At 37.5% G+C, this 71,443-nt stretch overlaps 6 protein-coding genes, 1 long non-coding RNA gene and 1 pseudogene across 8 annotated transcripts; 4 read left to right on the top strand and 4 right to left on the bottom strand.

Annotated features, from left to right (window-relative positions):
- Nucleotides 1-24,400: 24,400 nt before the first annotated feature.
- Nucleotides 24,401-27,657, bottom strand: LOC108866466 (ACT domain-containing protein ACR2). Its single transcript, XM_048580504.1, is given in 8 exon segments — nt 24,401-24,683; nt 24,686-24,928; nt 25,058-25,162; nt 25,431-26,171; nt 26,370-26,437; nt 26,582-26,748; nt 26,841-26,912; nt 27,362-27,657. Coding segments are annotated over 7 exon segments (1,419 nt in total). The 5' UTR covers nt 26,912; nt 27,362-27,657; the 3' UTR covers nt 24,401-24,659.
- Nucleotides 27,658-28,991: 1,334 nt separating this feature from the next.
- LOC103946721 lies at nt 28,992-37,472 on the bottom strand. 2 transcript variants are annotated; one of them, XM_048580503.1, is made up of 10 exons: nt 35,840-37,470; nt 34,831-35,304; nt 34,436-34,737; nt 32,840-33,562; nt 32,482-32,760; nt 32,138-32,299; nt 31,085-32,023; nt 30,772-30,987; nt 29,983-30,243; nt 28,992-29,794 (listed from the first exon to the last, which is right to left on the bottom strand). In XM_048580503.1, exons 1-10 carry the CDS (start codon nt 37,224-37,226, stop codon nt 29,447-29,449), a joined length of 5,091 nt encoding a protein of 1,696 aa, XP_048436460.1. In that variant the 5' UTR covers nt 37,227-37,470; the 3' UTR covers nt 28,992-29,446. The 2 variants fall into 2 exon arrangements, with proteins under 2 accessions (XP_048436460.1, XP_048436459.1); XM_048580502.1 differs by having other exon boundaries at nt 34,436-35,304; nt 35,840-37,472.
- Nucleotides 37,473-42,812: 5,340 nt separating this feature from the next.
- On the top strand, nt 42,813-44,874 carry LOC125475566 (annotated as a pseudogene).
- A 1,075-nt stretch (nt 44,875-45,949) lies between these two features.
- On the bottom strand, nt 45,950-49,096 carry LOC125475614. The gene is made up of 5 exons (XR_007256939.1): nt 48,800-49,096; nt 47,344-47,410; nt 47,132-47,194; nt 46,809-46,919; nt 45,950-46,498 (listed from the first exon to the last, which is right to left on the bottom strand). It is a non-coding gene; the product is annotated as an uncharacterized LOC125475614 (long non-coding RNA).
- A 7,893-nt stretch (nt 49,097-56,989) lies between these two features.
- Nucleotides 56,990-58,823, top strand: LOC125475564 (protein FAR1-RELATED SEQUENCE 6-like). Its single transcript, XM_048580500.1, has 2 exons — nt 56,990-58,431; nt 58,565-58,823. Exons 1-2 carry the CDS (start codon nt 57,843-57,845, stop codon nt 58,570-58,572), a joined length of 597 nt encoding a protein of 198 aa, XP_048436457.1. The 5' UTR covers nt 56,990-57,842; the 3' UTR covers nt 58,573-58,823.
- Nucleotides 58,824-58,877: 54 nt separating this feature from the next.
- LOC125475565 (protein FAR1-RELATED SEQUENCE 6-like) lies at nt 58,878-59,905 on the top strand. The gene is made up of 2 exons (XM_048580501.1): nt 58,878-59,660; nt 59,753-59,905. The coding sequence occupies exons 1-2, from the start codon at nt 59,173-59,175 to the stop codon at nt 59,781-59,783; spliced, it is 519 nt and encodes a 172-aa protein (XP_048436458.1). The 5' UTR covers nt 58,878-59,172; the 3' UTR covers nt 59,784-59,905.
- Nucleotides 59,906-59,976: 71 nt separating this feature from the next.
- LOC103946719 (vesicle-associated membrane protein 711) lies at nt 59,977-61,646 on the bottom strand. Its single transcript, XM_048580499.1, has 4 exons — nt 61,368-61,646; nt 61,084-61,274; nt 60,798-60,961; nt 59,977-60,314 (listed from the first exon to the last, which is right to left on the bottom strand). The coding sequence occupies exons 1-4, from the start codon at nt 61,582-61,584 to the stop codon at nt 60,224-60,226; spliced, it is 663 nt and encodes a 220-aa protein (XP_048436456.1). The 5' UTR covers nt 61,585-61,646; the 3' UTR covers nt 59,977-60,223.
- Nucleotides 61,647-66,541: 4,895 nt separating this feature from the next.
- LOC125475613 (putative lipid-binding protein AIR1) lies at nt 66,542-67,315 on the top strand. The gene has a single exon (XM_048580591.1). It carries the CDS (start codon nt 66,600-66,602, stop codon nt 66,999-67,001), a length of 402 nt encoding a protein of 133 aa, XP_048436548.1. The 5' UTR covers nt 66,542-66,599; the 3' UTR covers nt 67,002-67,315.
- Nucleotides 67,316-71,443: the final 4,128 nt, after the last annotated feature.

Here is a 71,443-nt window from a genome sequence, read left to right as displayed (position 1 = left end):
ATTCATCCAACTTTGCACATGCATTCATCATCATAACCTAGCTGTCATTACCCTTTAATCACATGCATAAATCAGCCACATGCATCTCCCATCACCATTTCAGATTTCCACCAAGTTCCTAGCTGTCATATTCCCTCCTTTTCACCTATAAATAAGCATCCATTGCAGCCACAATTCATTCATTCCCATTCATACACAATTCATTCACCATTCACGCCAGAAATTCATCCCCTCTCTATAACACATCCATACTTCACCATTCTTCATATTTTCTGCCCAAAAAGAAGCCTTGAGGTCCCCTACATCCATCCCTATCCTAAACACATCATTCTACACCATCCATAACTCCCCATCCCTCCAAACCTATCCTTAGACCTTGTGCTACAACGAAGAGGAGGAGAAGAGTGCCTAAACGTTCATACAATTCAAGTTTGAGTTGTTGGAATGTTTAGGTGTTTCTTTTCCTCGATTCCAATGTTTAATTTCAATTCTCTTTGTTTTGTACGTATGAGGAACTAAACCGCCCCTTGGCTAGGGGGGGATTCGAAATATATGTTTATGCTTGCATTTTGATTTGATTACTTCTAATTGCGTTTCATAAGTTGTGGATTCAATTTGTTTAACTGTTTGATTGATAACTTATTTATGTATGTTTATTGAGAGTATACGCTTAATTTTCATGCATGAATATGACGCTAGAATATAAGTGAGTTTCACCTAATAGTTACGAACTTATATTCACAAGTAGTGGAGGTTGCTTATAAACAATCGCGTTAAACATATTCTTGGCATAAGTTTCATGCAATCATAGTAACGAATGCCTCGTCAACACTTATAGTTTTCATGTTGCTTAATGATTCTTGCTTGTATCTCTATTATGCAATTCATGTAGGGAACTTGTGAGGAATGCTTTGGGTTGTCGTATGCAATCATCCAATTCATTAACTTAAGGAAAACTTGACGGTTAATTTAAGCGGACCTAATTAACCCGGGGCGTTGAGAATTCATGGTTTATTGAAATGCAATTGGAAATCTTTGTATTATGCAAGTGTAACATGTGTGGAGATGAACCCCTTAGCTAGCCATCCCATCCATTCAATTCCATCACATTCATCTTTACAATCTGTGCATTTTAGTTAATTTCGTCAAAAACTCAATCCCCCTTTACTTTAATGTCCAAATTAGTTAGAAAGTGTTTTAGTTTGTGTTTATAAGTGTTTTGATTCAATTTGTTATACAAATTCGTCCAAATTCACCAAAGTGCTCAAAACTGCCCAGAAAGTGTTTTTAAGGCAGTTTTGAGTGTTTTGGGTGATGTTTGAGTCTTTTGGTTTGTTTTAGTGTTTTAAGTGTTTAGTTTTGCATTCTTTGAGTCTAGTTTAGTGTTAAAGTGTCTTAGTTTGTGTTTCTAAGTGTTTTGATTCAAGTTATTACCCAAATTCGTCCAAAGTACTCAAAGTGCTCAAAACTGCCCAGAAAGTGTTTTTAAGGCAGTTTTGAGTGTTTTGGTGCTGTTTTGAGTCTTTTGGTTTGTTTTGGTGTTTTAAAGTTTAGTTTTGCATTCTTTGAGTCAAGTTTAGTGTTTTAAACTTTGTTTTTGAGTTTTTAAGTCAGTTTCCAAGTGTTTAGCAATCCCTCCTAATCCCCGGTTAAGAACGATCCCTACTTATATCTATACTACAATTGTCAAGAAGAGGGTTTAATTTGTGTGCGTATAAATCTCGCATCAAATTTTGGCGCCGTTGCCGGGGATTAGCAACTTTGCTAATCTCTTGGATTGTTTTATTTTCGTTTGTGTGTATATATTTTTAGTTTTATTTTGTTGATTTTAGAAGCAAGACATGGCACTTGATAGTGTTTCTCTTTTGTCACAGCTTATGGAAGAGTACCAAACGCAAAGAGTTGGTACATTTGATCATAATCAATCAAGGAACGACGTGTTTTCCAATACTTACAATTCGGATTGGAGTGATCATTCAAACTCTATGTGGTGGGAACCTCAACATATTCAACAAGAAGGATATTGGCAACCATATGAGGAGTTCTATACAACACCTATGCATCCACCACAACCTGTCCAAACAAATTCAAGTGAGTCTTTGTATAATGATACGGTTAGTAAGTTACTCACCAATTTGTCTCAGGGGCAAGAAGATCTAAACAAAGCAAGGCAAAATCAAGACAAAAGGTTGGACTACTTGGAAAAGCAAATTGGGCAGATCGCGGAGTTCGTAGGACAATTTCAAGACCAAGGCAAACTCCTTATTTCAACCATTGCAAATCCGAAGGAAGGATTTGAAACTGCCTTGAGAAGTAGCAAGGAGGTTGGAACGGACCCTCAACCATCAAAATCAAATCACAAGGAAGAGGAATACACCCAACCCACGGCAAGAGTGGAAACACCTTTGCCGGAGGCACCTATTGCTCCTACGCCATCTAATTCAAGTAAGGTTGTTCCAAATTTAATTAGTTCTAACCCCATTCCACCTAATATCCCTATTCCTTGCAGGTTCATGAATTCCAAGGAAGAAGAAAGTGAAAAAGACACCTTGGAAGCCCTTCCAAAGGTGAAAAGTAGGGAATATCATGAATTCATTAAAGAGGACGTTCTTGAGATAAACAACCCCAAAGAAGTTGAATTTTATGACACAAGACAAGGACCAATCCTCACATCAAATCTAACCAAGTGCAAAGTCCCTGAAACGTTCAAAGAAGGGGTGTTTATTCTTGAGTTCTTATTGGATCACATAAGTAAGCCACCTCCTCCAATTTCAATTTTCTTTTATACTAACATGTTGTTAATGATTCAGGCATCCAATCTTGAATTTAAACCATTACCGGATCATTTCAAGTATCACCTTCCATTCAAAGATCAATTCCATGCCGTTTGATTCAAATAGAAAAAAAAAAAAAAAAAAAAAAAAAAAATTTCATATATTAAATAAAATAAAAGAACATGGCAGAATGATGGAGCCTTCACAAAGGATGTTTACGTGAAGCCCTACTACGAGGCATCGGAGCGGAAGGCATCGGAGCGGAAGGCATCGGAGCAGAAGGTATCGGAGCGGAAGGCATCAGAGCAGGAGGCATCGGAGATAGAGCGTTCCAGGCCTCAATACTTGGCGGAATGCTGGATGACCCAGGAAAAAGGTGCCTCTGGAAGAAAGACGCAAGTCTTTGACGGTCACTTTGCATTCGACCTTGAGATTCTTGCATCTCATCAAGCTTCCTCTTCATGCCTGACGAATAGTTATTTGCAAGCACATGCAAACTTCTATTCTCGTACTTAAGCTGTTTGATCTCCTGCTTAAGACTCTCCACCTCCGCCATCAAGGATTCAACCTGACGGGAGCGAGCAAGTAGGCGTTGGCCCATGTTGGACACAGAGCCAGCACACTGAACGCTAAGAGCCAAGGACTCTTGAACGGCCAACTCATCGGACCGTCCTGAAAGCAACTGACTATCTTTTGGAGTGAGGAGGTTCCTTGCTACTATTGTAGCTGTTGTGGCGTCCTGCATCACGGAGTCTTCACCTGTAAGAGGACCGTTAGAAGATAAAAAAGAAGGGCGCCATACGTTACCTTGACGCGGCGCGCCCGTATCACTGCTTCTGCTGAGACTCAATTCTAAGCTAAGGTTCGATGGGTTTGCCATTTTTTCAAAGGTGTTCAAAGAGAAGGGGTGGATGGAGTTAAATTTCAAAGGGCCGGAGACAATTTTCAAAAATGGGCAGTCTTCGGAGTGTGTATGTTGGTGGTGATCGATAGCTCTATAAAAAGCCAAGGCGACGCGTCCACCGATTCAAAAAGCCGGAATTTCCTGCGTAAAGTTCGGCGACGTTCTCTCGGCTTTTCAGAAACGCGTTCAACTTTGTCAACACGTGGAGGCCATCATCGCAACTACACATCTTTAGCCGACAAGCGCAAAGTTCGGCGACGCTTTCTCTACTTTTCAGAAAACGCATGCAGCTTTGTCAAAAGAGCCGCACCCGCACTACTACGTGTCGTTCAGAAAGCGATGGGGCGTCGCTCAGAAATCGAAGGGGCGCCTGCTCAGAAATCGAAGAGGCGTCGTTCAGAAATCGAAGAGACGCCTGCTCAGAAATCGAAGAGGCGTCGTTCAGAAATCGAAGAGGCGTCACTATTTCAAAAAGCCAGATTTGCGGGATCAAAACGTTTGTCGACAAGGGTAAAAGAACAACACCACCACTTGCTATTGGGAAATCCCTATATATGTCGACCTTCATCTTTTATGGCAAGGCAAACCTGAAGAAAATGCCCAACTCTTCCTCACTTTTGAGGGCGCACTCCCAGCAAAGCCTTTCGAAATACTCAATTCTTTCTTCTTCCCCAAAGATGATACCAGATGCCTGGAGTACAGATGACCCAGAAGGAAACAGCACAACAAATACATGTGCTGATTCATTCACCGCTTCTTCAAAAGCAAAGGTATCTCATATCATCAAGGTCAAAAGCAAAAGTATCTCATATCATGCTCTTTCCCTGTCTTTTCCTTTGTCTTTGTTGTTACTCGCATAGCAAAGTAAAAGAAGCAATCAGCCGGCACTTGGAGTCAGTCTTCCGACGGCCGGGAATCCCTTTCCTGATTGCTTACCTAGCGTTGCTCTCGAGTAGTCATCTTCAACGGTTGATACACTTCCAGAGAAGGGACCACTTCTGCAAAGGGGAGCAAGTAAGGCAAGGGAAAATGACACATTGAAGCATGTGGAGACAAGCAACAACTGCATATGCTGAGCTATCCTCTAACCCTCTTCAATAAGTATTGGAGAGATTGAACAAAGAAACAGATAAAAGGAGGAAGCTCAGACCTTCGGGGGAGACCAAAGGAAGCCTGCTGCCCAGTTCAAGAGTAGCACAAAGGAAAATCAACGATGGGAGCAGCGCAGTTCAAGAGTAAGCCTGTGGAATCACAAAGATCCAAGCCTCAATGCAATTACCAAGGAGAAGATGGAATTTACACTCTATAACCAGATTTGCGTCTCTAAACTCTTCTCTTTGTTAACTAAATTCTGCCATGTTTAGTATGTTTAGTTGCTTTTTGTGTGTTTACTTATGTTTTGTGTGAATCTATGCTTAAAACATTGAGGACAATGTTTGATTTAAGTGTGGGGGGGTAACTAAGTATATTTGATGCAAATTCGTGGGATTTTATCACCCATAACTTCAAATGTTGTTCCTTGCTGTTTTAAGGTGTTTTTAAGTTGTTTTAGAGTGTTTTAGTATGTTTTGTTTTATAACTCCGAAAATCACATAAAAATTTGAAAAACATGTTTTGAAAAGCCTAAAAAGAGTGTTTTAAGTCGTTTTTGTATGTTTGTGTCTTAGGATACCTTCCAACACAATGATAAGGATTTGGTTTGTAATTGCATGACTGTTAAAAAGAGTTATAAACATAGAGAAAAGTTTGATTTACTCTTGGTATATGCTTGGTTATGGTTATAATGTATGACTTCACATGCAATCATAAAAGAAAAATTCGTTTTTGTAACATGCTTGAAGGAAGGAACTCAAACAAACGCTACAACCCTGTGAGACTCGAGCCATTACCTTCTTTGGAGAGTTATAATCTGCGATTCTTTGTTTTCTAAAGTTGTTGCATGATCTCATTATTCCTTGCTTGGTTGCTACTTAGAATGCAATTATATCATGATAGAACTAAATGCTAGAACTTATATCCGTTTCATTCAAAGCATGACATTGAATTGCATAACACATATCAAGATGAAGTTGTGTAACCACCACCATAGCCAAATAGCCTTACTTCCCATATTTCATATATGTTGTAAGTTTTAACCCCGTTGAGCCTTGTTTAGCCTTTATTCTTTGTTTACCCACATTTTCCTCACCTAGCCTAGAGTAGGACTTTCCTATACCCTTGTTCTTAAAGTATAGTGAGCATGACTTAAATGAATTCCTTTTGAGTTACATTATGCAAGAAAATGAGTGTGGGGGAGTAAAAGTTTGTTCTTACGTTTATATGTATGTTTTGAGATTAAAAAAAAAAAAAAAAAGAAAAGAAGAAGAAAAAAAAAAAAAAAAAAAAAAAAAAAAAAGAGTGAAAATAAGTAAGAATGAACTCACGAGCGTTGATGGTTGAAGAAAGGGTCCAAAAAGTTGAATATGGCCCTAAGTTTTGTGTGATTTTCCCTTGGGTGTTCAAAGTTGACTTCTGCGTTCTTAAGGGAATTCTAAGTGCCTAATTCAATACTTTGCTCACTATTGCTTTAAGAATGTTTGTTTATCCTTCACCTTTCATTGTTAGCCAATACCCTAGCCCCGTTACAACCCTTTGACTTCTATCTTGAGTATTATGTGTTTCAAAATGTGGAGTTTGGAATTGATATGAGCTTATGGAGTCACTGGTTCTCGCGTCTAAGTAGTAGCATTCCATTCATGAGATCATATCTAAACTTGCTTATTAACTCCAGAAATTACTCTCTTTGTGATATATATATGTGAGTGTTCGTTTTCATTAATCTTCTCACAAATGACTAGATTAGGGTGTGTAGTTAGAAAATCTGAGTGAAAATCGAGTGCATATCTTGTAAGGAATTGAGCAAATTCTCTAAGGCATGTTACTACATTCAAAACATGGTTTTAAATGCTTAATTGTGAAATAGTATGTGGTGACTATGATTAAGAATGTACTTAAGTGTGAAGATGACTAAAATCTGTGAGAATGATGATTTTTAACATGTCATGTGCATTGGAAATCCCTAAGACGATTGTTGGAAGGTTTAGGTTGTGTTTTAATTGTTTTGTTTCGTTTCGTTTTGTTTTGTTTTTCTTTCTGTTTTGCTCGAGGACTAGCAAAAGATAAGTGTGGGGGTATTTGATAGGAGCATATTCATGCGACTTAAATGGCTTGTTCTCGTGCATTTACGTTATGTTTCTTTAGTTATTTTAGTCCTTTATGCTTCTTTTGTGTGTTTTCAGGTTCTAAGGGCAAAGTATGCAAAATGGTGCATTTTGGTGCATTTTGGAGTAGTTTGGGGCGTTAAATGGATTGGATATACTTGAAGCCAAGTAGATGGACGAAATTGAAGACCAAAGGAGGCCCTTTGTACCAGAAATTCACACCAACACATCCCATTTCAGATTGCATTCCAATCATTCCAGCCAAGCCACATGCACTCCCTTTAATTTATTCAACCTAGCTGTCAAAGCACATGCACATTCACCCTAATCATTCACATACACAATCTGCCATCATTCACACATTCATTCCACATGCATTCCCTTCACAAATCAGCCACATGCACTTTGCCTTTCATCATTGCACCATAAATCAGCCACATGCACCCATAATCATTCATCCAACTTTGCACATGCATTCATCATCATAACCTAGCTGTCATTACCCTTTAATCACATGCATAAATCAGCCACATGCATCTCCCATCACCATTTCAGATTTCCACCAAGTTCCTAGCTGTCATATTCCCTCCTTTTCACCTATAAATAAGCATCCATTGCAGCCACAATTCATTCATTCCCATTCATACACAATTCATTCACCATTCACGCCAGAAATTCATCCCCTCTCTATAACACATCCATACTTCACCATTCTTCATATTTTCTGCCCAAAAAGAAGCCTTGAGGTCCCCTACATCCATCCCTATCCTAAACACATCATTCTACACCATCCATAACTCCCCATCCCTCCAAACCTATCCTTAGACCTTGTGCTACAACGAAGAGGAGGAGAAGAGTGCCTAAACGTTCATACAATTCAAGTTTGAGTTGTTGGAATGTTTAGGTGTTTCTTTTCCTCGATTCCAATGTTTAATTTCAATTCTCTTTGTTTTGTACGTATGAGGAACTAAACCGCCCCTTGGCTAGGGGGGGATTCGAAATATATGTTTATGCTTGCATTTTGATTTGATTACTTCTAATTGCGTTTCATAAGTTGTGGATTCAATTTGTTTAACTGTTTGATTGATAACTTATTTATGTATGTTTATTGAGAGTATACGCTTAATTTTCATGCATGAATATGACGCTAGAATATAAGTGAGTTTCACCTAATAGTTACGAACTTATATTCACAAGTAGTGGAGGTTGCTTATAAACAATCGCGTTAAACATATTCTTGGCATAAGTTTCATGCAATCATAGTAACGAATGCCTCGTCAACACTTATAGTTTTCATGTTGCTTAATGATTCTTGCTTGTATCTCTATTATGCAATTCATGTAGGGAACTTGTGAGGAATGCTTTGGGTTGTCGTATGCAATCATCCAATTCATTAACTTAAGGAAAACTTGACGGTTAATTTAAGCGGACCTAATTAACCCGGGGCGTTGAGAATTCATGGTTTATTGAAATGCAATTGGAAATCTTTGTATTATGCAAGTGTAACATGTGTGGAGATGAACCCCTTAGCTAGCCATCCCATCCATTCAATTCCATCACATTCATCTTTACAATCTGTTTTTAAATACAATCTGTGCATTTTAGTTAATTTCGTCAAAAACTCAATCCCCCTTTACTTTAATGTCCAAATTAGTTAGAAAGTGTTTTAGTTTGTGTTTATAAGTGTTTTGATTCAATTTGTTATACAAATTCGTCCAAATTCACCAAAGTGCTCAAAACTGCCCAGAAAGTGTTTTTAAGGCAGTTTTGAGTGTTTTGGGTGATGTTTGAGTCTTTTGGTTTGTTTTAGTGTTTTAAGTGTTTAGTTTTGCATTCTTTGAGTCTAGTTTAGTGTTAAAGTGTCTTAGTTTGTGTTTCTAAGTGTTTTGATTCAAGTTATTACCCAAATTCGTCCAAAGTACTCAAAGTGCTCAAAACTGCCCAGAAAGTGTTTTTAAGGCAGTTTTGAGTGTTTTGGTGCTGTTTTGAGTCTTTTGGTTTGTTTTGGTGTTTTAAAGTTTAGTTTTGCATTCTTTGAGTCAAGTTTAGTGTTTTAAACTTTGTTTTTGAGTTTTTAAGTCAGTTTCCAAGTGTTTAGCAATCCCTCCTAATCCCCGGTTAAGAACGATCCCTACTTATATCTATACTACAATTGTCAAGAAGAGGGTTTAATTTGTGTGCGTATAAATCTCGCATCAATGAGTCCGATCATGTTTGGTAGAGCCTTTACTGTCGAGTACATATGAGTGGTGGTTTTAGTTCTTATCACACCATTGGGCATGCAGAGGAGTGACGGAGTCGGGATTTTGTTGCAATGGAGCATAAAATATGAATTTCAATATATTTGATTATTGTACTTTCATTTATTATATTTCGGTATGGGTTCTCATATTTTATATGTCAAGTGTGTCCTAGATATACGTTTAATCTCGTCAAAGTTGAAAGTTAAAAAATCATATATTTGACTCCAATTTGATGGTGAAGGTTGTACTAATTCCAATACATTTAATCAGCTTTCCAAGTTTAAATTCGAGAGAACCTTGTTTAGTATCGGCTTGCAACTTGCTAATATACAACTCTATCACTCGATTCTTGTTCATGACAATCAGAAGGTGCGCATGCCAGTTGATTATGGCAGCTCACGAAGAAGAAGCAGAAGAAGAACAAGGGAAAAACCTGTGTTTTAGCGAAATGACACAGATTTTAGAGAAGTTTAAAGTTAGGCATTTTTTTTAAATAATAGAAGGCCTACCAACTCTCCCTCCTTCCAATCGTCCTATAATTTGTGCTCCGACCCTCTATAAATACACACACACACACACACACACATACATATATATATATATTAACTACATTGGAAGAGGCATGAAACTATCGAAATTACAGAGAAGAAGAAGATGAAGGTTTAGAAAGAAATCAAAGCTTGTATTGATAGTTGAACAGATTACAGAAGATGAGAGAGAATTTACAATTTATACTAGCCTACAAAGTAACTAACTCTAACCTTCTAACAAACTCTTACAAGACCAATCTCCACCATGCAATCATAAACCAGTCTCCACCATACATCTATTAATACTCCCGCTCAATCTCAACTAGGGTATCCCAGTTTGAGATTGCAGCAAAATCTCAAATAACAAACACTGAAATATGGACTCATTGGAGAGTGTTCTTATTCCATTAAACGCATGCATAGGTACTGGAAGTGAAGTGACTTATGGGAGAAAGAAATTGTAGCTTTGGTGATGCTTTTTGATTAAAAGAATTCTTGTTGCCTTGAGATTGCAACAATGTGAGCTTGCATTGGTCCTCATTTTCTTCCCTAACTGTGGTTTCCCATATGTTAGACCCCCAAACCAAGCTCGTGGTCAGTGGCCAAAATCCAAACGCATGTCCATTGCATATGTGGCACTTTGACTAGAGTTACTAACTTTTGGATTAGCCTGCTGCAAACAAGAAAGCACCTTGTCTTCATCCCCAGTTTCTTCACACAACGATATGACATAGAGCAAGCACCCACAAAGCCTATCATCTGGTTTAACCCCTTTTTCAACTGCAACGCCAAATACTCGAACCATATCACCGAATCTTCCCAAAGAGTTTCAGCCGCTCAAACTGATTTCTACACCTCTGTTGCTACTGCAAACCAAATAGAAATTTGCACAGCTAGCTTGAAGACATTTTAAACCACAAAAATGTACATAACCAACTAGTGCAAAACAGAACCCTGTATCATCCCTTCAAACACACATTATGCAGATACAATCTCTCCATCCAAAAAACCAATATTCCTCTGCCTCTCACAGGATCTTCACAAAGAATTTCCTTCTTTAAGGAGTTGTAGCACACCCTCATGCTGGTATAACAACTTCTTACGGGATTACCCTTCGTGAGATTTACCGTCAACACTCTCATTCAACATTGGCTTCGGGCCTTTAATATTTACAAAAAACAGAATGAATTCTTCTAGGCAACAAAAGAATGATACTCTTGACAAAATCTAAGGCAACAAAAGAATGATACTCTTGACAAATTCTAGGCAACAAGAGAATGATACTCTTGACAAATTCTATGGAATTAAAGAAAGAATGACACTTTCTTGAAATCTTGTAATCCAACAAAATCACTGAATGAAACAGTAGTTTATCTCATATATCTTCAACATAAACCCATATATCTTCAAGAAACCGACTATAAATTCCGAAGTCACAAAAATACAAAAAAATCACCAGAAAACCACACCAAGAATGTAGAGCAGATATCACCTGAGAAGATCCCATATCACAAGGCAGACACAACAGAGAATCAAGAAACTGACAACATCCCAAATGTGCAAGATCTCTCCATACTTGAGAAGGGTACACGGAGCAGTGGCAAATATAGAACTCAGAGAGCTGATTTGCAAACACCACTAAAAAGAAATAAATAGACCAATAATCTTGCACAATCTTACACCAAGAAACCAACAAAATCACCCTTTGACCTTTCGTCAAACAGATAATGCGCAAGAATGCACTTGCCAATTAAGAATGACATTTGAAGAAGTTCTTGATGTCGAATTTGATGCAGAGTCCATCATCATAAATTGGTGACCCATATGTGATAACGACATTGTTGGGTGATCATAAATTGGACACCAGAGGGCATTTAGTGTTCGAAGTCAGGAAGTTGATGATTGGAAACGAGATGAGTATCACCTCCATATTTTTTTTTGATTATTTTTGTCTCCACAAATGCCCCCCAACACCTGTTGGGCTACTCGCAGGAAAGGGCAGCAGGCGTAAAGATCTTCTTGCTTTAGGAAACATAGGTTTGTTTCCTGTTTTGACATAGATTCCCTCTTTAATTGGAAATTAGATCCTTCTAGGAAAGAGAAATAAATCACTTCCAAAGTTTATATAAGTCTACCTTAAGTAGATGATTTAATCAACTTCAGAGAGCAATTTGTTCTACCCTACAAGAAAGAGAAAGCTAGAGGATATTTGTTCCCCCTCCCCTAGCAATCTTTTACATGTGCCCGTGCAAAGGACCGTCTTTCGTTGCTTTCTTCATCTTCTCCGTGCCGCACTGAGATAAGAAAAAATTAATTTCCATTGTCTTCTTCTTAGATAGTGCTGTCGTGGGGCAGCTGTTGAGGTGGTGTAGCATGTCGACTGGCAGGGGCCAAGAGTTAGCTCGGCATGGGCTGAGAAGGCATTGTGGCAAGGACCACTACTTAGGCTGCTCGGCTTAGCTAAAGCCAAGGGTAGCTGTGCGGTTGGGGCCGCAGATCGAGTCATTGGGGTGCAACGCTAGGTAAGCTGCACAACTCATGTCTTTTGGGCTTTTAGACCTAACACGGGCCAGGCCAGCAATTGAGAGTAATGAGGAGGTTGCGGACCTTATGGGCTGTTGGAATGTTAGGCATGTAGGCTTCCGACGTGTTAGTTTGAGAGAGAAAAATGAGGGAAAATCCATCATGGGTTGAGCTCCCCTACCGAGTATCGTGAATGGCGTTAGCTGCTTAGTCATCTTTACTAAGAGAAAGATGGGCTGTTCTCGAGAGAGGAGATGAAGAGGATCAAGATGGATTCATTGGCTCATCCGATCGCCGTTATGGACGAATGAATGTGGAAAAAAAAAAGATATTCCCCACTTGCTCAAGAAAAGATGAAGACTTCTTCCGCTGTTTGTGAGGGTTCGTCTGCTGCTAATAAGCTTGTGATTGACTTAACTTCTTCCAAAGGGAAGAAAGATGAGGCTGCTAGATCTAAGCCAATGACGCTTGCAGTGCTAAATGCGGCTAGCACGATTGCTGATAGGATTACTCAGCATAGAAGTTCCTTCATGCCTCCAATGCCGAAATTTGTGCCAAAACGTCTGTCGGGGGCTAAGTCTAGTTCACCTTTGGAAAGACTTGCTATTATAAAGAGTAATAAGGTAGACTATGCTGTTAAAGTGGTGCCAATACCTACTCCCCCTGCTGCTGAGACTAATTCGCCTGATAGGAAAGAGAAGACTGTTCGTGCGGGTAACTGTGAGAAATCTATAAAGCCTGCTTCTGGGGAGGCTGCCGAAATCTGTGCGCTTTTGAAACCAAATATGTTTGAAGACATAGACGTTTGTGCCAAGTTTATCGATGACGTTAGAAATGTTGTTTGCCCAATTTCCTTTACTAAGCATACAGCCGAGTATAGAAAGACTGCTCTACTTGCAATGATGCAGAAGACGACTATTCTAGTAGCCGAGTCTATACTCCTTAATCAAGAGGATGCCAAGGCTGCCAAGTAGGTGGCAAAGGTTGTGGCATCCGAAGCTTATTCTTCCGTCGAGAAAATCAAGAGGTTGGAATCTGAGCTCGTCGCTTTAAAGGGGTATAATATCTTTGCCCCCACTTTTGTGCAACTTGAGACCGCTTGCCAAGAGATTGTTAGCTTGAAGATTAGGCTTGATGTGATCCAAGTTAAGTATGAAAGTGCAAAGAAGGAGATCAGATTTTACATACCTCAGATTCAAGATCTTGAGCGTGCCGTTTCTGAGCTTCGTTCTGCTGCTTATGCAAATGATGAAGAGTTGATTACTGCTTATAACCAAGTGACCAACTTCAAGAAGATCGTTGATAGGCTTGAACCCCAAGTGTTGGAACTCCAAGGTGCGCTAAAAGGTGAGAAGGCTGGGCTCAAGGCTCCGCTTGTTCAGAGTCAGGCTGATTTCTATAAGTTGGGTTATGTAGATCATCTCTTTGGTAAGCTGTCTGACTTCGAGTTTGCTAGGAGAGACTTTGGAACCTTCTCTATTTCTCTAGAATACTTACTTGCCTTTACTTTTGAGGCATCCATTGATGAAGTAGTCGAAGAGGTTGATGTCCAAGCTGGAGCAGCCGGGGGTGAAACACCAGATGATGTTGTTGCTGGGATCGTTGCGGTTGCTGAAGGTGTGGTGGCCAAGTAGTCGTAGGATGTCCAAGCTGCTGAAGGTAGTCTTCTAGGTAGCCTTTAGGATTTTCTTTATTTTCCTTGTTGTTCTTGTTTTGCTTGAACTCATTCGGCCTTTGCTAGTCATTTATCAATTTTGCTAGAAAATTTAATAAATCTACTTCCTTCACTTTTCTTCATCTTCCCTTCTTTTGTTTACGCCCAACCTTTGACTTTTAGACCAGCGGCAAGTATGCTACTTTTCTATAAACAGAGAGGACCGCGTAGCTTATGCAGCCGTAGGTATTGGTGTAGAAGTTTTGCAAGGTTGTTAACCATAAGGTCGACAGCCAGACGCCTTACTTACAGAAGCAGACGAGTCCGCGTGAACACTTGGTTATTAAACTTGGCTTTCTTCAATCCTTTGAGATGTGTGGCTTGCATCACAACAAACTAAAGATTTTTGGGTCATAAAATTCGCTAACCTTTGATATCAAAAGTACATGGTTGTATGGTATTTTGTAAGCAAATGTTTGAGAAAACTCCTTCATTTTATGTAACCAATTTCGTAGGTTGTGTAGCAAGTATCACAACACTTTAAGAATCAGTGTAGATCTTAAGTGATCATTCCGCGCTTTGGCAAAGGTAAAGCTTATCGGCTGTGTAGCATGTTGGCAGCAAATAAAGCTTCGTATGTGCACACTAACTTGTTTAACCTTTCACAAAAATGTGCGGTTGTGTAAGTTTAGCACGGTTCACTACTCGAAGGGCAAGTTGTAGGCAGTCTTATGGAAACTGTAGGCTACCTTAGTGTACTAGGTAGCAGCTTCCAGGTTCCAGGGCAGCCATCCATAGGACGTACTACATAATGTGCTTCATCTGTCTCTGGGGCCCTGTTCCCCGTTGATTAGGCCAAGAGACCCAAAATCCTTTAGTTAGCTAAGCCTTGAAAAAGACCATTATGGATACTTCTAGGAATTCCAGCGCAAGCCATCATGCTTATAGTTATACCAGGGCAACCTGACTCATCCACATCTGGATATTCGGAGTGTAAATTTTATCCTCCTGCATTAGAGAGCAAACCCATATGGGTGTCAGGGAATTGGTTTACCCTCTCGCACCAGAGAATAATTAGTTTATCCTCTCGCACTGGAGAGTAGATTTAGATGGGTGTCGGGGAATTGGTTTACCTTCTCACACTGAAGAGGATGGTTGGTCCTTCAGGGGGGTCAATTCCTGCGAGGAGTCTTTAAGAAAGGCACGGTCTTCTTTGAAGTGCAGGAGTGATCAGTTGTTGTAAGCACACAGCCGAGCCAAGTTGTAGATTACTTCTAAATTCCTCATTGAAAAATGAGTGAAACGAACGAGAACTTAGCTGTAAGGTAGGAATTGCATAGCAACTAGATAGTCCTCGGCTTGCGAGGTGGTGCCCGTCAAGCTGCTTAAGTCTTTGGGCTTTGATATAGCGGGAGTTTACACATGGTACTTCCTCAAATTGTAGGCGTACTGCTGCTTTTCAATCTTTTTGTCGTTCATGGTGGCGAGGATGTAACTACCCTTGCTACCTACTCTATTGATCTTGTATGGACCTTCCCAGATGGGATCCATCTTTTTGGAGCCTTCTCTGTGGGCAGTGATGAAGGCTTTTCTTAGCACTAGATCCCTGATGTGATATAAAATAGCACACAAACTTAAACCTTTTTATTGTAGTTGTAATATGAATAAGTAAGGATCGTTATAGGCCGGGGATTAGAAGGGATGCTAATCTCTCAATTTTAAACTCTAAAACACTAAATTAGACTCAAAAACAGAAAACTAAATTCTAATGACTCAAAACAAACTAGAACGACTCAAAACAACACAAAACAAGCAAATTGACTAAAAACAGAAACTAAGGGCGACTTTGGACGAATTCTAACTTAACTTGACTCAAAAACACTAATAGAAATAGATTTAAACAGGTCCTAATTAAGTAAACACGAAATATTAAAGGGGGGATTGGTTTTGACGAATTTAAAAACTTAAACAAACAAGTTACATAAACAAAGTAAATTGATACAAATTTGGGTGAATTGATAGGTGATAGGCTAGCTAGAGGGTTCTTCTTCACACATGACACATATGCATACAAATCGATTTCCAATTATTATTCCAATAAACCATGAATGACAATGGCCCAAATTAATTGTGAATTGCACAAATTAACTCTCAGATTTTCCTAATTTCATTGAATTGGACTCAGTGACGCAATCAAATTATTCTTATCAAGTTCCTTATATGAACAGCATGATAGAGATACATATCAAAGATCATTAAGTTCTATGAAAATCATAAGCGTTGATATGGCTCGTAACTATGAAAAGTATGATACTCTTGCCAGGAATTTACTTAACACAATCGTGACTAGCGACCTCCACTACTTGCAAATATAAGTTCATAACGATTAGGTGAAAATCCCTTATATTTTAGCATCAAATTCATGCATGCAAACTAAGTGTGCACCCTCAATCAACATACAAGAATAAGTTATCAATCAAGCAGTTAAGCAAATTGTATTCACAATTCATGAAACAATAACTAGATGTAATCAATTCATATCACATATATGTTCATGGCTTTGAATTCTCCCCTAGCTAAAATGAGTTTAGCTCCTCATGTTCGCAATTAAACAAGTACAATTAAATTTAAACATTGAAAACAAAAGATTGAATACATCTAGAAACGCTCCAACAATCCAAAAAGTCTTGAATGGCAGGTACGACTCCAAGCTATCATTTCCTTCCTTGCAAAGTTACGGCACAAAGGTGTTTCTCTGAAATTAGGTTAAAGTGTGTTGTGGATGGGGTGGTGCGAATTATGGTGAGATATGGACGAGCGGTTCCCTTTTTGGTACGGCAGAAACATTTATTTCAAGGGAAAAACCCTAATTAATTTTTGAGAAGATTTGCACTTCAAATCTTCAAGGAAAAAAGGCTAATTAAAATCAAAATCCAAGAGGAAAAGGGAAAGGAAGGTGCGGCAGGATCCTAGAAGGAAAGGGAAAGGGAGTGCACGGCAAGACATGGTCTTCTAGAAGGGATAGGTGCGGCACCCTTGTAGAATTAGGATTAAGCCTTCTAGAATCATATATTTACGTGTCCTAATATAATTAGGAATCCCCTTGACAGCTGGAACTTAGGTAGTGTAGGATTAGGATTGGCTAAGACAAAATAAGGTATTTTGACTCATGTTTCCTTCTTTCTTTGTTGAACTCCAAATCTTCTTTGTCTTGAATTAATTCTTCCATCTCTTTAGCATATTTTTAGCCCTTCTTAAACTTCAAATTCGTCCATCCACCTTGCTCCATTCATGTGCTATCCATTCCAAGCCCAAAACTGCTTTAAAATGCTCCAAATTGCCTTTTCTTGCCAATTTAGCCAATTGAACCTACAAACACACGATAATAGCTTAAATCACTATAATAAGTAGAAACTAACTCACTAAATGCAAGGAAATAAGCTAACAAAGTTGCATAAATATGCTCTTATCAATCCCCGGGCAGGAACTGCCGAATCTTGGCTCTTTTGTTGTAGCTAGAGAAGAGCTGCTGCTGGTAGACCGCAATGTGGGTATGGCCATCTCCTTTCCATTCTACTCGACGCTTGGCAGTAAAGTGCTAATACTTGGCACAATGACATTGAGAGGAATGATTGCTTCTAAACCAAATGCCAAAAAGAAAAGAGTTTCATCGGTTGTTCGTCGTTTAGTTGTGCGATACGCTCATAGACATCCAGGAAGTTCGTCTGGCAGGCAGTGCTGACACTGGCTTATAGCGTTGGTAGTGGTCATACTTTTGTATTAACTCTTTAGTGTCTTAATGCATAGTAGGCCAGTAATAGATTGCGTTAAGAGCTTTTTGTGCTAAGGATCGGCCTCCGGAGCAGTTTCCACAAACACCTTCATGGATTGAAATTAGAACCTTTAGGTCATCGGGAGGCGTTAAGCAGCGGAGATGTGGTCCAGTGTAGGATCTTCGGAAAAGAATGTCGTTCTACATGTAGTAATGTGCCACTTTTATTTGGAGCTTTCTAAACTCCAATCTTTCTATAAAGAGTGTGCCATTAACCAGGTAGTATGTAATGAAATTTTGCCAGTTTGGAATCGTAATAACCTGTGACACCTCGGCTGCTGGCTTCGCCTCTATGCTTAGCTTGTCTAGGTATTCCACCGGAATAGAGCGTTTGAGTTGGTGGTCGAGAGCGGAGCCTAGGCCGGCTAGCGCGTCTGCGTGAACGTTGTTTGCCCGCGAAACTTAAGTGAGGGTGTAAGTTTGAAATGCCTCAAGTTGCTTTCGTACCTTTTCTAGGTATTGTGCCATTTTCAGATGTTTTGCTGTGTACTCCCCAGTAGTCTGGCTAGTAATTAGCTAGGAATCAGAATGAATTGTGAGCTTTTTCACCGCCAAGTCTTTTTCAATTCAAAGGCCTGCTAATAAGTCTTTGTACTCTGCTTTGTTGTTGGATGCCTTGAAAACTAGAAAGATTGCTTGCTTGAGCATCAAACCATCCGGGGTAATAAGGATCATACCTGTTCCTAAGCCTTTGTAGTTGGATGCACCATCAACATGCAAATGCCAGAAGTCTTTATCGGGTGAAGCAGGCATGGCCAGGGCGTGCTCGGTTGCCTTCAAGGCGTCATTAGGTCGCTCTGTTGCGTCGCTTAAGTTAGGTGTGAAGGCACGGTAGGGAACCGTGGAGTTAGGGCCATGTTACACGCAGCAGGAGATCCTCAAGTGTTAGTATTAGGCCACTTTAAAACTGAATTATAGAGTAAGGGTCGGTTGGAGCCGTGTGACGAGCAGCAGGACGTGGGGCTCTATTGCGAGTACATATTGCTCCTATGTAGAATCTTTTGGGGCGACGAAGATAAAACTTGCTTCCGAGTGTGTCCTTCTAGTGTTTGTCTGCCCTTGGCGTGCCTTTTGGGTTGAGTTGTTGCATTTGTCAAAAACTTTGCATCATTAATGTCTGCGCATTTGTCGTCGCGTGTCTGAATTAGGTGGAATAGTGCGTCATGAGGATGACTGCGTGCGTTTGAAGGATGTGAAATGTGGCATGTTGTCACGTGTCTCCATTGAAGGATGTGAAATGCGGCATGTTGAACTTGCTTGAAGGCTCTGTCTGCTCAATCCCGTCCGTGAATGGTGACCTACTTATGTTGGTCATATCCTATCGTAGTGTTTCGTCAGTGTCCTTGTTGCGTTGGAAATGCGTAATCGCTTATTTAAAAGCCTATCTATCTCTTTTTGAATTTGTCTTTGTTGGGGGTAACAGAGCTCTCAGTTGTTCCCGGTTGTGACTTGCTAGTCTCGGCTACTCTTCCATGTGTTTAGCTCGCCTATGTCGCGGTTACGGAGCATGTGTTACGTTCATAGTAGGCGAGCGAATTTCTCGTAGGCTGTTGGTTGAACTTGAGCTGGATTGAGTGACTACTTTTTTTCCATCTGTCGTGTTGCTTACTCCGATGTGAGGTGGAGGATGCTCTTTGCTGGCCTAGCCACGAATGAACGCTTCGCCTGAAAGACTGCTCATGTTGATTATCGAAGTGTGGCCTCAACCATGAATGTATGCTTGTCTATGGGCCTAGTCGAGAATGCACGCTCCTCAGCATGCTAAGATGGTAGTATATGTTATCTCGGGGGCCTAGTAGGGAGTATTCACTACCAAAACATGCGGTTTGTGGCTAGTCGAGTGGCTACTTGCCAGGACACTGCTCGAGATGTTCTTCGCCTGCCCTTGTCCTATTTCGGGATACCTCGTCTGGGGGCACATTGCATCTCAGTGTGCTGCAAAAGCTAATTCACCAAGGTCGTCTACTGTGCAAGGGCGCTCGTCAACTCTATGACTTGTCGGGACAAGTGTTGTTCTTCATTTGGGTTGGAAGAGCTTGGATAAAGTGCGTTTCCTTAGGTAGTGGAAGTGTGGTAGACTCCGGGAGCGAGATTAGAGTTGGGAAATTAGGACACCAAGGGAGTAAGTTGGATTACGTGTGGATGGTGTGAGGCTAAGGCTCGGCTCGGCATTTTGTTGGGCTCGCGTTGGGCTTGGGTCGACTCGCCTTAGGCTTGGGCTCGTATGGGCTTGAATGGCATGCTTGGACAGAGGCCTTAGGGCCGTGGGCCTTGCCAAGGATGTTTGCTACAGTTGCTTCCGTGGTGGCTACCAAGGTGGGGCCTCGTGGTGGTGGAAAAGTGTTTAGAGAAATTTGGAGAATTTTGAAGAGAGTTGGAATTAGGTTTTTGGGAGAAATGAGAGCTATCTATAGAGGTGTGGCCAGCCCCTATTTGGAGAAAAGGGGTCCGGCCACTTATGGTAGTTTTTTAGTGTAATTGCAAGATATTATGTCAAAAAAAATATCTTGCAATCAATTAGAAAATTAATTAATTAATTAAGAAATTAATCAATTAATTTAGATAATTAATCCTAATTTGAATGAATAATTGAGGGTTACCTTGTGGGGATGATTTGATGAGGATGGATGAAATAGGTTTTGAATAAATACCTATTTTGATCACTTTTGACCTTGATTGAGTCGTGATTGTCCGCTACTTGAACATGGGAGTTCCGGTGTGCCTCAAGGTAATTTTGTCTTTTTAACCCCAAGAATCCACGTGTCGCCTCCATTTTTTTTTTTTTTTTGCTCCACACATACATACATATATATAGACACACATAAGGCGTATCGGTAACACCACATTTTTTACACAAATTTTGATATAAGTTCTAGGCCATTAGATTTGTAAACTTTTAATGGTTGAGATGTAATCTATTTAATTCAATTAATTTTTTTTATTAAAATAATTATGGATTAGGAATGAAATTCTAAAAGTCTTTTAATTAAGATTTTTTTTATTCTCTCTCCATCTTATTAATTGTTTTTATTAATTTTCTTCCTTTCTTCTTTGACCCTTTCTCTTCATTATCCTTCTTCAGGTTTTTTTAACTTTAATCCTTGAAGAAAATTGAAATTTAATAAAAATCTGGTGTTAGATTACATATTGATTATAGTCCCTTGGTGAGTCCTTAATTCAAATTAATTAATGTGTATTTCATTCAATGTCTTCCATTAAATATTTAAATTTATTAATAGGGAAATGTTATTGGTACTCCAAAAATCTCAGTCTACACTCCTCACAAGTGTATTTTTCTTTCCAAATATAGAAGTTTAGAGTGTAGAATGAGATTTTGGAGTGTCAATAATAGTTCTCTATTAATATACACATTTAAATTTATTTTTTGACCAAAAAAAAAGTTTTTTTAATTTATTAATTTTATTAAACATTCTTCAAACTTGAAACACTCAACTAATGTACCTAAATGTTAGTACCGGAATGTAATATACTCAATTAATGTACCTAAATGATAGTACCAAAATGTGTTATATTAAATTAATGTACCTAAATGTGTGTACCAAAATGTAAGCACTAAAAATGTATGTATCGAAATGTATTATAGAATTAATGTAACTACATGTTTGTATCGAAATGTGTGAACCTAAACATATACACCAAAATGTATTATAATGAATTTAATGTACCTACATAAAGAAGACAAAGTATATCAAAATACCAGAACCTGAAGTTGATATTTGAGCTGAAATTCACCTCCTTCTCACCTTATTAATGCTCTTAACCCCTCCATATACTGCTTATTTACGCCACCAACCCATAAACCACACACTCACTGACAATCTCTCTCTAACAAAAATTAGTTTATTTAAAATGTTTACAGCAAAATATATTACGATGAATAAAATGAAAAATATAATTATAATGAAATATAATCAATACATTAAAATTAGAAAGAAAAAAAAAAGAGAAATAATTAAAAAATCAAAATATAATTAATAAATGAGGTGATTAATGTATCAAGGGACTAAAATTAGATTTTGTTCATACTCATGTTTTTAGTCTAAATATCATATTTGCCAAGGATTCGAATGAAGTTTCTTCTCTTTTCTTTCTTTTTAAAGTTCATCTCGAGTTTATTTTCCTCTTCAAATTAACTGGAATTTTAGTTATTAATCTTTTTATTCACGTCCTTTTTTTTTTTCCAAAAGAGAACGACATAAGTCATACCCTAGTCTAGGAAGAAAGAAATTGATGAATGTTTGAACTGCAGAAATTTTTTGAAATGAAAGAGACTAGTGGAGAGAGAAAGAGACGAATATGAGGAAATAGAGGGTAGGAGAGAGAAACATGTTTTCCTTTAATAATTTGTTTAAATCAATTTGGATTTAATAAAGAAAATTAATAGAATTAATTAGACTACATCTCAACCATTTAAAGTATACAAATCTAATAGCCCAGAATTGTCAAAACTTATGTAAAAAACTTATGTGCCTATGTATATATTTGCGCACCTATAATTTTGTGCCCATACATATCTATTTGTGTAGCTATATATTTTTCTTTTTTGAAAATAATTTTTGTACCTATATGTATGTATGTGTATGAAAGTTACATTTGTGGCGCCCTTAACCTACCTCATCCTCTGAGGGACTTTGTGTCCGATTATTTGAGGGTGGTTTCTGTGAGGCACAGTTTTGGAATAGGACTCTTGGGGCGGACCACTTCATGCTTGCCTGCCGTGACTGGGTTAGTTTCTCTCTCGAGTCCTCTCTCGATCATGTCTGCCTTTAATTGATTTGTTTTGCTTGTGTAATATGCTTTGGTGATCAGAACTTTCTTGGGATGCTTGGATATATAGTTATGGGGTAGGATGTAAAATGACGTTGTACTTTGAAGTTTCTGAGTTTGTAACTCGAAGCATGGGAAAGTTTATCAGTGGAATGGTCATCTAATTAGTAGGGCTCTGCAATGAGCCGAAAAGTCTTGCGCCCTTCCATATTATCATTAAAAATACTGAAAATAAATTAACCAAAATTGTTTGAAACTAAAAAAAGGGGAAAAAGAAAAGAAATTTGGTATACCACACTCACATGATCATAAGTAATTATTAGTACTGTGTAAGGTGCTAGAAGCTCATGTATTTAAGAATATTTATTCATACATTCAACGTCACTATTTTATCTCTCTTTCTAATATCACTCATATATAAAAAATAATATAAATAAAATAAAATAAAAAGAAAAGGGTACGTTATATAGTTGAAAATTATTATTTACAACCTAAACTAGTCGTTATGTACATCATTATTGAAAATTGCGTCATTGAAAAGAATAAATGCAATGAGGACTATCTTAGGTCATATAGCAACTTATGGAACAAGCTTATAACCATTGTGACATTCTATTACAATAATAATTTGTCATACGAAGAGAAACTACACATAAAAATGCATTATTGAAGAAACATCTCGTGGCGATGAATTTGCTGCATATAAGGCATTCTTTTATCTTAGATTCTCAATCACATCTTTTCATTTTGATTTTGATTAAATGGGTAAAAGATAAAAAATCAAATCGAGCCAAAGATAAAAGACTTGGAGGGGGATGGGAGGGATAAAGGGTTTGCTATTAGTTCTCATGAAATGAAACTATGTTACAAGAGATTAAATGAAAATTTTCCAACTAAATATCAGGCACCGCAGCAGGAAACCCGCTCCTCCACGACACATCAATCCGAGTCCTCTGCAACGCCAACACCTCCGAAAGCTTAACCCTCAAAAGGACGTTTCCTTCCCTGAAATTACGGCGGCAAAGTCTCCTCCAAACTCATCTCACCGCAGCCGCTCCACACTCCGCCTCCCTACCTGGCCTTCTTCGCCCGCGGCCTCCACGGCCCGATAAGACCCATCCTCCCGGTCCACTGGAAAAACCGCCACAAAGACCTTCAAATTCATGAAGACCTCCCCAAAGGCCTAGACTACGACTCCATGATGCTCAAGTCCAAGTTTTGCCTGTGCCCTAGAGGCCATGAAGTGGCCAGCCGTAGAATTGTTGAGGCCATTAATGCGGAGTGCGTGCTGGTGATTGTATCGGAGCACTATGCGCTGCCGTTTAGCGAGGTGCTGAGGTGGGAGGCGTTTTCGGTTAAGGTTGAGGTTTCAGAGATTTGGCGGCTGAAGGAGGTGCTGATGGGTGTTCCGGAGAAGTATAGGTGGCTGGTGGAGAATTTGAGGGTTGTGAGGAGACATTTTGAGTTGAACCAATCGGCTAAGAGGTTTGATGTCTTTCATATGACATTGCACTCCGTTTGGCTTAGGAGAATTAACCTTGGACTTGCCGAGATAATTATCTTCTTTTGTTTATATATATGGTGATTGAGTACTGAATAACATCACATGCATATAGGTGCACGAATTAAAAGATACAGATTTTTACTTTCCTATATAAATCCGACATGTATTCACATTTACTAATTACTTAGGGTTGTAAATAATGCTCTTAGGATATTGAAGGATAATGCTCAATATTCACATTTACTAGTTACAACCCTAACACGATATTATCATAAGAGCATTATCCTTCAATATGTGCTCAATATTCACATTTACTAGTTACAACCCTAAGAGCATTAACCTTCAATTATCCTTCAGTAATTTGAAGGGTTGTATACAATTTTCACTTATTGATAAAGAAAAAAGAAGGAAAAAAAACAGTATGTGCTCAATTATTTTTGCACAAACCTTTGACAAAAAAAATTATTATTATTATTATTTTTGTACAAACCACATATTCAACCTAAGAGCCTAGAAATAATGCTTCCCTTAACACGTAATGTATATACAACCCTTGGAAATGGCCTGAGATGGTGATTTTCTACGTATGTACATCATGCATTCAATGGTTCGATTCCTCCTACTTGGTCTTGACAAACTTGTACGAAAATCGCTCTATCTGAGATTTCAGCATGTCTCCAAAATTAGAGAGAGGGGACGACCCTTTTTCAAGTGAGTTCGGTCTCATCCATGTGTCATTCTTGACTTGAAATTCTATTGGATTTTCACCCACTAATTCTCTCTTCATCGACTCGATCAAATCCATGTCTACTACTTCTTTGCCTGAAATATCCCTGACGTAGAAGGCGTTTACGGCCTTTTCTCCTTGCGTTGCTACATCTGCTCGAACAACCGCAAGTCCATTCTCCCGTAGAACCCTAGTTATATCCGAGAGCAACCCTATCCTATTGTCTGCGCATAGTTCTACCCGAACACCCTGTTAAGTTATATTCATAGAAATCAGTGCTGCTTCTAATCAGTATTAGAAGCTACTATCACACAGCATATATATATATATATATATATATATCATCTCTTATCTAATAAATGCGAGCTCCGTACTCACCTCACAAACCCGACGCTCAATAGCAGCCTCTAAGCATTTTATTACTCTTTCCTTCTCACTCTCAGTACACAGGGCATCCCCGTCGATGTGTCGAATAAAATACTCCTATAGAAAGAACATTCGTTGGTTAGTTAGTCTCCATTAACATAATACATTGTGGTCAATTTACAAGTAAAAGTACGAATTCAAGTGCATAGGGTATACGAAACTATTTGAACAACATATATCGACCACAATATTGCTGATCACTTTTCTAATTGAAGTCAGACTCAACTTCTACTAATTAAGTTGGCTGTGAGGAATGCGGTTAGTAAATGTGGTACAAATAGCAACACTTGCTTGTAGTACAGGAATCGTGAAGATATGAATTTACCTGAAAGGAATAACCTTCTTGGGCACTAGCAGAAGCATGGAAAATTACATATTGCATGTCAGTGAGGGTGCACACAGTATCAAACATGAGCCTCGGCCGATCCTTGCACTCGATAGTCACCATTGAATACCCTTTTTCCTTACAACTCTCAATCCAAACCACTGGCTTCCGACTCTCCTCACTATCCAACCCCAAGGGCGTCCTTGGCGAGCTTGCAGGCCCCAAGTGAGGCCCATCAAAGTCCCTCACAGAAAGCATGAGCTGGTGCAACCTACGGTCCACATTAGTACTCATGGTGCCATGGTGAATATTATGATTACTATCTCCTCCTCCCATAAGCCCAGAGGTCTTCACTTCTTGTTGACAATTGGGTTCCTTCCCAAACGGGCTGAGGGCTGTGGTGGCACGGAGGACGGTGATGAGATGGCCTTCTATGGTGGCAATGCGTCGGGGGTCGTCGATTGGGGTGTCGGTTGATTTATCAGATATTTGAGCAACACATGCCAGGCGGGCATTGTGGCTCCATGCATGCGCTTCTACTATGTTGCATTGGAGATCCGCCAGGGCAGCGGAGATCTCCGAAAACAGACCGGGCCGGTCTGTACCGGTCATTTCAATGGTAGTGTGCTCGCTAGAATTTTCACTGGTGTGTTCAATAGGGTTTTCGGGTTCGAATAAAATAGGGTGGTTGTTGGCATAGGACTTGGCCAAGTCTGGGGGGCCAGTGGCTGTAACTATGGCCTGCATTAGTCATTTTATAACTTTTATCAAATTGATGAGCATATTTGTGTGTACTTGTGGATCTACATAAATAAATCATCTAAGGGCCGGACTCACTGATTAAGAGATACTCAACAATGTATTCAATAAGTATGATACAAATAGCATTAATTATTCGAAATATGATTCATGAACAAACCAATTAACCAAATTAATTACCTGTTGAATATAGTTAAGGACAGTCCGGTCTGTAACTTTGTTGCCATGTTCATCTTTCACATGAAAAACTGCAAAAGCGTGCACAAAATTAGTGATCATAACTAAGATAGTGATTAACAAATTAAAAAAAAAAATTATACAGGGGGTTTCTAATATATATTGAGAAATTAATTTACGGGGTTGATGGGTGATGAAGTTTGATATGTTCATACCATCCATGAACCATCCAGCATCAGAAGAAATGTAACTTTTAGTGATGGTGAGGTTCATGTCTGTCAAAACTTGCACCACTTCCAGGAGAAGCCCTTGCTTGTTCACGCTATCCACCTTTACTACTGTGCAATCTTCCATCCCTTCATTGTCGATGCTTACTTGACAACTGCGGAAATTAATTACCGAGAGATCACTTACGATCAAGAAGTCTTGTATGTGAATGCAATTAGTGATCAAATTAATTAAGAGATTACTTACGCAGGGCCATATATCCTCTCTGGGAGATTATCAAAGTCAGGATCGAAGTAAGGCCAACAAACTTTCTTCATGCTGCACATATGAGAGAGAGAGAGAGAGAGAGTCAAAACATGAGGCACCAATACTTGGTCAAAGAATTTCCAATAAAGGGTTTGAACTTTGAGGCTGTGAACTATTCATGGTTATAGCGCACCACAAATATTAGCCAAACAGCTCAACAGATGCTTAAATAGTTAGAGCCAAACTACAAAAACTTTCACGATAATTAATGCAACAATTTCGGCCAAACTTAAGAACAAAAATTGGGACGATATCCAATGCTCCAGTAAATCCTCCATGCTAACTATACCTTTTTTTTTTTTTTTGGCCTCGAAAAACTAATAACATTTCTTTTTTGTTGCAAATGACGGTTTCGAACGCTGTATCTCTAGCCTATTTCTACTCCATGCATCCTCTAAACTAATAACTATTAAATATTGAAAAAAAAGCTAAAAGGTCCAAGTGAGGTAACAGCAGCTTACACAGGTAATCAAGCAACAGTGGAACAACAAGCGAAGCTTAGCTGATGACCAATTAACCAGAAAAATATTGGGAATGCTAAAAGAGAGGGGGGGGGGAGAGAGAGAGAGAGAGAGAGAGGAAGAGAGAGAAAGAGAGAGAGATAATTAAAGAGAGAATTTCTGGTTCCTAGTTGCTGGCTGGCGATTAATATTTTGGGGTTGTGGATGATTAGCTTAAATAGGTTGGAAAACTGATGACCGATTCGTGTGGAAGAGATGAGTTCGAAGAAAAATCTACAGAAAAGATTAGGACACGTACAAAAGTCAAATGAGATTTATCAAGTTATGTTTGTTTTGATTGTTTCTTCTTCCCAGTTATCGTATATATAGATCTAACTAGTTAACGTCCATGCACATATTTTCCACGATCGTGTATCCCTTCTTTCCACATGCATGGAGACCCTCATGCAAATAACTCACACACGTCACCAAAACACGTCAACGAAACATGTCACCAAAATACCAAATCACGTTGCAAGAATCACTCTTCCTTTTGATAAACTTCAAACTATGGATAATACTATATGCATTAACTCTATCCCAACTAAATGTGACACATAATTATTGTTATTTATTGATATTGAATATATGAGTTTCACATGCAGTAGGTGCAAATATAGCTGACACACGTCACCATATTATGTTGCAAGAATCACTCATTTTGTTTTTTTTGATAAACTTCAAACTGTCTCATTATCGAATAATAGTATTCATCAATTATTATCTCAACTGAATATAACACGTAACATGACAATTACTTGTTGTAAATATATCAAGTATCAACCCTAGGCCTATTGCTTAAAAACGTAGTAGTATAAATTTGTGAAGAATATGTCCATAATTCAAATTGAGATAGACCGTTGACTTTTTGCAAAAGATTAGGATGTAAGGTGTGTTACAGAACATTGCACTAAAGCACTTTTAGTTGGTAATGTCTTTGAAAAAAGCACTTTTAACCAAAACCTTAACCAGCTGGAATTAACCAAATTTTCCAATTATCTTGGTTTGCATGTGAAACTTAATTTATCTACCTTTTGGTTATTGTGGCAAACTTGTATTACTAATTATATATGTGTTTATCTCTATTTGCGTCATGGAAAGTTTAATTTGTCTACCTTTTAATCATTACTCCCGCGGTACGCTAGCAATCCAGTCAAAGATAACGCAATACAATCCATCTGATCTGTTAGTTATCGATCTATCCGGTCGAGTCATACCTTAGCCGTTGATTGGTTGCGATAATATATTAAATAGAGACTCTAATATATTAGACCTGTCTCTCATTTGAACATAGCCTAAAATTACTTCAAAAGAATCTTCCCGACTATTTCTGGAAGAGTAGTACTATTTGAATACGCGGTACTGACCATTTGAAAAGATTAAATTTTGTAAACTAAATAACTTAAAAATTGATGATTAAATTATCACTTAAGTATTAATTAACGTGCTTATTTTTTATTGACGACACATTATTTAATTTGTAAATTTAATTTACCTAGCATTACTCTCTTCCTAATGGAGATGAACCTTGTTGATGCATGTTAGACGTTAGGACTTGGTCTGGTTCGGTTTGCCTTACCAAAGTGATCAACAACATAATCAGTAAATATGTCATGTTGCTATTCTAGCAAAAACGCTTTTATGAAGCGGTCGATAAACCAGTTGATTTGCCTCTGTGACAAAACAGAAGAACTACATCACACCCAAAAAATTTAAATAAACCTAAAACCGGCATAACAAAAAATTTAAATAAATAAAAAGCCTATAATTGACTTCAAGGGAACAAAAAGGGCGCAAATGAGTATTGGCATTTGCAACTGTTACTTCTATTGGACTCTCTTCCTCACATTTTCTTAAGCCCTAAACCTAACTTTTATCATCTTATTCCTTTTTCCTTCTCCTTTCTCTTTTCAACTCGGTTCCAACAGTTCCAACAGCCAAAATGCCAACAAACCGATGCAAAAAATAGCAATTTCACCCCATTCTGTTGGGCGAACCAATGCCGACATTGGAACAAAAGAGAGCTGCGAGTCTATGACCAAAATTCTACGAATGGTTGAACCAGGGTCCAACATTACCATTCACATGCCCATTGCTGTGGATTCCGACACCATTTGGGATGAGAGGAGGAGGCAATCCGACGCCCATCTGGGGTGGTGTTGAAGTATATAACCCATGACCATGTTGGAGAGCGTGAGGGCTCACAAGGGGACTGCCGGCTGGACTGCCTTTACGCTGCTGCTGATGGGTATGGATCTGCCTGAGGCCTTCTTCATGGATGCTTGAAAGTGTCTCCAACTCCTTCATTGATAGAGCTTCCAAACCAGCCCCATACAGAGGAGCATGCCGAGACATTTCTTCCTGAAGTGAAGCCTCGAGGGTGTGAATATATTGCTACAGGAGATAAGGAGAAGCATTAATAAGGGTGATATTATCCTGAATATTAGATAAATCAAATTATGAAGCTAAATTCAATAAGCACCAAAGCTAGCTGCTTCTGGTGATATACAGATAATTAGAAGACCAGGTGACTCAAAAAGAAAAAAGGAAAAGAAGAGCGATCGCTATTTTGAGGCAAAAACCTGGCAGGCCTGTAATTTTGATTCCATCCCATCAATATACGCCTCACACCGAGCAACCTGCTCTTCCTTCTCCCGTTTCTCTCCTTCTGTTTGCTCCACTGTTTGTTTCAATCGCCGTACTTCATCCTCAAGAGACTGTCGAACTTCCTCTCGGGTTACATTCTCTGTGGCATACCGTTTAAGTTCTTCATCAAATCTTTTACGTGCACCTTCAGCGCTTTTCAACCTTTCAGCAAGAGCATTTTTCTCCTTCACCAATTTCTGTCACATTCATCCGTTGTAGTTAGAAAAAGGTATGTTTTAGTAGAAAAAGCAAGACAAAAACAATAAATGAAGAAATAATAAAAAACAAGGATCAAATAATTATGCCTACTAATACTTTCTGCGAGTTCAAAATGAATGAATACTCAAAAAGACTTTCGTACGAAAATCATTTAAACATGCAGCTTCTGTAGACGAGATACTGAATCCAAGTTCATATTACCAAAACATGCTCCAGACATAGGAAGGCAAAATCCCTATTGCACAATCCAAAATCACAATTCATAACACGATGTCAACTGAAAATTTCAAAACTCAAATGGCATGCAAACAAAAATTGAGCGCATATCATAATATATATATATATATGCTTAAATATAAAAAGCTAAAACCAATTTTTGATGCATCAAAAACCTGATATGAGAAAGAGAGAGCCTTTTGAGAAACTATCAAATACATAAGAACACCAGTTTAGATAAAAGGTGTGAGCTCATTTGAGATGACAAGAAAGAAAAACAAATTTGATACCTTCAATTCATCACGTTTTCGGGACTTCAATTGAGAGAGTTGTGTCTCTGCATCATGAAGACGATCCTGAAGCATTTTCCTCTCTGTAGTGAGCTTTCTGATTTCATCATCTCGCTCGGAGCGGTGCCACTCAAGCTGACTCTCAACTTCTTGTATTTGTTCGGATAGTTCCTTCTTTTCTCGAGCAAAGCGGTCAATCTCAGCCTTCATTTCAGACTGCCACATCATGACATGCATCAATTCTAACATTCTCCGAAAAGAATAAACAAGATGCGATAATCGTAGCCATATCACCAGTTAAGATGACAAGTACCTTAAGACGAGTGTTAGTAGCTTCAGATTCACTTAGTTTTTCTGATAGAACAGCTTTTTCTTTAACCATAGTAGCATTTTCGGCTTTCCTTTCTTCACGCATGCGAATTATTTCATCTTCACTGGCACATAACTGGTGCCACAGAGCAGCACGATCAACGTTTGCAAGCTCAGCAACCTCCCGCATCATACTCAAAACTGGTCTGATAATTTCTTGTTCTTCAGAAGCCAAGGTCACCAAGATATCCAAATCTAGATCAACTTCACGGCTACTATCTGTAGTGCTAGTGGCTTGATCTACAAGTCTCTTTAGCATTCTCCCTCGATAAGTCTTGTCAGCATACCATTTAAATAATAATGTATACAGCATCTTCACAAATCCCTTAATCCACGGATCTCTAGAGAGGGCCAATGTTTCAGCAAGACCAAGAACGGAAGTAAAATCGTCTTGTTGGACTCTCAGCTGTTCATTGGCATCGTCCTCTGCTGCAACATCGGTCTGCTGAAAATTATCCCCAACAAATCTAGCATCAAGATTCAATCTTTGAGCAAGGCGCCTTTCCAAAACCATGGCCACAGAATGAGTCACAATGGCACCACGAGCTACAGCTCTCTCAAATGTTTGAGAGGCTTCAACAGCCAGACAAGGTATGGATAACATCTCAATCAAGATGTAAATGTCAGAAAAGTGACGACTCGCACGGAAAGTCTGCTCATCCACCAAATGAAACCGTTCAGAAATCGGTCCACGTTCACCAAACAAGAAAAGACCAGAATGCAATGTCGAGCAAGTGTCGCCAAAATCATCATCACAATCAATATCTCTAAGTATAGTTTCAGCAACATCTCCCCAGCTATTTACAGTTCTACTCAAAAATTCAAGAACACAAGGAGAAACTTCGGCACCCAAATTCTTTAGCCTAACACGAACCGATCTGACCTATAATAGAGAACAATGATGGTTACAAATGTGAAGAGAAAGGAATGCCAAAAGTAATACAATAATATAATTGGGCTTTTTAATTTTGAATTAAGAATTACGTCATACGCATACCGCTTCAGGGAGGTGTTGGCACTGGGATGCAGCTTTAAATATAAAATCTATGGTTGCAGCAAGAGGCTCATCATTTGAATCTGGCAAAAACTCAAAAGATTGAGATAAAACTCGTTCCCACACTTCACTGCCACAGTCCAGTTGACTAAGAGCATCAAAAACCTGAGAAACAAGATAAAGATACCTTAACAGAAGAACAATGTAGCAATAGGCTAAGCTGTTTAAAGTTGCACATGCTAGCTAGATTCCATAGTATATGTAAGATGCTCTGTATTAAAGAGATATAAATACACATCTGGGGAAAGCAAATTATCTTTGAACAACAAAAAGTAAATAAATCTTACAGGTGTCCGCAAAGCAGGTTCTGCATCTGGTTTTTGAAGTCGTTCTATAAGTGCAAAAGCAGCAAGTGGATGCTCTGAGTGCTCAACCAACTTGGGCACCAAAGCAACAAGATCGGGCTGCAAATGCTTCGGCGCTTTATCCAGTACAAGAGCGATCTTTTGTGCAGACTGAGGCCGACGTCTTGGTTCAGGGCATACTTGTGGAACAGCTCCATCTAGAGCTCTCAATGAGTTTACAATCAATCCTAGGAGCTCCTCTGATTGCTCAGGCCACTTAGTCTAAAATTCAATTTGTTAAAACAGGTCAGTACTATCACTTAAGCTACATATTAAATACTAGAGCAACAATGTACTGTACCTTTGAGCAAAGGGTGACATTTTCTGACACCCTGGCAGATGTTTCTGGAAGACAAATTGGTTTCCCAGGAAGAGTTTTTCCAGGTACACCAATCCCATTCACGTCAGAGCTCTGAACAGCCGAAGTGCTGCTGCTAGTTTCATCAGCGCTAGTATCCAATCTTTCACACACAGGACAATCCGAAGATTCTGTGGCTCCATTTTCTCTATCGGATTGCAGCAGACTAGCAGCTCCACTTCCATCTGAAGACTTTGAGTTTGCATCAGACAAGTCACCATTAGAAGTCCCTTCTGTAGGTTGGCAACACTCAACCATAATGTCCAGAAGTAAATCAATGATAGCCTGCTGCAGAACTTTGACTCCCATTAGCAAATTCATCAAACTAGGGGAAGATTCATCATTCTTTACGACCTTCATTCCATCGCCGCTACTAGAAAGCTTGGTTGGGAGAAGCAGGCGTTTTACTTTAGCAGGGTCATCAAGATAAACACGGAGCCCAGTCAGAAAACCAGCAATAGCACCAGCATCCATCAGAAGCTTTTCTCGTAAAGTGACCTGTGGCTGTGAAGGATTATCTCCGTATGTGAGGTGAAATCCAGCTCTAGAAAGTAGGTTTCTAAAGATATCTTCTTCATCACCACCAACTCCTTCACTATCTTCAGAATCAACTAGCTCATCAGGATCTGTTGTTAATGCATCCTGATCATCATCCGAAGCAAAAACCTGACAGGCAAAACGCATATCAATAGGCAACCACTATAAAAGAGTAGAAGGGAAAACCACTCTTAGTCAAATTCAGTGTACTAAAAAATGAGCCTTGAGACATGCCTAGGCAGCCTTTGAGGCAGGGTGGTGAGGAAAACACCTCTGTACAGGGTGAGTAGGCTTAAACATGCACAGGCATGGTCAAGGCACGCATCAGCTGGGGCTTTTTTATTTTTTTATTTTTTTTTAAGGTTAGGTTTTCCCACCTACAGAGAAGAAATTTTTTACTTGATTGTTGATTATTCTTCTATAATGTTTGATTTCGACTCTATTGTCGATTATATTATATATATAACATATATTAATAATTTAACGTCCCGTAAGGCTTCACTTCACACCTCAAGGTTTTCGCCTAGGCGGGGCAATCCACAAAACGCCTTGGCCTAACCTTTGCATTTTAAAACATTGGACAAACTGCTTTGCTACAGTGGCAAGCTAAAAGATATTGAAACGTATAGACTGCTTGAAGTTAAACAGAAATTTTATTGCTCAAGGCAGAGGCAATAACAGTTAAAAATAAATAATGTACCCTTGTTCTAAATTAAATGTTACACCTTTCTATTATTTATTGTTTTTCTTCAAAAAAAAAATTAAATGTTACAGAGACAGATGAAGTAGGCAAACTGACATCATATATCTCAAACCATGTTAGAGAAGAAGAGTAAAAATTAAAGAACCACATAAAACTTCCCAGAAAATTATAAATTCCTTATCATAAGCTCAAGATGGGTGAGCATTAAGAATCAAGAAACTTGAACATCAGACAGACAATATAAATACAACCATGATTAGCAGGCAGAGTGTAACTGAAACAGGCATGTAAACACTAACCTCTAGATCTGAAAACTCAAACCAAGGACAGCAGTCCAATATTTCGCAGACAAAAACAACAGTATCACGAACAAGAAACCCTGCATCTGCTTCCAACATATCTGACACCTTCATGAATTGCAAAACAGAATTGTTCCAAGTCTTTGTACATATAGATGATTCCTTCCACACAGTTTTAGCAGGGTTCTTTTGATTCACAACAGCCATCCTGTATCTAACCCAAAAGTTTTTATCCAGATCACTACCAACTGACTGGTCACTCTCCAAATAAATACATATGGTGTCAAAGGACTCATATATACCTGCATCAAGGAAAACACATGTCAGTAAGATTATGAAATGCAAACAAATGCGACCACCCTTTTTAGTGGAGAAAGTGTGTGACTGCTGCTTACCAATTCGAAGTTCACATCCACCAGCTTGGAAGAATTTGCTAAAGATTTTTCGAGTCTCCATTATTTCCTTAAAAGACAGGAAGTTCTCCACCTTCCATGTGAAGGAACTTCTTTTCCCGTTCTTATCAATCTGCAAACCAGCATTGCTTGACTCAGTATCCTGATCAGTAAACTCCTGCATTATTGATGTCTCTTTCAAAATAAGGACCTCCGCGGAGAATACAACAGTATCCTGAACTAGAAACCCTGAATCTTGATCAAATAAACTAGTAAGCGTCACAAATTCACGCCAGCCCCAGTCCTTTGCAGCTTTGGAGTAGCGGTTCTGAGACTCCTTTGTGACAGACTTCTCCTCCGTCCTCTGGTTAACAACCGACAAACGATGGTTCACAAAACAACTCCAGTCACTGGAAGTATTCCGTGAATCAGTAACTTCAAGAAACACTGAAAGGTGGCATGGTGGCTGAGACTGCCCTGATACCACCAAAGATATGGAAATTTTTCATCAGTTCACTCTCTAAAACACAAGCTGAATAGTTGTTATGTTGTCTAACACATTTATAAAACTGTATCATTCCACCATATGGAATTTCAAACTGTTCATGACATACACAATCCTAAGAAAAAATGAGCACGCCTAAGCATAGATCAAGTAACATCAAGCACAAAGAGAAGATTATAAACAATATATGCAAATCATGGTGGCTTACGCTATCTTAGCTAGCATTAATACATACCATATTTGCAGTGGCCCATGATGCCAAGTAACTACAGATGCAGCTCCCCTACGTTCAAGTGGTGGGATTGTAGGGAAGGACAAGTAAAACCATTTTCAAATAGGATGATAAAGGTACAACTAGTCCTCAAATATCTGTATGAGAATGGTGTATCACAAGGTTTCATAGCTTTGTAACACATTAAATTCACAAAAGAAAGAGTTATTAATGGTTACAACCGATTATTGAGAATAAAACAACAGAGAATCCTCTTGTGCAATAACAAAGCATACCTCGGGGATAAACTATGAGCCGACAGTCTCGATTTCCAATCTGAAACCTCCTGCTCTTGATGCAAAGACCTGTTATCTTCCTCTTCTTTAAAAGATCCTTCAACCTAGTGAAGTTTTCAATCCTCCAATTGAATTTCCCAATGTGACCATCCAACTTCCTTGCCCCACTACCACTCCTCCCAGTAATTAATCCTCCATTCTTCAAAAAGCTGCTAAATTCCTTTATCACATGAAATGATGTACTAAACACTGCAGTATCATCCAATAAAAACCCCGACTCAGTCCCAACAAAATCCGACATCTTCATATAATCATTCCACCCCAAACTAGTGTTATCCCCACTCTTATTATCGGCAGCAAACCTCCCATACGAGTCCCTATGCATGTGATTCGTCGCAGGCTTCTGGTTCAACACCGACATCCGAAACAAACACCAACAACTCCTATCAGACAACACAACCGTCTTGTCCGTGTCCTTGCTTTCCAAACACATTGACAAATACTCCACGCCGTTCACCGAGCTCTGGTACACACTAATCCTCAAATTACACTCTCCAGCAGGAAACACCGGGCTCATTATCTTCTGAGTCTTAATCATCTCCTTAAACAAACTAAAGTTATGAACTTTCCATGTGAACTTGCCACTCAACACATCCGAAACCGGCCCGGCCACGGCGGAACCAGACATCATCGAGCCGGCGGACGATTGGAGCTCATTGTTATTATTATTACTATCTCGCGTAAAATTAACGGACTCATTCAATATCAAGATATCGGCGGTAATCAAAACGGAGTCCGTATTGAACAAATAACCTAATTTCGAATCAAAGACAGTTGAAGAAGGCGTAAAATCGCACCAACCGTGAGATTTCTTCTTGCTCGAGAACCGATGCCAAGAATCGCGATGAATGGTCTTGGAATCGTCGGCGAGGTTAACGATGGCGAGCCGGTAACTCGCGAAGCAGTCCCATTTGGACGACGACGTGCCCCGCGGGTCCATGATTTGGAGGTATATCGAGATGTACCCCGGCAGCGCCTGTGAGTCACCCTTAGGGTATATTAGCAACCGGCAATCGTATCCCCCTACCTCAAAGTAATTGCTCCACAGTGCCCTAGCCTTGATTCTCGGAAAATTCTGGACCGTCCATCGGCAGACCGCCGAGTACTCGACCCGCCGATCGACGGTCACGCTCTCCTGTGCCCCGCTGCCGTCCCTGGACCCCACAGCGAGGTCCTCCGGTGCCGCCGCCGGTATCGACGAAAACTTTTCGGAGGCTCCCGAATTCGGCGATGACGGCAGCGAATGGTCAGCTGAAGTGGATACGGCGGAGGAGGAGGACGACAACGACGACACCGCCTCAGACGATGATGAGCTCTGCTGCTTCATTAGGGGTTTCGTTTCGTTTCGTTCGCGTTTCTCTTCTCCTCTCTCTCTCTCTCTTTCTCTCTCCTCACTCTCTGGTTTTTATATTCAATTTTTTTTTTTTTTTTTTTGGATCAATTTTTTGGGAGAACAAAGAAGAAGTTGAAGGGAGGGCATTTTGGACTATAAGCGACGCATCGTAGTTCACCTGCGCCGTCGCTCTGCCTTCCCTTTCCTTTTTTCTGTCTTTTTTCCTAATTTTGCGTCTCTAAAGGTTTGGCTAGTTCTGATCGTCTACATCCAGGTGTCATTTCGTTACGTGTAAGGCCGTTGATCTGATGACGTATTTGCACGTGCGATGGGGCCCACGCGGGCAGTAGGTCCAATCAGGGGTTATTACAGCACGTGCTGCGGAAGATCCGATACGGCCAGTGCTGTTTTCTTCCTGCTGCTATAGGGCAGTTCTAAAAACTTTTTCTTTTTTGTTTTTTTGAGAGAAAAGTAATTTCATTACCAACATATCTCCGAATCTCTTCCACCAAATCCTACCATTCAATAAATTTGGGTTTTAAAATTTGATCCAACGATTAAAAATAAAGATCTGCTTTAAAAGTTATAATAACTTTAACCGTTGGATTAAATTTCAAAGACCTGAATTTGTTGATTGGTAAGAATTGGTGGAAGAGGATCCCTTCCCTTACCAAAACATCAAATATATAAAGAGGATGGCAAAAATCATGATAAGCATAAAAGAAAAAAGAAAAGGAAAACTAACGAAAAATGACAAATAAAAATGTAATGAATAGTATCAGAGAAAAGTAAAAATGTGATTTTTTGTTAAAACGAACGATATCAAAAGTATTTCGTTAAAACTCTTTAAAAAAAATGGACCTCCAGCAAAACAAAGTAAAAGCCTAAAACAGACAATTGAGCCCAACAGAACAACCAAAACAAACCCTAACAATCTGCACATAGCACCACCGTCAATGCACTGTAGTCTCTTTTGAATGAGATTAAAATTTCAAGGCATATTAAAAGTACCAAAACCATAACACATTATAAATCTATAATAATGAACAAGTGTGAAAAATGTTAAAAAAAATATATATAAACACTCGTTATTGCATCCTCTAAGCTTTGAATAGGTGTTTGGATTTTTAAAACGCAATAAACCTCGTGAACAGTATTTTTTTCGGAGTTCAAAATAAAGAAAATTTCATAATAATTAATGTATAGGTGTGGAAAATGTGAAAAGAAATGCAAATCCACATGATTACATTCTCTACGCTTAGACAATAGTTATATAATCGTTTAGATTTTTAAAACCCTCCAAACCCTCATGAATGGTGTTAATTGTTTTAGTACAAAATTAATAAAAATTCAAAGTAATTAATGTAAAAGTATGAAAAATGTAAAAAAAAATTAAAAAAAAAATACAATTATTCGTAATGACAGGCTTTACAAATTTGTGAACAAGTCAACCCTAAAATTCAACACCATAATCCATAAACTCTAGATTTTTATTTAACCCCTACGCTCTATTTTTCTCACCGGATTTTGTTTTTCAAATTTTCTTTTTGGAAAATGAGATCTTTTAGCAAATGCATAAAAATAAATGGTTCATATTGTTGATATCACATTTCAATGTTTACAATTAAGCGAAATATGAGTCGATGTTATATAGTTTCTAAAGACTTATAAACTCCAAGGAATATTTTCACTAACTGTAAAAATCTGAACGTGATATTAATGATCCAAACAATTCTTCTTTTTGCATCTGCTAAAAAAATCATGTTTTCAAAATGAAATTTTGAAAATAAAAACGAAATTCAGTGAGTGATCACGCAAAGCTCCATAAACTCTATTTACATGCATGTCGCTTAATTGGATGATTCATATGCTTGCAATCTTCCTCTTCATAATTGATCACATGAAACTCTCCAAATGTTGAGACTCTAAGTGTATCTATACTGATAAATCTAGCAACGAATGATGGAGTGATAAATTTGATGTGCTAGCCCCTTGGATCAATATAGAATGCTTAAAGTTTTTCTCTCTTTTCTCTAGTGGATAAAACTGAACAACCTTTGTATTCTCTTTTTGAGAGGAAACACACGAAGTATTTAAAGACTCCTTGCTGCACCCCATTTAGCCGCACCTCCCTAGGGTTAGGTGACATGGACTTATCATATAAACAGTGTTTGCGTTATACGTCAGTCCCACTTTTCTTGTACTCCACGTAGAGCCACCTAGAGAACTGATTGATATACTTCAAAAACAACCACCTGAACTGATCGATATACTTGAAAAACAACCACCTGAACAATAAGCACAAATGGATCCAAATCAAAAGAAACAACAATGCACGAAACACCGTGAATGGCTTGTAGCTTGGGTTTTTTTTTTTTTTTTTTTTTTTTTTTTTTTTTTTTTGAAAAAAGAGCTTGTAGCTTAGTTAGGGCTGGTTTGGTATTGCTGTGCTTTGAAAAAAAGCTAATTTTGCTGTGCTTTGAAAAAAAGCTACTTTTGCTGTGCTGTGAGAATAAGCAGCTGTGAAATAAAGCAGTAGAGTGTTTGGTAAACTTTTTTATAAAAGTGTTTTTGAAAAAAAAAAAAACAGTATTATAGTGTTTGGTAAACTTTTATATAAAAAAGATGTGAAAAAAAAGCCAGTTTTTCAAAGCTGGGTTTTGCAGCTTCTTGTTTTTGGCTTTTTTTTACCTAAAACTGTGAAAAAAAGCCAAAGCTGAATGTTTACCAAACACAAAGACAGCTTCCAGCTTTTTTTGATACCAGCTTTTTTCAGAATCACCTCAGTACCAAACCAGGCCTTAGTCAAGAGAAAATCATTGCTCTAAATATGAAATCCAAATTCAAAAGAAACCCATCATAAAAAAACCAATAAATTTCAAGAACTTTCATTCGCAAATTTCAGAAATAATGACTTGCCTGATAAAAGAATAGCTTTAGGCTGTTGTGGAAACGCAACAAAGTTGATGTGAATTATAGGAGAGAGTAATCTGAAATCTTACTTTGTCAAATGCTTACAGAATTACACATTCAACAGACCATAAAAAATTTAAAACTCTAACCTATAAATAAATAAAACAACTTATAACCAAAATATGGGATAAAGTGTAGATGGCTCTTCGAGTTTTTACAACATTTTTTACGGTTGAATCAGAATATTCAAAAGAGAAAAAACAATACAATTAGTTTTACATTAGTTTAAGCTAGCTTTGATACAATTGTAAGATTTGAATTGAAAAAAATAAGAGACAAATCAAGAATAGGTTTTGCAGTTAAAAGTTGAAATAATATCAAGGGTAATTCTCTATTTGCTACCCCGCTACTCCGAAATATAGTGATTTTCAAACTTTCATACATCAAGTTTCTTTTATCCCAATTTCATACCTACAATTAGAATTGTGGGACACTTTCGTACTTTTGTTAAAACTTTCCGTAAAAAAACTCCGTTAATGTGTAACGTGACATCCATATAAATGATGAATGAGAACCACGTATCATTGTGGGCACATGTGAACATTAAAAATTAAAAACTAAAATAAACAAAAGAAAATAGCAACAACCTCTCTTCCCTCCCGTCTCCCCCACTATCACATCTCTCTCACCCACCGCAAACTGCAAACCACATTAGTCACACCATTTTCAACCCCAATTCAGCCCCACCCTCATTCCCAAACAAATTTCTCTATAACAAACAACCAAACCCATAGAACTCCACCTCAGAACTCCAAAAATTCAAAACTCAGAACGAAAAACTTCCAAACCCTAGTAGAGCGTCATCGAACGTCGTCGCCTACGCACCTCTAACACAACAAGAAGCGGGAGGAGCTCCAGCACTACAAAGAATTGAAGAAATGAGGCTTCGCGGCTGACCCCTCCGAAGATTCAGACTCAGAATCAGATTTTGAATCCGATGACGACTACGTCAATGTGGCGAATTCCCAGAAGAAAGAATTGGAGTTTTTGGATGGTTTGCTCATGGTAAAGAAGCAAGACCCTTTTAATTTTTTTGGAGATTGTGTCTGAGGACAAGATGGAGATCGAAGGGTAAGAGGGGTATGAGCACAGGTTTCAGGAGAATGCAGGTGATTTTAATTTTCAACACAGGTTCCAGGGTGAGATATTGTTCCTATCTATTTATTTTTTTCTTTGTTTGATTTTTAATTTTTTTTTTGTTTTTTAATTTTTAATTTTTTAATATCCATATGGAGCAACAGTGACACGTGGTGTCTAGTTATTTTTAAAGTGGACACCACGTCATGTATTAAAGGAGCATCTAACGAAAGCATAACAAAAGTATGAAAGTGTCCCACAATCCTCACTTTAAGTATAAAGCTGTAAGAAAAAAATTTGATGTATTTAAAGTTTGAAAATCACAATAGTTCAAGGTAATGAAGTAAAAATTACCTTAAATTCAAATCCATGCAAAAAAGAAAAGAAAGCAAGTGAAAAAAATATTAGAAAATATTGTTTCATTTAGATTGATAAAAGATGACAAAAATTGTTCACTGGAACACCAAAAAGAAATAAAAAAAGTAAAAGGTGTCATCCATCTACTTGGACAACAAATAAAAGAATGAAAGAAAAGAGATTAAGAAAAGATGATAACTAATCACGTGGGATTAATGTCTCACTTTTGACTTTACCTCACTTCATTCTTCTTCGTCTTGGTTTGGTATTGAGGTGAAAAAGCTAAAAATGGAAAGCTGCAAAAACGGGTTTTCAAGGTATTTTCTTGATTTGGGTCTGATTCGAAGCTTGGGTTTGGATTGAGGTCGTGTGGTGGGTCGAAGCCACTCATTTGCCGATGTTGTGATGTTTACCCCTCTTGATTTGGACGCACTGCCTCTTGCGCCTATCCTCTGTTGCTCCCCCTGCGTTGTGCTTTTGCTGGGGATGTATTGCCTGGGCTTTTCCAAATCTGGCTATAAGTCGCCAAAGTCTCAATGTGCAGCCAACTGCCTTGGTTTCAACCTGATGATGAGGCTATCCAAATCTGTGCAGTGGTCTCTATCAGGAGTGGCGCATCCTTCCATCAGAAGGTGCTGCCTTGTGTGGCTTCCTTCTCGGAATATTTTGTTTACTACTGAGTTGTACAACGGACCCTTCCGGTGCTGTCTCGTTGTCCACTAGCCATTGTGCACCGTGGTGGCGCTGTTTGTTTTGGTCAAATTGGTCTTCGCCTTTGTGCGTTGCAGTTTGTTAGTCTTGTCAGCTAAGTTGCAAACGATAACTTCATGTGATCTTACTTTTTAGCGATGATTTTTTGTGACCATGCATTTCAACGATGTCCATTGTGGCTATTTGTATTTTTCTGTTGCTGATATGGTTTATTGTAATAGATCTGTATTGATAGCTCTTGTGCACTTGACGTTTGTATGTTTGATCTTGTGGTTATCTTTCAGGGGTTTATTTGTGTAATTCACTTCAAATCAATTTATTAATCACTAAAACTATGTACCCAATGACATTCTTGTAATGATTCGTGTTGATTAATGAAATTCACTATCGTTTCTTGTCAAAAAAAAAAAAAAAAAAAAAGCAGCTTATTATGAAAAATACGGAGCTACAGTAATTTTATTAATGAAATTTTCAATTTGGCAACGTTGCCCTCCTTTCTCCTCCCTTGCTCACACTCTCAGACTCTCTCTCGCACGCCCTCTTCAAGCTTCCACCAGAAACCCTAGCGATTCTCGTTCCTTTTCGACGAACCCGAATCGAAATCAGGATCTGTTAAGCCCTAATCGCAGCAATCTCGCGGCACACTTCTCACTCTTGAGATCTGAAGCCTATCTGGTGCAGCTATGTCGAAACGAGGTCTCTCTCTCTCTCTCTCTCTCTCTCTCTCTCACGTTTTAGTATTTCTGGGTCTTTCAAGGATTCAAACTTTCCTCCTTTCTGATCCAAAATTTTCTCAGCAACCAATCAGAAGTTGATGGGTTTTTCTGTTCGATGTTAAAAGTTAATTAATTTGTTTAATTTTCGATTCGTTTAAATTGCAGGGCGTGGAGGATCCGCCGGAAACAAGTTCCGGATGTCGCTGGGTCTGCCTGTGGCCGCCACCGTGAACTGCGTCGAAACACCGGTGCCAAGAACCTTTACATCATCTCGGTGAAGGGAATCAAGGGTCGCCTCAACCGCCTTCCTTCTGCGTGTGTTGGCGACATGGTCATGGCTACTGTCAAGAAGGGCAAGTCCGACCTCCGAAAGAAGGTCTTGCCGGCCGCCATTGTCCTCCAGCGCAAGCCGTGGCGCCGAAAGGACGGTGTTTTCATGTACTTTGAAGGTAGTTAATTGTGTATATTGGATAAATTATGTTCTTGATATGAATATGTTTAGAGGAAAAAATAAAAAACCCGAAAGGATGGTGCTTTCGTGTAATTTGAAGGTTGTTAATTGTGTTTTTTTATTGAATATATTATGTTCCTCTGTGATGATATGAACATGTTTAGAGGAAGCGAAAGTGTTTGATTGGTTTTGATTTAGATTGAAACCAATGCTTGTAGCAAATGTGGAAGTTTTCGGGATGTCGGGTTCTAGAGTTAATTTGATTTTGGTAGTTGGACTTTGTAGTTCCAGGTTCTCCTGCATCACCTTGTTTTTGTTAATATTGTTTGGGGACTAGTTGTGGGCAATTGGGGATTTTGGAATTTGAATGGTTGTTTAGGATGGTTACTCTGATTGATTATATACTTTTTGTTAACATATGGTGCGTTTTATTTCCGTATGAATTTGACATTAAGTTGACCATTTTTGGTTCGGACAGTGTAGAGAATTTAGGAAGAAGGTTGTAAATATTCTGCGTTGCAGTATTAGTTTAGCTCATTTTTGGAAAATTGAAGTATCTCGGAGTGCTTTTAGGTTAAGATCTGCTCTTATGGTGATAAAATGGTTCTGCTTCTCAAGGTTTCTGACCATGATTGTTCTTGTGATGCAGATAATGCTGGTGTTATTGTGAATCTGAAGGGAGAAATGAAAGGTGTGTAGCGATTCTATAACATCTTCGCCTATTAATAACTTCAATATGATAATATACTATCCTGTGGTTTCAGAGCTTTATAGAGCCTTGAGAATACTGTCATAAGTCCAAAGTAAGGTTGTCTTAGTTTCAGCTGATTTGAAACTACTTGTCTGCCTGAAATGCAATTACGTCATCTGGCATTACTTTTATTAAAATTTAACGTTGTAGGACCATCATCTTAATAATGTTCTTCATTTCACTTGCACTTGTTGTACTGAATAGTAACTCATATTTTCTTGGTATTGTTGTAGGGTCTGCAATCACCGGACCTATCGGAAAGGAATGTGCAGATCTGTGGCCTAGAATTGCGAGTGCTACCAATGCCATCGTTTAAGTTCTCCACTTTCCTGTCTTTAGGATGTTTTTGCTGGTTTTCTGGATGTTAGAATCACTATCATGTAGACTCTGTTATGATTATGAAATGGATCCTCTTTCGTTTAAATGTATGCTGGTTTTCGGTATATTAAATTGTCAATATCTTGTCTGAGTCCATTTCTTTCTCCTTTTTCTTCCCGACCCTTTTTGATCTGTCATAGAGATCTTTCGGTTGCGCCATTTTTGCGTGATTGCATTGCCAAATCGAACTATTGCATTAAGGTATAATAGACTGGTTTGAGTTGATTATGGTATGCTTTATCTCAACCCTAAACCCCCTACACATGTTCTTTTCAGAGCAATATGATGACGCCACAAAAAACTTTCACGTCCTTCATTTCGTTGTCATTGCTACAATGGCTCTTCATAACTACATACGAAGGTATTCCGAACGTGATGACCCCAGGGATTTTTGTGAAGAAAGCGATAATAGTGATGATGACGAAGAAGAATACCAAAATTATTAAGTTAAAGGATCACATGAGATAGAAGCGTTAAGAAATATAATAGCGCCAAGTTTGATGAATGCATCTAATTAGACTATTTTCAAGTACATTAACAATATTGTACTAATGAATCTTAGCTATTCAGTCTAAAATATTTCAATTGAAGTAGTTTGTCATACTAATTAATATTTAAGATAAAGTTTATAAATATTTTTTCTTTTAAAAATAAAGTATATTTAATAATTCACCTTTATTTGTTAAGAAAATTAAATTCATAGCATATCTAGTATTATACCATTTTTGGTCATTCCACATAGTCACAATTGTTTTACATAAAAATTTACCAAACACTATAATGCTGCTTTTTCTTCCAAAATCACTTTTACCAAACACTATGCTGCTTTATTTCACAGCTGCTTATTCTCACATCACAGCAAAAGAATTTTTTTTCAAAGCACAACAATACCAAACCAGTCATTCGTCTCGTTTGATAATTGATAGAAAAACATAGAGCTGTCGTTCTCTCATCCATACCGGAAATAAGAGAAAATTTGAAATTCTCTCCATACTTCACTGAATTTGGTCTACAAATTCATGGGGAAGAGTAGTATACACGAAGGTAAATTAATCTTGGTTTTGGTCCAGTTTCAAATTATGCTCAGTTTCGAATTAAGACGGCCCAGTTTCGAAAAAGAAAGATGCTTTAGCCTTTAGAAATCTGAAAGCCTCCAACGAATTGGGGGTCTACACCGACACTTCTCAATTTGCACATAAATTTGAATTTCGAATCATTTAGGATTCAAAATAATTGCACAAAAATCCGAAAAAAAAGGATGAACTAATTGAAGCAAAATTGGGGGTCTAAATTGGGGGTCTACTCTAAGTAATTGCCTCTGATTACAAAATATTTTAATGGATATGGAAATCATAGTTCCTCGAAAAACCGCACAAAATCAAAATATTTTAATCATAACCCACAACCAACTAACCTAAAAATGCACAAAATCAAAATAATAATCCAAGAAGAAAAAAAAAAAGGAACAAATCGCAAAGAAAACCCAGTAACAAACAAAACAATGTAACAAATCCCACACAAAAAATCCAAATTAAAAACCTAAAACAACAAATAATTCACTAATTATTCATACAAAGTTGGACAAATCTATTTAACATAGCTCGACTGTTAAAAAATTTGTTTATACACGAAACGAATTTGTGCATGCAAAGCTCGAATGTTGACAGAAATGTCGAGGATCGTGGTTTTTTTTAGAAAGAAGAACAGCGGCGATGGCTTAGTTTTGTGAGAGAGAAGAAGAGAGCGGCGATGGCTTAGTTGGAGGAGCAGCTTTGTGAATGCACTGTTGGTGAAAAGTGTTTTTCATCTGAGTTTTAGTATAGGTATAACTAGGAAGTGGTGCCGTGCGTTGCTGCGGAATAAGAAAGTTTGTGGGTTATAACAACAAAAAAATTATTAAAAATAAATTGAGCATAATTTGTAAGTTGTTTAGTTTTGACTAACGTTGTATTAATTTATACTAACAAATGCATTGAAAAATAAAGAGTAAGTGAAATTGGATAAATAGCTGGGTTGAGAATTTGAATAACGTCTCAGAAAAGATAAGTTTTTTACAGTTTAGTACAACAAAGATGAAAATTGGTGTCTTATGCAATAAAATATATTTAGTGATAGTATTATATAATCTTTAACACAATCTTACGAAAGCAAAAAGCACTTACAAACACACTTAATTGTTTGTAACCTTGACAGCTGAAAGCTACTTCAGGAGCTAAAATTATTGTAGGAACCGAAATGCAGCAGAGATTTTTTTTTTCCAAATTGAAATTTACCTGCAGATGATTGCAAACACAAAAATCTAATAACCGATTCTGAACTTATCAAATCCAATAAGTGCAGAAAATTATAATCTAAACCAAATAAAAATCTAAACCCAAGCTCTGATTTCAATATAATCGACAACAAAAAAGCAAATTCAACTCCAATATAACCAAAAACCAAACAAAACTCTAAATCAAAACCCTAAAATCTTGAAATCGCTCACCTCAAATACACAGGGCTCTGAAGGCTGCAAACAAAAGTCCCAAATCCAAAAAACCACGATATCCTAAAGCCAAAAACAAAACAAAATTATACACCATGATGGGGAATCTGAACCTACAAACAAAATCCCCAAAATCATGATACCCGAAATCACAATAACAAGAGCCCCAAATTTTAACAAAAGAAAATAGATGCACAACGCGAAGAGCTCACCAAGAAACCCTAGCTCTTCTGCACAAGAAATTCCTTCAAATCAAACTGAAAAACTGAACATGGCTACCTGAATTCAATAAAAATAAAAATACAACCAATTTACTGCTAACCATCTTTTTCACCAATGAAAAAAAATCCAAATCAGTCATATTGTCTCCTCAATATGATACACAGTTTTTGTCATGATCTATTAGTCATATTGTCTCCTCAATTTTTAACCTATAACATGTAATCGTCTGGATAACCTTCTAGCTCTTAAGAGATAATGGTTAAGCTAATCTATGCCGCAATGAAACTGTGAAAGGAATTTTACGTGAACTCACACTGACTACATTTTTTAACTCTCTCTCTCTCTCTCTTTCTCTCTTCTAAACCTGGCATTTGCGTTGTGTTTCTCGTATTCGTGTTGTTTTCGTGTCATACCCGATAACTTAACGGGTCGTGTCGTGTAATACCCGTTAAAGTAAATGGGTAATATGACCTGATCCAAAATCAACCCGTTAATATTATCAGGTAATATGACCCGATCAGTTACCCATTAAGAAAAATATTTTTTAAATCAATAAAAAATGAAAATGAAAAACATAATTTGACCCAAAAAACTGTAAAACATAATACTAAATTAGTATATACATACTAAATTTCGGAGTTGACCCTTCATGAAAGTTGTAAAACTTTTTATTATGAGTGATTACATTTTTCACACTTCTACAATAATTACTATTAATTTTGCACTTAAATAAAAAACATTGTTCATGAGATTTGGAGGGTTTTAAAAATCTAAACGACTATGTAACCCTCGTCTAAGCATTGAGGATGCCATTATTAATATTTATTATGCTTTCACATCTTTCAAACTTATACATTAATGATTAAGAATTTTGTTTAATTTGAACTCCCTTAAAAATACTATTCATGAGAATTTGTATGGTTTTAAAAAATCAAACGATCATATACCCAATTTTGAACCGATTCTGAAAATAAGAGAAAAATGTTTCTAAGATATGTTTAACCGTTTAACTAAAACACAAAATAAATAAAAATAAAAAAATAAAAAATCCTCACCCACACCAAAAAACCGAAACATGCAGAGCAAAACCCAAAAATGAAGGATGACTATCCCTCCTTTTTTTTTTTTTTTTTTTTTTTAGTTTGAGGGAAAGATGGATGCACAGAAAATCAAAGAACCCAAACAAAAACAAAATTAACACCAAAGAGATGAATTATATACCTGAGCCAAAAAAGGCACGCAAACTCAGAGAATAAAACCCTAAAACTGGAAGAAAAATGTTTCCGGCAACCAAAATATAAAATTAGAGATAACAATCAAACGTGGAGCACGAAAAAACAAAGAAAATGCTGGGCAAAAAGTTGAAGAGCCGAATTTGGCAACAATCAATTATAAAATTTTCTTGCTAACCAAACAGAAAATAAACAAACGTGTAAATCAACATACCTAGACGCGAGCGATTCCTTCGTGGAAAACAAGGGGAAAAAGGGCAAACACCTTGTAGAGAATTCGATCGGAATCGATACCAAAATACAGATGAGAAAAATAGAGAGAAACGGAAAGAAGAAAAGAAGAGGAAAGTGAAAAGTGAAAGATGGGAACCCTTGAAAACACAACACGCACGCACAGGAAGAAAAACGAGAGAGGGGCAAAATGGCCAATTCACCATACAACCCCACTAAAACTTAAAAACCATCAAGAGAATGAGGGACAAAACCAGGTTGGCACTGTTAATAAATAGTATGTTAGAGTAAAATGTAGAAATACAAAAAATAATTCGAATGTTGACTTTGAGGTACGACTTGAATCGTTTTCTTAAAGTGTTATTTGCTCCCACTCGAATGAGTTTGCTAAATGGTTCTTGGCAAGTCACTTCTAGAATACAACAAAGTATGAAATATTCGATTAGCAAAATCAAATTGTATTCCCTTAGAAATAACTAGAAAGAAATTGTATAAATGTGATGGAGAGAAAAGAAAGCAAGGAATGTAGAAACAAATTTCTGAAAATTGTGTGTGAAATATTATGCTACAATAGGTATTTATAGGCATTAAAGCATCCGTTCATCAAGTCCTTTCATTTTAGTTGAAGATATACAATCCTTCTTAATAGTGTTAACCCAAAAACATGTATTGTATTTAGAATTTTTAGAAAATAAATTTTGATTATTTATATCTTTTAATTCTACTCATACAATTTGAGTAATTATCATGTTTTTTAACTAAAAATTGTAACCATTCAACTAATTACATTTGTTGCGCACTGCAGCACCCCTTACCATACACACACACACGCTACACAATGCAGCACCAAGTCATTATATATATATATATATGTATGTATGTATGTATGTATGTATGTATGTATGTATGTACGTACGTACGTACATATATATATATATAATATTATATATATATATAAAATTTATATATTTATTATTGAAATCTCTAACAATCCTTCTCAATTTCAATAATATGATAAATAATAACATTTCTCTCTTTATAATTAACCACAAACATACTGATATAATCATGTATACAATAAATGTGTCTTTCGAGTTAAACCTTCAATTAGTGTAAGTAACTCAAAGTTATAATGAATGCGATGGTGACCTAAGTTTAAACCACATATTCTTATGTTAAAACCGGAATCACTACACATATGATTATGTCTTATTTCCTTAAAGAAATTTCTGAATTAATTAAGCACTATTTATGGCCTTGTGTTTCATCCTAGTTTCATAAACATTTACAAGAGGAAACCCAATTCTTGGCAGAGGCGGCACCACTTCTTATGTTCATATAGGTAAGGTTCCTTCCCATGTCCCTGCTACTATAGACATAATTATAAATAACCTTATTAAAAGATAAAACTCATCCTTCTAAACGTAGCAGTCTTGCACTGATCATCCTGAAATGAGCTATATATTAATTTTTAGTGCTTTCACAACCACTTAACAATAACTTGTTATTACTCACTAAACTTTTGGACTAGTGATGTTCTAGACAAAGTTGGATTACCATTATTGGTGGCTAATTTTCAGTAAAGGGTTTTAGCCCCATTCTACTAGATGTACTAACTTTCAAAACTCTTGAAAGTGCTTTCATTAACGGATCCGCCAAGTTATTACTTGATTTAACATAAATAATATTAATAACTCCATTAGTTATTAATTGCTTAAAATATTCATGTCTCAAGCTAATATGTCTAGACTTTCTATTATATACCTTATTGTATGATCTAGACAAAGTAGTCTCACTATCACAATATAAAGAAATGGATGGCATTGGTTGTAGTCACAACTCTATTTCCAATAACAAATTTCTGATTCATTCCGCTTCTTTACCTGCTCTGCTAATTCTATAAATTCAGATTTCATAGTTGAATGTGCTATACATGTTTGCTTATTCGAAGCCCAAGATATTGCTCCTTCGGCAATTGTAAAAATCCACCCTGATATAGACTTATTATCATTAGCACTTGTTATCCAACTTGCATCTGAATATCCTTCAAGTACTGCTGGAAACTCAAAGTAAGTTAAACTCAGGTTAATAGTTCTTGTAAGATAACCAAAAATTCTATTTATTACTTTCCAATGAGCAGTACATGGATGACTAGTGTATCTAGAAAGTTTGCTTACTGCAAATGCGATATTTGGTCTGGTACAATGCGTGACACACATTAAATTTCTGATTATACTAGTATACTCAAGCTGTGCAACGGACTTACCAAAATTATTAAGCAAAGTTTCACTAGGGTCATAAGGGATATTTGCTTCTTTTATTTGTAGATGCTTAAACTTAAGAAGCAATTTTTCTATATAATGTGACTGACACAAAGCGTAACCTCTACTATGCTTCTTTACTTTAATTCCTAAGATAGGATCTACTTTATTCAAGCCATTCATCTTAAATTTTGAATTTAGATACTCTTTAGTTTCAGAAACACCTTTCATGTTTGTACCAAAAATTAGCAAGTCATCGACATATAAACATATAACAACACCATAATCATTTGTGAATTTAGAGTATATGCATTTAACAACATTGCTATGTCTAAATCCATATGATAAAATGACAAAATCAAACTTTTCATGCCATTGTTTTGGTACTTGCTTCAATTCATATAACGACTTTACTAATTTACAAACCTTCTTTTCATTCTCAGGGAGAACAAACCCTTCTGGTTATTTCATATGGACTTCTTCATCTAAATCACCATTTAAAAAAAAAAGCCGTTTTCACATCCATTTGATGCACATGCAAATTATATATAAAGATGCCAATGCAAACAATATTCTAATTGATGTGTGTCTAGCTACTGATGCATATGTATCGAAATAGTCTATTCCTTTTTTTTGCTTAAAACCTTTGGCAACCAGCCTGGCTTTAAATGTCTGAATAGACCCATCTGTGTTGTATTTTCTTGTAAATACTCACTTACAACCTATTGCTTTTGATCATTGAGGCAAGTCTACTAAAACCCATGTCTGATTAAATATCAATTATTCAAATTCATCATCTATAACCTCTTTCCAAAAGGCTGCATCTCTTGAAGTCATTGCTTTGCTTAGACTTTTAGGATCATCCTCAACATTCAACAATATGGGTATTTTTTTAAGAACCTTTGTTTTATTTGCTTCGACTAAAAATACAATAAATAGAGATGAAATAAAATCAGAGCCTAAAGTCTTTTCTTTTCTTACTCTTTGACTTTTCCTTGCTTGATTAATGTTTTCTTTTCTCACCTTGAGAATGATTACAAGCCGGATTAGATAAAAGTGTTTGATCATTCTTTTTTCCAGATATTGAGTGGTCGTTATAGAATTTATAATAAATTTGACATCTCTAAACTCAACTATTGTATTTGAGTCTAAATTAAGTAAACAATATGCCTTTAAATTTTCTGCATATCCTACAAATATGCTTTTAATTCCTCTTGGACCCAACTTGGATCTCTTAAGGTCCAGTGCCTTATAAAAGGCTACACAACCCCACTCTCAAATATGACAAATTTGGTTTTCTTCCTTTCCAAATTTCATATGGTGACACATGTGTCTTCGTAGATGTAATTCTATTGTGTTTATGGCATGCAGTAAACAATGCTTCACCTCATAAATATTTTGGAGTATTAGCATTAAGCATCATAGAATTAATCATTTAAGCGAGTGTCCTATTTTTTATTTCTGCCAAACCATTTTGTTGTGGTGTATATGGTGTAATTTTTTTATGTATAACACTATGCTCTTCACAAAAAAATATCAAATTCATGTGAGAAATATTCACCACCTCTATCACTATTAAGGCATTTAATTTTCCTTCCTTTTTGGTTTTCAACTTCAGCTTTATAGCGCTTAAAACACTCAAAGGCTTCATCTTTATTAGACAATAAATAAACATAAGTGAACTTAGAATAATCATCTATAAATGTGATAAAATATCTTTTTCCTCCTCTTGTTAAACACAATTAAATTCACATATGTTAGAATGTATAAAGTCTAATAAATTTGTATTTCTTTCAGCAGTTGAAAAAGGTTTCTTAGTCCTTTTTCGCTTGAATACATGTTTCACATTAATCATTATAATCATCATTCCTCCTCTTGTTAAACACCATTAAATTCACATATGTCAGAATGTATTAAGTCTACTAAATTTTTATTTCTTTCAGCAGTTGAAAAAGGTTTCTTAGTCATTTTTCGCTTGAATAAATGTTTCACATTAATCATTATAATCATCATTGCAAGCAATTAAACCAAGTGTGCTTATGTAATTTAAAGATCTAAAATTTATATGTGCTAAACATAAATGCCATAAATGAGAGGAAGATTCAACAATATAAGTAGAAAAAAGCACTTTATTATTAATACTTAGTTTGAACATCTCATCACAAGAATACCCCTTTCCAACAAACATTCAATTTTTCGACATTATTAACTTGTCGGGCTCTAGAATAGTCTTTATACCGTTCTTACATAATAAATTTATAGACACAAGATTCTTTCTAATTTCTGGAACATGCAGTACATTAAGCAACGTCAATTTCTTCCCAGAAGTAAACTAAAGTTCAACGGTTCATTTTCCTAGAACTTTGGCGGAATTATGATTCCCCATTAAAACCTCTTGATTGTTCGTTGATGTTTCATATGTCATGAATTATGCCTTGTCATTGCACACATGTATAGTAGTTCCTGAGTCGAACCACAATCAGAGGATTTTATTGCCACTGTCATATTCAGTTTGATAATCATGCCAACATGCATCATTGATACCACTGCAACAATGTTATCAATTCTAGAGTTTTCCATCATATTTGCGTTATTGGTCTTATTGGCATATTTCTCACTTGTTTTTCTGTGTCTACAATCACGATTGTAATGACATTTCTTTCCACAATGGTAGCAGACACTATTTGCATTCTTTTGATTGTTGTTGGAATTGGTCTTTTTAAACTTCCCTTTATCAAATTTGACTTTGAAGTTCTTTTTGTATTTGTTTCCTTCAACAATGTGAACTTTGGAGGAATCTTAATTGACAAAATTCTTATCACGATTTTGAGTTTCCTCTTCAATTTGAATACCCTTTTGCAAATCTTCCAAACTAATATCTTCCACCATGTGTAGAAGTTTCTTTCTATAGTTATTCCATGTTTGGAGTAATTTTTCTATAATAGCCCCAACTATCAATGGATCCGGAATAACTATTTTAAGTTCACGAAGCTTTGAGACCAAGACCAATAATTCATGAACTTGATCTAGGATGAGTTTGTTATCAAACATAGTGAATTTATAATATTTGAACTTTAAAAATTTATCGGTACCTCTTTTCTCCATTATGTACTTGTGTTCAAGTGCTTCCCATATTTCTTTTGGAGATTGAATGTGTGTGTACATGTCATATAAGCGATCAGACAATGCGCCCAAGATGTGTCATTGGCATACCAATTCATCTTATTCACGCTTCTTTCGATTGTCAACTATTTTGTCCGAGTCTTCGTCACTTGGTTCACGAATAGGCTCTAATTTCGGGTCCAACACATAAATGACTTTTAGAATAGTAAGCATGAAACGCATCTTATTCTTCCATCAGATGAAGTTTGATCCATCAAATTTGTATAACTTGTAGACATCTTGATTGATAATCTTCAAAGCCATGTTATCAGACTTGTTCCATGATGAAAATAACACTTTAAGATTTCATCATTCGGATTATTCTCTACATTTCTACATTATTGTTAGAGATTTCAATAATAAATATATAAATTATTTTATATATATATATATACACATTATATTTTATATATACACATACATACATACATACATACATACATATATATATATATATATAATGACTTGGTACTGCATTGTGCAACGTGTGTGTATGATGAAGGGTGCTGCAATGCGCAGCAAATGTAATTAGTTGAATGGTTACAACTTTTAGTTAAAAGATATGATGCTTACTCAAATTGTATGAGTAGAATTAAAACATATAAATAATCAAAATTTATTTTCTGAAAATTCTAAATAGAAGACGTGTCTTTTGGGTCAACACTATTAAGAAGGGTTGTATATCTTCAACTAAAATGAAAGGACTCAATGAACGGGTGATTTAATGCATATAAATACCTATTGTGGCATAATGTTTCACACACAATTTTTAGAAATTTGTTTCTACATTCCTTACTCTCTTTTCTCTCCATCACATTCATACAATTTCTTTTTAGTTATTTCTAAGGGAATATAATTCGATTTTGCTAATCGAATATTCCATACTTTGTTGTATCTTGGAAGTGACTTGCCAAGAACCCTTTAGCAAACTCATTCGAGTGGGGGCAAATAACACTTTAAGGAAACGATTCAAGTCGTACCTCAAAGTTATCATTCAGATTATTCTCTATATTTCTACATTTTACTCTAACATAGTACCTGTCCACCGGCTTTTAGAAGAGTATAGTGTTGTGACCTAAAATTTAGAAGGAGAAGAAGAGGGGTGCGCCAAGAAGGAAGAGAAGGGTGTGAGGAATTGTAGTTTTATCCTTCATGCCTTGTGCCTTTATATATAGTAAACAATAAGGAGAAAGAAACTTGCTTCCCAAGAATACAAAGTATAGTAGGAAAAGACTCTCCTAGACTACATAGTTTCTAAATCAAATCTACTACAAATTTACACAATCATATCATATAAAATATATTTATAACACTCTTCCGTGCAAATACTCAAGTAGTGGTCGTATCAGATCTTCATGCAAATGTAGAATTAGTTGATGAAGTCGTCTCTTCTAGTTGGAACAAGTAGCAAACGTGAGTATCATATAGAAATTGCAAGTAGGAGTAAGTCTCACCAAAACATGCTATAATACAACCAAATGGGACAAAACCTATAGTCTAAGTAGGAAAATGTGCGTTAATGCAACATGTCGATGCTTAACATCTTTAGGACATAAGTACTAGAAAAAGCATACAAGGGTATGACCATCCTAGAATGGTGTCTCGCCAAAACCTCTTTGGGTTAGCAAAAACCCAGTGGGAAAAGCTCATGATCTAAGGGGAAAAAATGTATTAAGGTCAAGTAAGTATACTTCCGGATACTCCCCTTGAGAACTATAAGTATTGAAAATGAGATAGTTACGCTTGCCAATTCCTCGAACAAGCTTCTTAAAGGTTGATTCCAGCAGTGACTTCATGAAGAGGTCGACCATATTGTCTGTGTTACAAATCTACTTGACTTCAATCTTCTGATGGTTTGTTGATGTGATGTAGATGCAATAAGCTAGGTGTTGACTTTGCTGATGCATCATTTCTTGATCTGGTTGATACATGTGACATTGTCTTCATGAATCGTAGTTAGGACTTAAAGATGGATGAAAATATGTAAGTGCTTCGAATATGCTGAATGACGGCTAATATCCACTCACGTGTGGCGTTGTGAGGAAACCTATTTCGTCAACAGCGGAATAATCTAGACGTCGTGATCAGGGAGCCATGTACTACACCTGCATGTGTAATGATGGTGGTGCTCGAGGTCTATACCTATCTCGAAGCCTCGAATTCGGTTGAGGGAGATGGCAACGAACGAAAAAAACAAAAAAAAGCACAGATGAAGCATTGATTCAAAGCGTTGCAACTAAGGTCTATTTCATAGACCTCCAAAATATTGCTATGTTCGTAATAGTAAATACATAAACTAGTTGGGAACGTGCCTTGTGCTAGTTAGACAAGTCACTGGCGTCAACAAACTAACAAGACAAACATCATTTTAAAGACCAAGAGGGTGCGGTATATTGTGAGATGCAGAGGGATAGAATAAGCTTAGTAAAGGAAGAACATCTTTAACACCAATTCAATGGTTTCATATGGAACTTTGGGCCTCATAACCTCTTCAAAAGTTTCATTTACATCTAGCGTACGAACATCAATGGATGTACTTGAAGACAACACCTATTGGGTGTAGTTCACAAATGTTAGACAAAAAGGACAAACTTCAAGTGGAAAAATGAAAACATACCCAAAGCAAACAAACTTTGAAATGAATAACTGAAGATCAATAGATAAAAATTAACAAGATGTGTGAATAGCACTGCTTACAGAAGCTATCACCATTGGAAGAGAAAATATAATGAGGTTTTAGCCCACGTGTCAGCGCACAGGGTTGATAGATTTGTGGAAGCTCTGTAATCCCTAGTGTGATTCGCACTTTTCCTTCACCAGCAGCTAACTCGGAGCGCCCCGACTCAGCCCCAATCCTCCGAGTCTCTGACAGTGGGTTTCCCGCCCCGGCGACTCCGACCCGGTAAATCGCGGTAAGATCGCCTAAATTCTCACTCTATTACCCTAATTTTCCGTGTTTTTGCATTTAGTTATGAGATTAAGTGGATCGTTTTGACCTTGGAATTGGATTATTAGCAACTGTTTGGAAGCCGAGAAAAGGTGGGAAAGTGAAAGAAAGTTAAATTTTGTGTTTAATCTGTATTTTAGGTTTAGAATAAGCAAATTCAACGGTAAATAACGGCATTCAAGTTCTTTAATCCTTAATTATGGGGTTATCGATTGTGCATTTGTCTGTGAAATTGTAAATATTTTTAAAATTTTTTGGTTGTATATCTTACTGTAATGTTTTTACTGCTGCTGTGGATTGAAAGAATTGTTTGAGTGGATAAAAACTTTTACCCTTTGTTACTTTGGAGTTTCTGACAAATGCATGCTCAAAGTGATGAGATTTTCACCCTTTTACTACTGATGTACAAAAATGGATGTTTTGTATAGGGTTACTTTTATTGATACCGTCGTGCCTTAGCCTGAAAAGGGAGGAGGGTTCGTTAGGCACGGCGGAATCACATTCCTGTTCCGTCGTGCCATGTGCAGCTGGGCGCTCAACTGGCTTTGCAATTCATTGTAAATCGTGAAACTTTGAAATTCAAGGTTGCATTTGTCATTCAAACTTTTGGTTTAATGGTGTCCGAAAGGATTTTTCTTGTATGATTGTTACTTCAGATGGAACAAGTTTCTCTCAACACCGAGCCTGTATTTGACGAAGGGGATGACTATGAATTGGAGGGAGATTTTACCGAGCATGATAATGGAACTGGGGAAACACACAGAAAAAAGGACCCCCGAGAACCTACGGTGGGTTTGGAGTTCGATTCATTTGACGAAGCCTATGATTTTTACAATATCTATGGGAAAGAGCAGGGACTTGGCATCAGAGTAAGCAATTCATGGTTCAGATCAAAGAGAAAAGAGCGGTATCGAGCAAAGTTAAGTTGCAGCAGTGCAGGTTTCAAGAAAAAGAGCGAAGCCAATAATCCAAGACCCGAAACAAGAACTGGTTGTCCTGCAATGGTAGTTATCAGGCTGGTGGACTCCAAACGGTGGAGAATAGTCGAATTAGAGCTTGAACACAATCATCAGGTGAGTCCCCAAATCAAAAGGTTTTACAAGTCACATAAGAAAATGATCCTTGCTGCCAAAAGTGCACAACTGCAACCGGAGCCTGTTACAGAAGTTCACACTGTCAAGCTGTATCGAACACCTGTTTTGGACGTTGGGTGCAGTGGATACTCAAAGTTTAGCGAAACTGAAGGTTTGAATTCGACTGATCTCTCTAAACACTTGGAACTTAAAGAAGGAGACGCTCATGCAGTTTACAAGTACTTTTGTCGCATGAAATTGACGAACCCTAATTTCTATTATCTAATGGATCTTGATGACGGCAGATGCCTGAGGAATGTGTTTTGGGCTGATGCTAGGTCCAGGGCTGCATATGGCTACTTTTGTGACGCAGTTGAAATCGACACAACATGCTTGGCAAACAAATTTGAAATCCCCCTGATTTCATTTGTTGGCATAAATCACCATGGAAAATCAGTTTTGTTGGGCTGCGGCTTCCTTGGGCAAGAATCAGTGGAAAATTTCGTTTGGATGCTCAGGGCGTGGCTCAAATGCATGCTCGGGGGCCCTCCACAAGTCTTCATTACCGATCAATGCAAGCCCCTGCAAAATGCAGTGTCTGAGGTTATACCGAATGCTCGCCATTGCTATTGTTTGTGGTATATCATGCAGAGAGTTCCAGAGAAATTGGGAGGGCTGAGGGGATACGACGAAATCAAGAGACAATTACACAACGCAGTCTATAATTCCTTGAAGATAGCTGAATTCGAAACTTCATGGGCGGAACTGATCAAGCGGCACACACTGGGGGATAATAGATGGCTTCAGACATTGTATGAAGATCGGCAGATGTGGGTGCCAGTGTACGTAAAAGACACAGTTTTCGCAGGAATGATCCCTATCCGAGAAAACAAGAGCTTGACGCCATTTTTTGATGGTTATGTACATAAGCATACGTCGTTTAAGGAATTTGTTGATAAGTACGATTTTATCGCTGCATAGGAAGCGCGTCAAAGAGGTGGCAGCGGATGTGGAGTCGAGAAGTTCAATTGTTGAACTAAAAACGAGATGTAATTTCGGAGAACAGCTACGGAAGGTATATACGAAGGAAATTTTCCGGAGGTTCCAGTTGGAGGTTGAGGGCATGTACTCCTGTTTCAACACAAGGCAGGTGAATGTGAACGGGCCTATACCGACCCACATAGTCAAGGAACGGGTTGAAGTTGAAGGAAACGAGAAGGAAGTCAGATGCTATGAGGTTTTGTACGAAACAACACAGGTCAATATCCGATGCATCTGCAGTTTGTTCAACTACAAAGGTTATCTATGCAGGCATACGTTGAACGTTCTTAATTATAACGGCGTGGAAGAAGTCCCATCGTGCTACATTCTGCCGCGTTGGAGTAAAGATTTCAAGTGCAGGTATCTTCTCGATCACGGCTCCAGTAACATCGATATGTATAACCCAGTGTACTGGTATAATCATCTCTATAAACTTGCCCTTCCCGTTGCAGAAGAAGGGGCACAATCGGAAGAACATTATAAGACTACCTTACAAGCATTGGTGGAGTTATTAAACAAGCTTCATCTTGTAGAGGATAACCAAGTGTAACATACAACGGTATGTAGAAATATCCTCTTTAAAGATGACTGCTGTTTCTTTTGAATTGCATTCATACACTCACTCACGAACAAAGCTCTTCGGTCTATTAATCGAATTCATAATGCACGAAAGAACTAGATAAATAAGACCAGCCATAAATATAATAAGCTCATCAAGCTATGGTTTTCAAGAAACATACAACCTTGCGGCCAAAACTCCCATGGACTACACACGCAAATGAGCGATTTGAAATCACATAAACACAAGAATCTGACAACTTACGTCAGTGGAAGTTTAAATAGAAGAATCTCATATACCCAGAAGAGGAAGAAAACGAAGAGAAAGCACATTCCAATCTCACTTGTTTGTTGTTTGTCATTCACTACTTCAAGCAGGAGGGTAGTGCGAGGCCATGGCAAACGAAAGCCAGCACAACATAAATTACTACTAGCACAAGGAATATCAATGCAACCCTGCAAAATTCAATGCACTTGGTAACGAGGGGCAGACAACTAATATGCCAGAGTGTCAGATATAAAACAATACCCATTACACAAAAGTATAAAACGCTCTTGCCAGACAATCGAACACAAGCTGTGGTTTGTATACATAGCTGAATTCATAACATTCCATACCGGCTGACATAAAAGCATCAAGGTTGCATAAAACACTCGTGCCAGACAATAGCACAAACTGTGGGTTCAATACATAGTTGAATTGACAGTCTAGCAACGTAACAATTACATAAAACACTCTTGCATGATAATCAAATATAACTGTGGTTTGAATACGTAGATGAATTGACAGTATAGTAATGTGACTGTCTCACATGAAAATGTAACCATTGCACAAAGTACACACAACTCTTTCAAAGCATAAGATGAAAAGACACAAAAAATTGATAATTTCGAAGTTTCTGTAGCTATTGAATTGAGCTTTGAGCTTAGGAAACATACGTGAGCTTAACATTTCTCCACCACACAGTGCTTCTGAAACGGCGAGCTTGCTTTCTGAACCGGAAGGTATTGCCTTGCATATTAGCAGTTTTATCAACCAGCAACTCCAAGCGATCCCCTCTTTCCAAAACTTTGTCAATGTTCTCAATCATCACATTTCGCACCTACAAATCCGAAAACTGAATAAGAAATCAAACCGCAATCAATACGAAAAAGAGCAAACAAATTGGAACCAAAGTCCACAATTGAACTTGATCAGTTGGTGACAAAATTGACATTTTTTTACCTGGCTCATTTCGCCTTTGAGTCGATTGATCCTATCGGCATTAGGATCATTGGAGTAATACTCCATCTGCTGGCTCAAAACCCTAGAAAACTCATCGTTCATGCCGTAAGCCTGAGCCGAATGAACAGCGCGGCCGTAGGTCCTCACGAACCTCTGATGAATGTCTTCAAGAAAAGCGAATGGCATTCTCCCTGCATAAAAACATCGAACAAAATAAAAAAAAAAAAAAAATAGAAATTTGGGGAGGGGAATTGAGAATTGGGTCAAACAAAACGACGACGTACGGGCGGCGGTCTCGTCGGCCATACAGAGGACGGTGAGGCCATCGGTGCGCTTGACGTGGAAGATGTAGCGATCTTGAGAGTAGGAGACGTGGGTGTCGCTGTCGCCGGGGATTTTCTCGAGAATTTGCCTGGAGATTGTGCTCGCGTTCGTCGACGTGCCGCTGAACTCCGCCAGCACCACCGATCCTCGTGCTACCAGCGCGTACAGTATCGCCATCTCCCCACCACCACAACCACCGCCAAGATCAGCTCAACTCTCTCTCTCTCCAAAGAATTATGGTGAGCTCGCGACGTCGACCGATTTTCTCTTAACTGAATCAGCGATCTACGAGAACGAAAGTTGAGAGCTTTCACGCACACGCACTCTCTGTAAACTCTGTTTTATTTTATTTATTGAGTTATTTACAAAAAACTACTTCAACTATGGGTCAAATGACACTTTCATACCTCATCTTTTAAAATTGACAATGTCATACCTCATCTTACGAATTTGTGTCAATTTTATACCTTCCGTTAGCTTGGCCGTTTATTTCTCAGTTAAATGCTGACGTGGCTTGATCGGGACCCATTTTTATTAAAAAATTATTAAAAAAAAAAAAATCATTTAATATTATTTAAATATTAAAATAATGAAGAAAAGTTAATAAAAAAAAAAAAAAAAAAAACCAATTCGTCCCTTCCCCCTCTCTCCCTTCTCCCCATCTTCATCTTCTTCCCCTTTCTGCAACTACAACCCAGAAAAACAGAAGAGAAAAAAAAAAAACCAATTTGTTTTCCCTGCTCCTCATCCCCTCTTCTCTCCACACCCACGCACCCAACCTCCCCACCTTCGCACCCCACCCTCTGCACCCAACCTCGCACCCACTACCTATAACCCCAAAAAAAAAAAAAAAAAAACCCAGAAAAAAAAACCCATTCTCCTGGGCGAGGAGAAAATGGGCGACAGGGGCGCCGGAGGGGGGGGGGGTGGGGGAATGGGTGTGGAGGGGAGAGGGTGGGTGCGAGGGGGGCGGACGAACTGGGTTTTTTTTTTTTTTTTTTTTTTTTTTTTTTTTTTTTTCTTCTCTCTTCTTCTGCTTCCCTCTTCTTCTTCTTCTTCTTCTTCTTCTTCTTCTTCTTTTGCGGGTTAGGTGGGGGGGGGGGTGGGGTTGGGTGAGAGGGGACGGGTTTGCTGCTTTAATTTTTTTTTTTTTTTTCCTTCTCTCTTCTTCTTCTTCCCTCCTCTTCTTCTTCTTCTTCTTCTTCTTCTTCTTCTTCTTCTTCTGCAGGGGGGACGAACTGGGTTTCCCATTGTTTTTTTATTTTTTTTTATTTTTTATTTTTGGTTTCCTTCTTCTTCCTCCTCCTTTCTAGGTTGCAGGGGGTTGGGTTTGTGGTGGGGGGAGGGGGGATGAACTGGGTTTGGTTTGGTTTGGGTTTTTTTTTTTTTTTTTTTTTTTCTCTTCTTCTTCTTCTTCTTCTTCTTTCTCCTTCTTCTTTTCTGGGTTGCAGGAAGATGATGCGGAAGAGAGAGGGGGGAGATGCACGAAAGGAGAGGGAAGATGATGGCTAATGTTTTTTATTTTTTTATGTACTTTTTTATTATTATTTTAATATTTAAATAATATTAAATGATTTTTTTTGTTTTTAATAAATTTTTTATTAATTTTTTAATAAAAATAGGTCCCGGATTAAGCCACGTCAGCATTTAACTGAGAAATAAACGGCCAAGCTAACAGAAAGTATAACATTGACACAAATTCGTAAGATGATGTATGACATTGTCAATTTTAAAAGATGAGGTATGAAAGTGTCATTTGACCCGTAGTTGAGGTAGTTTTTTGTAATTAACTCTTATTTATTTTTATTTTTCGGCGGAAATTGGTGAAATTGTGGTTGTTTGTAGTGTTGGTATCAAATCCCTTGCATCAATTACCGTATTAAATTTTTGGTTTCGCAAAATTTATTATCATTACAATACTAAATTTTCGGTATACCAAGGTTTAGTACTATCAAATAGTTTGGTTGACATGGTATGTCAATAGTAATTGTCACTTTATTTTGAGACAAAATCTATTTTTGTTTTTTTAACCCAATTCAAGGGCAAAACTTTTTTTCGTTTGTACCTTTATCTCATACATTGTAACTTAAATTCATCTATTATTCATCATTCACAATTCACACACACAATAATTCAAATGATGCATCAAGATTGATGATGAAAATTAAGCTTACAATCCAAATAGAAGTTACGAACCAAAACAAATAGAAGTTAACAATCCAAATAGAAGTTAAAGTTTCAAACCAAATGAAATTGGAACTAAACTTCAAAAAGTAAGATTCATTAATCAATTCTTCAAGCTTGAGATGTTGAAGCTTTTGGAGGAGACATTGAAGTCGTAGAAGATTGAGCTCGTGTCAAGCCTACATTACAAACAAAGAAAATATATTAGTAGCAAGAAGAAGTAAAGTTGAAAATCATTTAATAAATAATTTACTAAAAAAATCAAAGCATATCTTACTTGTTTTCACTTCTTTCATTTCCTTGTAAAATTGAAGCATATCTTCCGTTAGTTCCTTGTAGAAGTTTACTTCATCCGCCCTAAGTCAATAACTAGTAGACAGTGCCTCTACCATTTTAGGAGTCAAGGATGCCCCTAAAAGGGTCCACAACACTCCTCCCTAAGCTAAATGCATTTTCACTAACCACGGTAGAAGTGGGGATTGCAAAGATATCCTTGGCTATTTGTGAAAGAATTGGGAACTCTTTTATGTTTAATTTCCACCAACTCAAAAGATCAAAGTCACCAACAACAATGCTAATATAAGTAGACTTTTATTTTCTAATTATAGAAAGTTTGGAGTGCAAAATGAGATTTTTGGAATGCCAATAATAATTTCTTATTATAAATATGTGTTATATAATTATATATTATATAATTTATAAATTATATTATATTTTTGGTACGGTATGGTAATACCGTGGTAGTGGTATCCATTACTAATACCGTACCATGAAATTTTGGTATGGTATAATACCGTACCATTACTGATTAGCACAAAATCGGTATGGCATGGTTGGCAATTCGGTTGGCACGACAATTTGGTAAAAAAATCCACCCCTAGTTGTTTGTAATGTTCGGCTAATAATTGGAATAATAAAATGGGTAAAGTGCAAAAACTACCTCAACTATTGATGTCACGACACTTTCATACCTCATCTTTTAAAATTGACAATGTCATATCTCATCTTTAGAATTTGGTCCAATGTTATACCTTCCGTTACTTGGTCATTTACTTTTCAGTTAAATGCTGACGTGGCTTGATTCGGGACCTGCTTTCTATTAAAAAATTTAAAAAATATTATTAAAAACTAAAAAAAAATTATTTCATATTTTTTAAAATAATTAAGAAAAGTAAAAAAAAAAAAAAATGAAAACCCATCAACCCCCTCTGCGGAAGAAGGAGAAGGAGGAAGAAGAAGAAGAAGAAGAGGAAACAAAGGAGAAGGATGAAGAAATTTTTTTTTTTTTTTTGAAAACCCATCAACGCCCCCTGCGGAAGAAGGAGAAGGAGAAGGAGAAGGAGGAGGAAGAAGAAGAAGGAGAGGAAAAAAAAAGGAGAAGGAGGAAGAAGAAGAAGAGGAAGGAAAAAAAAATCCAACCCAACCCAGTACCCACCCCCCTGCAACCCAGAAAGAAAAAGAAGAATAAGAAAAACAAAAAAAAAACTCAACCCAACCCAGTTCGTGTACCCCATGCAACCCAGAAAGAAGAAGAAGGAGAAGAAAAAAAAAAAAAAAAAAACAAATCCAAAGTGAGCCCATTTTGTCCACCACCCCCCCCCCCCACCCATCTTCCCGTCGATAGAATCTCGTTTTTTTTTTTTTTTTTTTTTTTTTTTTCTGGGTTACAGGAGGGAGACAGGGGCGTGGGGAAGTGGGGAGGGGGGAAGACAAATTGAATTTTTTTTTTTTTTTTTTTGGGGGTTTGCAGGTGGGGGGAAGAAGATGAAGATGGGGAGAAGAGAGAGGAGGGGGGAGGGGGAGGGACGAACTAAGGGTTTTTTTTTTTTTTAATTGTTTTATTTTTTATTTTTTACTTTTTATTATTATTTTAATATTAAAAAAATATTAAATAATTTTTTTTTAGTTTTTAATAATATTTTAATGATTTTTTAATAGAAAGTGGGCTCCGAATCAAGTCACGTCAGCATTTAACTGAAAAGTAAACGGCTAAGTAACGTAACGTATAACATTGGACCAAATTCTAAAGATGAGGTATAACATTGTCAATTTTAAAAGATAAGGTATGAAAGTGTTGTGATACCAATAGTTGAGGTAATTTTTTGTACTTTAGCCTAATAAAATTGAAGATAGAATGAATGATATGTGTACTATTAACACATTTTTTTTTTTTTTTTTAACAAACAACATTATCTACACTAAAAGAGTGGAGAGAAATATCCTCTGACGAGAATGTGGTTCAATTCTCCTCTGACGAGAATGGACTTACCTACCAGTGAAGAGAAATATCACTAGACCGTAGTATTAAGTGATGACTATCAATGATTTAAATTAATGAATTTGATACTTGTTGAACCTTAGTATTTGAAGCCTAAGGACAAGGACATTTGGGTCCTTAGTTTGTGTGAGAAAAATTGGAGCTCTTGGTTTGTATGAGGTGGACCAGCAAAAGTTAATGAAATATATGAATTCAATTTGAGTGATCTAAATTGTATGATCTTTAAGCTCCGAAGAGATATTTATGATGAATCTTTGTCCTAAAATCATCTTAAAAGACTTGCTAAACATAGCGGTTGTCCAACTTTATGCGGATGGATGTGTACTGTTGATTGAGCGAGTCAATACAAATGCCTAGAAATTTCCATCGGCCATGCCTTTTGGAGGTTTGGTCCTACCTCACAATGAGTACTTGTTTGGCAATCATGACTAATGCTAATAACATTTCAGATAACCCAATTACTTGCCACTTCGAACTAGTGGTATTTTTCTTTACTCAATAAATAAGAGGTCACAAATTCAAATGTCGTGAACAAAAAATTAGACTTCTCATCCCCCCACCCCCACAAACATACAAAATCTTCGCTGTACCTTATCATCCATTTTCACTTCTCTTCCACTTAATCGGATTCTGAAACAGCAACCTCACAATCTGCCTTTAAAATGGAGGGCACCCCTCCCTTCAATGAGGCACCCCAAATTTTTATAACTCTTAAAAAACCACTCCATCCATGGCTTCTACCAAGCAGCTCTCAGCAACCCTTCTCATCTTCTCAATCCTTTTCTACTTATCCACATTCTCCATTGCTTGCGGCACATGCAAGCCCAGCCCCAAGCCTGGTCCAACGCCAGTGGCGCCCGCACCTAAGGCGGAAACCTGCCCTAAAGACACATTGAAGCTAGGGGCTTGTGTGGACCTTCTAGGACTTGTCAACCTCAAAATCGGAATACCGCCAACGAGCGGTTGTTGCGCGTTGCTTGAAGGGTTGGCTGATTTGGAGGCTGCCGTTTGCCTCTGCACTGTGATTAAGGCCAATGCTCTAGGGCTTGTCAACTTGGAAGTGCCAGTTGCTTTGAGCTTGCTTGTTAGTGCATGCCAGAAAACAGTCCCTCCTGGCTTCAAATGTGAATAAGATTTGGGGGCTAATTACAAGCTCTTTATAGTACTAATTAAGTACTAATTAAGATTGTTATATGAATAAATTTGTTAGGATGTGTGGAGTACAATGTTGTTCTTGTGTGGTGGTAATGTTGCTATTGTTGGTTTTCTATGCTCTTTCTTTTCCCTTGTTTTTTTCTTAGTTTTGGAACAATTGGATTAATGGCCATTTACTTAAATAAACAGGCAAGCCTGTTTGCCTGTTTAAATTATGAATTATTCTTATGTACTTGCTGTTGTTGATGTAATTTGGTGCCATGAATTAATGGATTTAGCTCATGCTTTAAACCTCTTTGTACTGTGGAATGTTTTTTTATTTTTCAAATTAATTAGTTTTGCTTTTTACAATTTAGATTAATTAGTTCATTTGATGAATGTTGATCTAATTTTATTGTCAATTTTGGAGCATTAATTCCTGCCACGTTTACCGGAAAACTAATTTTGTTGCGGGTGCCTTAATTTCTCTGGTCATTAATTCATCTTTCAATCGGTGAGTTTGGATACAGACTTTTCCTCCCAAAAATCGATTAGCTTGGTTTTGGGATTTTTTTAAATTTTTTTTGTTTTTAAGGTATGGATGCATCAAAGGCTTCTCTTTGTACCTTCTGTTTTCTTATAAGAACGAAACTAACTATTGTAATTTACAAGGAGACGGACTTGAATTACAATGGACATACGTACTCTACTATGATTAACTGATCTAATTCATATATGCAAGAATTAAAAATTTGACTAGAAAAAAAAATCTCAACACAATATCCTATATACTAAAACTCAGTTTTGGGGTACTGTTGATGACCAATGGGCAGACGTTTTTGCCCTCAGCTTTTCCTCTATTTCTCTTGTTGTTTCTTCTTTCCTGCAGTGAAAAGTTAGTTTTGCCCATTCTATCCATGCGTCGATCATTGTGTGCATCAGCTTAGGGGTGGACATGGGCCGGGCCGAGCTGAATTTTGAAGGGACTAGACTGGACCCAGGTTTAAAGGAGACGAGCCGGGCTGGGGATAACATTTTCTAAGATAGGAATCGAACCTTACTCGGCCTCGTAGAAATGGGCCGGTTTGGACCAGGTCCACGGGTAACTTCGCGAAGGCCACGTTGTTGCCGTCCTTTCCTTCGACACTGAAGTCCCAATCCCAGGAATCTCGACCCCTTAACTCCTCAAGCCCCTGCCCAGCCCTAAACCAACCCACTTACACTTTACTTTTACCCAGTCTTCTGTCTTAGACTGCCTCCCTCCCACGCACAAACGCTGAGTTGAAAATTTAGTCGCAGAAAATCAAGGACCAGCTGCGAAGCAACGAAACCCGATCTCTCCGCTCACTCGAACTCGATTGTAGGGAGGTGAGAAAGGGAGGAGGAATGGTCCACAGGTGGTGATGGTGCTCGCCAAAATGTGCACCACGGTGGTGTGTGGGTGTGGTTTGTCTGCGCTCTAGGAAGGGGAGTTGCAGAGATGGAGGGAGAAGAAACAAGGAGAGGAATGAGGGACAAGAGAGAAGGGAAAAGGTTTGAGAGATTGGGGGGATGGGGAAACATAGGGAAGTGGGGGGGGGGGGGTGTGTGTGTGAGATGAAAATATGGAAATCAATGGTGGAGAGTGAGATTTGACAAACATTAAACCCCATCCAATTTTCTCAAACTAGAAACGGGCCAGGCTGGGGACCGTTCCTTTCTATTTTTGAACCCGCCCCGCCACGCCCCGTTTTGTGTTTTGAAATTTATACCCATCTTGTACCCGCGCCAAACTAAGCGTACCTGCCCCAAACCGCGGGTACAAAACCCATTTGCCCACCCCTACATCAGATGGTTCTCGACTTTTCTACTTTTCTTTCTCACAATTGTCTACTTCTTTCTCTCTCACAAACATTCTTGCGGAAAACACCGCCCAACTAGTAGAAGTTTCTTCAGTTTTTCAGTTGGATTTGGAGTAATTTTTTACCTAGAAAAACTGGAGTTTCTTGGTGAGTTTTACGGCTTTCTCAATACGGGTGTTTCAATTGCTTTTCTGTGATTTTGGATTTGCATATGGGTTTTGTGTTCAAATTCCTCTTTTGTGATTTTGGGGGGTTTGTTTGTACCTGCATGTTGGTGTTCAATTCAGCTGCATGTGGGTGTTTAATTTGGTTTTGTTTTCAATTTCAGGGGCTTGATTTTTTTTTACTTTTTGGGGCTTTTGTAAGCAGCCTTGGAAGTTGGAAGCCCTATGTGCTCAAGGTGAGCAGTTTTAGCTTCTCCCTTTAGAGCTTTTGTAGAACCAACTTTTTATTTTTGTAAATTTTCTTAGGAAAATTTGTTTTTAGAACCCAGAGTGTGTGTCTTTAAATGTGATTAAATTCTGTTAACAAGGATTTTGGTCTCTAGATTTTTGATATTGGAATTCTTATGGTGATAATTTCAACAGTTGTCTTTGTTTCTATACTTCTCCCAGTTGTAGTAAATTCAATGAATTGTGAAATTTTTGGTGTATATAAATTCAATCAATTGGTCAAACGGAATGATAGTTAACAATAATAATAGTTGATTTCACTTTGGAAAACTGTTGCTGGCCAAAGAGAGGTTAAGATATGCCATTTTGTATGAACTATATGTCAATGGTGATAGATTATAAGGTGATTGAGGTTTGTGCAGGCAATTACTATAAATACAAATGGATTGTGCACACAAATTACTAAAACTTTTCAACCAAAAAAAAAAGAAAAAAAGAAGACTAGATCCCAATTCACTTCAATCCTCAAACACCTGGATCTGTTCCAGCTTTTACTCTTCCTTGGTATGCATTATTCCTGCCTCTCTCTCTTAATTTTTTTTTTTTCGTTTAATTATTTATAGGATGTTGGAAGCTGAATTTCCATAATCGTAGTGATGGTGCAACCTTAATTTGGGATGTATGTAAACTGAAAGTCTTATATATTTGGATGATTTTCTCCTTTTTTTGTTTCTTTGATGTGCATGATCGGGGCAAAGTTGGAAAGACCTACTGACATAGATGATGTCACCACTGTCCTCAAGCACCCTGGTTAGAATGGTTATTCGTCGCTCCAATTGATTCTTTTTTATTCTCTCCAACCTTTTGTTCGAATTTTTTTTTCATTTTTTTTTTGTGACTTACTGCAGAAGTTAGAATGAGCTTTTCACATAATATGGATGATGAGTACGAGAAACTCATCCAGAGAATGAATCCACCAAGGTATATGCAAAAATCATACATTGGGTTCATATAGAAGTATGAATTTTCTTTTAGGATACAACTTTGATGGAGTAATTTAGATCATAGTTTGTAAGATATCGTATGGATTTTACCTACCTGGCGGTCAACGACTGATATCACTTCAGCATATGGCATGTCACATCAGTATGTTTTTCACAAGCAAGTGTTGAAACTGTACACATAACATTAGGCAAGTTTCAATCTTTTTCGCTTCCATTTCAGGGCTTTTCTAATTAATATTTCATGCTGCAATTTAATTGAACTTTATTTGGGTGTTGATTATAGGATTTCTCAAGTTGGACTGCCACTTGGGTAATCAGGAAAAAATGGATTTGGTCTCTGGTCACGAGGTGACTTCACCTCTCTCTCTCTCCAAAACTTAGTTTTGAAGTTATCGTGCATATTTAATTTTTACGATGCAATTTATTGCAAAATAATGTCAATTTTTTCTTTTTTAGAAACAGCTCGAGCTAGGAGCAAGTCTGGTGAATACCTAAGAGCAAGACTCATGATAAACCTTTTCTCTTCAGGTTACTTTTACATCTTTTTCTTATAAGTCTAATAATGTTGAGAAGAATGTTTAATTTAGTTTATCTTTCATGTAATTACAAATTTGATATATCCTTTTTTTCTGCTTTTTTAATCTCATTTTTTTCTTTTGTCTCACAAGATTATTCAGAGTCGTCATAGTCCAAATGAACACCTAAGAGCAAGTTTCATGATAGAATTGTTCTTACCTCTTTTTTTATACAAGTCTAATAATGTTGAGAACAATGTTTAATTTAGTTTAAATCTTCTTATTTTGATAATTCACTTTTGCACTACTTTCTCAAACTTGGGAGTTCGTTTGATAGCATTTGGGCTTTAAACATTCGTATAAAGTTATCTCATTCCACTCGTTGAGTCATTGATCTATTAATTCTTATTTTGTTAAGAGTTTAATACTAAAATCTAGGAGTTACAAGTATCTTATTCTATTGATCAAGTCATTCATATACTAACTCTTATTCTCTAGAGGATTGACATTTTAACTCTTCTAATCTTTGGTGCGGTTATCCACTTACAAGAATAAACATTTTCCAAGACTCCCCCTACTTCTATGAACAAATTGAAACCCACGACATTAACAAATCATTACTGTGATTTCCCCCATTTATCAAAAAATTGGGAAAAATACCTTCATACCATCTCACAGCATACGATCT

This window comes from the organism of the source record quoted next, unplaced genomic scaffold, assembly GCF_019419815.1.
Source record: "Pyrus x bretschneideri cultivar Hongxiangsu unplaced genomic scaffold, Pyrus_bretschneideri_v1 Contig15, whole genome shotgun sequence".
Taxonomy (NCBI): domain Eukaryota; kingdom Viridiplantae; phylum Streptophyta; class Magnoliopsida; order Rosales; family Rosaceae; genus Pyrus; species Pyrus x bretschneideri.
Note: the sequence above shows the minus strand (reverse complement) of the source record. Positions and strands in the feature narration are given on the sequence as shown.

Coding starts and splice junctions, on each gene's coding strand:
- LOC103946721 (XM_048580502.1), bottom strand. CDS start 37,226: ATGAAGCAGCAGAGCTCATCATCGTCTGAGGCGGTGTCGTCGTTGTCG. Junction 32,300..32,481: donor AACCTGCTTTGCGGACACCT/GTAAGATTTATT, acceptor CTTGTTTCTCAG/GTTTTTGATGCTCTTAGTCA. Junction 32,024..32,137: donor GCCAACACCTCCCTGAAGCG/GTATGCGTATGA, acceptor TCTCTATTATAG/GTCAGATCGGTTCGTGTTAG.
- LOC125475564 (XM_048580500.1), top strand. CDS start 57,843: ATGGAACAAGTTTCTCTCAACACCGAGCCTGTATTTGACGAAGGGGAT.
- LOC125475565 (XM_048580501.1), top strand. CDS start 59,173: ATGGTTATGTACATAAGCATACGTCGTTTAAGGAATTTGTTGATAAGT. Junction 59,661..59,752: donor AGTAAAGATTTCAAGTGCAG/GTATCTTCTCGA, acceptor TTCCCGTTGCAG/AAGAAGGGGCACAATCGGAA.
- LOC103946719 (XM_048580499.1), bottom strand. CDS start 61,584: ATGGCGATACTGTACGCGCTGGTAGCACGAGGATCGGTGGTGCTGGCG. Junction 61,275..61,367: donor GGCCGACGAGACCGCCGCCC/GTACGTCGTCGT, acceptor GTTTTTATGCAG/GGAGAATGCCATTCGCTTTT. Junction 60,962..61,083: donor TCAAAGGCGAAATGAGCCAG/GTAAAAAAATGT, acceptor TCGGATTTGTAG/GTGCGAAATGTGATGATTGA.
- LOC125475613 (XM_048580591.1), top strand. CDS start 66,600: ATGGCTTCTACCAAGCAGCTCTCAGCAACCCTTCTCATCTTCTCAATC.